A 72,089-nucleotide genomic window follows, 5' to 3' on the forward strand; every position below is an offset into this window, starting at 1 on the left:
CGAGATCATCGTTATAGTCAATGGAAAATTAACCGTTATGTCTCACCCTGTCAAATCTGTCTATAATACGTGTTGTCATTTCTGCATGATTGTTGCATAGGCTATTTTATACTGTAGGCTTGCCTATAGAAACCGTTCGCCCTTTTCGGTGCGAGATGAGCGCTCATTGGCGCGGTCACTAGCCTATAGGTTACGGTGTGGGCCACAATATTTAGTTCGATAATAGGCCTACAATGCGCGTCTTCGTATTTCATCCCAGGTATATAACGTATTGAGTGATCAGGTCACTTATTGAGGAAATATGCTACTTTCCTCCGTCTTTGGATGCACGGATGTGAATGTCCTATTCGGTTTTTCTTGATTTGACCTTGGCGACAATTCATGTCTCCTCCAGCTGTTTTGAACAGTTTGAAGCAATAATAGTAGGTTTTTTTTTTTCCCACATGGAGCCTCACAGTACACAGTGTGCCTGTGGTCACTAGGCCAATTGGCAGTGTTATGATGACGTCTCTCAGTTGGCCTGGAGGATGCAAACCTAACTTATCAAGATGCTAGAAGTCAAGATGCTATGGGATTTTTTACTCAGAACCACGTGGAATAGAATAGAATAGATTCTATAGAATATAATCATTTGTTGTCCTCAGAGAAGGCCATTCTTTCCCCCAGTAGTTTTGAGTTTGACATGGGATGATGTACTGAAACTGTCTAAGGGACTTGATCGAAATTTACTGGGGGGGAGGGGCTGGTCCAACTCAAGGTGTCATGAAAAAATATATTTTCACATGACCCTCCCTTTGTACTATAAAATAAAAAATAAATTGAACGCCCTCATAGAATTAACTAAAAATAATGTTTACGACCACAAATAACATTATCTGTTATTTCTAAATGTGGATATCAACTTCGCCACTTCAGCATGCTTTTGTGGCAGAGTCGATGCCACGCAGGGCTACGGACCAGAAGGTTGAGGGTTCACCGACCACCACAGACGATCTCACTCTCCCTGCCTGTTTCATTACTCTACGATTACAGCAAGCTGCAGACAATGATCAGCTAGCGGGGAGATCCGATTTTCAACATTTTGATGCCATATTTATAATTATATAAAATACATTTATATGCATCACATTTTCCACCAACAGGTTTCTGTGCCAATGCACCACACAACCAATAAACAAAGCACACCGACTTCGGGCACTTCGATATCATGCGTTGTCAACACCACAATAAATAGACTATGTCAATCTCGACAAACAGAAAATACACCCCTCCCTACCTTAAATGCATATATACACAAAGATGTTTTAAAGTGACCGGGATTACACAATAAAGTCAGGGACTTATTTCCATTGTGGTTCCTATTATTTTAAACATAAATACATAAAACAGTTACGTAGATACAGACACATTACAGAGATAGAGATTAAAACATGCTCGACCTCCAGATGACTATGAGGGGGGAGTTTAAATACAATTCTTGTTTGGCTGGTAGCTTATTCTTTAGCTGTTTGGGGCTGCTGGTGAACCATGATGTGCAGCCACTATCAAAGTGACACTGGACTAGCACACCTGCCATAGTCTTCAGGGTGTCTATAGCTAGGTTTCCATCCAATTGGCGATAGAATTTCATGTGAAAATTCTAAAATCCTCATAAAAACAATATGCAATTTCAGAGTTTCCTTTAGGAAAATTTGGCTCCGGACAACATGACAGGGAAGATTTTAATTTGCTGGAAATTTGTGAAATTTTATGGACATCCATATGCATTCAGATCCAACCTGGCGCAGCCATCTCCATCAATAAATGAGGGATGTTGACCAAATAAGCCACATTTGTCCTTAAAAACAGCCTCCCGAGTGGCCGGGGGGGGCTTCACTTGGCTCATTGCGCTCTAGCGACTCCTTGTGGCGGGCCGGGCACCTGCAAGCTGACTTCGGTCATCAGTTGAATGGTGTTTCCTCTGACACATTGGTATGGCTGGCTTCTGGGTTAAGCGAGAGGGTGTTAAGAAGCACGGCTTGGCGGGTCATGTTTCGGAGGACGCATGACTTGACCTTCGCCTCTCCCGAGCCCGTTGGGGAGTTGCAGCGATGAGACAAGATCGCAATTGGATGTCACAAAATTGGGGAGAAGAAGGGGGCAATATATATATATATATTACAAAAAAATGATTTGTTGTGTAGCATATGCAACACTTTTACAATAATTGTCCACCTCACGGTTCTGCATCTGCTATACAGATATAGACGTACAGAAGGAGGGTAATTTTTGTTAATTTACTATCAGAATATTTTCTATAAAGATAAGCGTTATATTGTTAGATTTATAGGAGTAACACTGGTAGGCCTAAAACATTCTTCCTCACCTCAAGTTGAACTGTGGGAGTCATTTGGAGTGCCGGGGCGTACTGCCTTCATATCATAGTCCTGCAGTATAATAGGGTAAACGTTGGAGTCAGTTGGAGTGCCGGGGCGTACGGCCTTCATATCATAGTCCTGCAGTATAATAGGGTAAACGTTGGAGTCAGTTGGAGCGCCGGGGCGTACGGCCTTCATATCATAGTCCTGCAGTATAATAGGGTAAACGTTGGAGTCAGTTGGAGTGCCGGGGCGTACGGCCTTCATATCATAGTCCTGCAGTATAATAGGGTAAACGTTGGAGTCAGTTGGAGTGCCGGGGCGTACGGCCTTCATATCATAGTCCTGCAGTATAATAGGGTAAACGTTGGAGTCAGTTGGAGTGCCGGGGCGTACGGCCTTCATATCATAGTCCTGCAGTATAATAGGGTAAACGTTGGAGTCAGTTGGAGTGCCGGGGCGTACGGCCTTCATATCCTAGTCCTGCAGTATAATAGGGTAAACGTTGGAGTCAGTTGGAGTGCCGGGGCGTACTGCCTTCATATCATAGTCCTGCAGTATAATAGGGTAAACGTTGGAGTCAGTTGGAGTGCCGGGGCGTACTGCCTTCATATCATAGTCCTGCAGTATAATAGGGTAAACGTTGGAGTCAGTTGGAGTGCCGGGGCGTACGGCCTTCATATCATAGTCCTGCAGTAGCTAAAGATTCATAATAGCCACACCAGACCAAACCGTCACAAACGTTTCTAAACTTTATTAGGGTAATATCAAAAGTAAGTCAAGCCATGTTTATCGGGAAAATACGAGCAGAGGAGCAAATGTAAACCAGGCAAAAAACATACTACCCTCCCCTGTGCCCCCCCCAAAAACACACTACCCTCCCCTGTGCCCCCCCCAAAAACACACTACCCTCCCCAAAGGAAAACAAAAAAGGTTTGACAACCCTCCCCTATTTTGGACCACCCCTCCCCCCTAGTAAAGTGATTAGTCTCAATATGGATGGACACTGCCCTGGATATCTGCCGAATGCTAAATGACTATTGCCCCATAATACTCACATCTAATGAAAATGAAATGCTTTGAAAGGCTGGTCATGGCACAGAGCACCATTATCCCAGACTCCCCCACTCCAATTCTCATATCGCCCCAACAGATCTACAGATGACACACTCTCTATTGCACTCCACACTGCCCTTTCCCACCTGGACAAAAGGAACACCTACAGTATGTAAGAATGCTGTTCATTGACTACAGCTCAGCGTTCAACACCATAGTGCCCTCCAAGCTTATCACTAAACGAAAGACCCTGGGATTAAATACCTCCCTTTGCAACTGTATCCTGGACTTCCTGACGGGCCGCCCCCCCAGGTGTTGAGGGTAGGCAACAACACAACCACCTAAGGCTGGGCGAAAGGGCCTAAAAATCATATATTGTTTTTTTCAAACACATGGGCGATTCATGATATACATGTGCATCTACATTTTTGCACATCCACTAACAATGACCCACATTCTGTACCGGGTATTATAGAAAATGAACACAGGTCTCATAAACAATCTCTCAAGCACAAGCCCACGTGCTAGTGAGTAGCCAGCTAACCTTTATATTTCAATTATAGCCAACTTGGATCTATTTGGTGGCTAACAAGGTAGAACAGTTGAACTGTTATGAACACACCCTCCTGTCCTTCTCCAACTGTTTGAACAACGTAGCCTATTCACTTTGTTTAGATATTGAAATCAAGTGGCCTACCTGGATAAGAAGATGCTTATTTCTCAGAATGAGAAACGAGTTGCCAATTCCTTATATAAATGCATATTTTTATGCTCATTGCACATTTGTAAAACACAGACTAGACAGTCTGTGGCTAAAATGCTGCTAGCGGTACGTGATACCGCAATGTCACGCGAAACAGAAACTGAGCATTAATTTTCCACAACATGTTCATTGATACACTGTTTTTAGTAGGGTCTGGTCTGTTCTACATTTTGGGAGTTGAGATATAAAAGGGGTATCTTTAGAAAGGTTAAGGTATTGTCTGTTACAGTAAAATAATGTCTCTAAGTGTTTGGGTGTCCATATGACCGATTCTGTTTGACCAAACCTCAAATGCAAATAGCGAGTTTAAACTGCATGTTGTCAGAGGAAGATGTTGTCTTTCGTCTTTGTTATGACTGGCAGGGGGAGAGGCGTGGTGTCTGGATGTGATATGTTCTGAGTTTAATTAATCCAAACCCAGAACTAGGCCTAAATCTTGCGCGCGCCGGTCAGTTTATGTTAATAGTCTGTCACGGTGTGTATCCCAAATATAACCCTATTCCCTTTAAAGTGCACTACTTTTGGCCATGGCTCATAGGGCTCTGATCAGAAGTAGTGCACTACTTTTAGCCATGGGAAGGTGCACAGTGCACACAGCACAGAAACGCTCCTAGAACATAGACATAGAACGCTCATAAAAAACAAACAAAAAATTAAAACCTTGATTCTTGCAATACATTGAATTAATTTGCAACACTGACCCTCAACACGGGGGCCCCTCAGGGGTGCGTGCTTAGTCACCTCCTGTACTCCCGGTTCACCCTCTACTGCGTGGCCACACACATGACTCCAACACCATCATTAAGTTTGCCGACGACACAACGACGGTAGGCCTGATCACCGACGACGATGAAACAGCCTACAGGGAGGAGGTCAGAGAACCTGGCAGTGTGGTGCCAGGACAACAACCTCTCCCTCAACGTCAGCAAGACAAAGGAGCTGATCGTGGACTACAGGAAACGGAGGGCCAAGCACGCCCCCATCCACATCGACGGAGCTGTAGTGGAGCAGGTCGGGAGCTTCAAGTTCCTCAGTGTCCACATCATGGTCCACACCAACACAGTTGTGAAGAGGGCACGACAATGCCTCTTCCCCCTCAGGAGGCTGAAAAGATTTACAGCTGCACCATTGAGAGCATCTTGACTGGCTGCATCACCACTTGGTATGGCAACTGCTTGGCATCCGACTGCAAGGTGCTACAGAAGGTAGTGAGTACGGCCCAGTACATCACTGGGGCCAAGCTTCCTGCCATCCAGGACCTCTATACCAGGCGGTGTCAGAGGAAGGCCCTAAAAATTGTCAAAGACTCCAGCCACCCAATTCATAGACTGTTCTCTCTGCTACCACATGGCAAGTGGTTTCGATGCACCAAGTCTGGAACCAACAGGACCCTGAACACTTTCTACCCCCAAGTCATAAGATTGCTAAATAGTTAGTTAAATAGTTAACCAATAGCTACCCGGACTAGCTGCATTTACCCTTTTTGCAGTAAATCTTTTGACTCATCACATTTGCTGATGTTACTGTTTATTATCTACCCTGTTGCCTAGTCACTTTATCCTACAGTGTATTCGGAAAGTATTCAGACCCCTTGACTTTTTCCACATTTTGTTACGTTACAGCCTTATTCTAAAATTGATTATTTATTTTTTAAATCCTCCTCAATCTACACACAATACCCCATAATGACAAAGTGAATAAAATGTTTTTAGACATTTTTGCAAATGTATTAAAAATAAAAACAGAAATACCTTCTTTAAATAAGTATTCAGACCCTTTGCTATGAGACTCGAAGTTGAGCTCAGGTGCATCCTGTTTCCATTGATCATCCTTGAGATGTTTCTACAACGTGATTGGAGTCCACCTGTGGTAAATTCAATTGATTGGACATGATTTGGAAAGGCACACACCTGTCTATATAAGGTCCCACAGTTGACAGTGCATGTCAGAGCAAATACCAAGCTATGAGGTTGAAGGAATTGTCCATAGAGCTCCGAGACAGGATTGTGTTGAGGCTCAGATCTGGGGAAGGGTACCAAAAAATGTCTGCAGCATTGAAGGTCCGCAAGAACACAGTGGCCTCCATCATTCTTAAATGGAAAAAGTTTGGAACCACCAAGACTCTTCCTAGAGCTGGCCGCCCGGCCAAACTGAGCAAACGGGCGAGAAGGGCCTTGATCAGGGAGGTGACCAAGAACCCGATGATCACTCTGACAGAGCTCTAGAGTTCCTCTGTGGAGATTGGAGAACCTTCCAGAAGGACAACCATCTCTGCAGCACTCCACCAATCAGGCCTTTAAGGTAGAGTGGCCAGACGGAAGCCACTTCTCAGTAAAAGGCACATGACAGCCCGCTTGGAGTTTGCCAAAAGGCACCTAAAGGACTCTCAGAACATGAGAAAAAAGATTCTCTGGTCTAATGAAACCAAGATTGAACTCTTTGGCCTGATTTCCAAGCGTCATGTCTGGAGGAAACCTGGCACCATCCCTACGGTGAAGCATGTTGGTGGCAGCCTCATGCTGTGGGGATGTTTTTCAGCGGCAGGGCCTGGGAGACTAGTCAGGATGGAGGGAAAGATGATTGGCACAAAGTACAGAGAGATCCTTGATGAAAACCTGCTCCAGAGCGCTCAGGACCTCAGACTGGGGCGAAGGTTTACCTTCCAACAGGACAATGACCCGAAGTACACAGCCAAGACAACGCAGGAGTGGCTTCGGCACAAGTCTCTGAATGTCTCTGAACGGACTTGAACCCAATAGGACATCTCTGGAGAGACCTGAAAATAGCTCTGCAGCGACGCTCCCCATCCAACCTGACAGAGCTTGAGAGGATCTGCAGAGAAGAATGGGAGAGACTCCCTAAATACTGGTGTGCCAAGCTTGTAGCGTCATACCCAAGAAGACTTGAGGCTGTAATTGCTGCCAAAGGTGTTTCAACAAAGTACTGAGTAAAGGATCTGAATACTTATGTAAATATGATATTTAAGTTTGTTTATTTTTATGCATGATTGTAGCGGGTTTACTAACGCGTTAGTTCAATTAGCTTTGCTTACTATGATGCTACTTTAGCAAATATGGTGACAACGATGTAGGCTGTGTGTAGCGGTTTGGCTTGGAAAGGTTGTTCCGCCTGGTCAAATACAGGTGATGTGTTGTGCATTGAAGTCCACAAGCGAAGGGAAGAGGTGAGAGGAGGAGAGTGCATACGAGAAGGAATACAACGTGGCTGCTATGAAAGTGAACTGTGTTTATGCTTGATCAAGGGTGTATTCATTCTGTTGATTCTGTTGAAAAACGTTTCTTAAACGGAAGCAAACGGAACAAAACGGGGATAAACGTACCTGAATTTGCCCAATAGAAACTCTCGTTTGCAACTGTTGGACTAATGATTACACCCTATATCAGCTAGATGCAGGCAACAGTGTGCAAGGTGGTATTGAATGTCACCATCAGTCCATGTGTCACTGTCTGTCACCTCAAATTTGTCTCTCGACCTGTGTGCACCTACGTTGTAAACTTTCATTCATAGGCTAGGTTGTAGCAACCTCATGATGGATATAGGGAAAATGTTAGTATCATGTAGTAGCCTAAACCTATCGCTGTTACATTGAACTGGGTGAATGGAATATGAATGACAGTCATGCAATATGCTGTAATAGAAATAAGGCCATGCTCATGAAAATAAATCGTCCTCCCTCATCTTAAACGGCGCTGACCGCCACTGTAATTGATACCAGTTGGAGCAGATACGACAAGAGGACAGTGACTGGTCTGCTGTAGCTAACCTCTCTCTCTCTCTGACTTCCTAGAAGACAGTTTTAAGTGAATCACTCAGTCCATTTCAATCTGATAAACTGCCATCATCTCCTCACTATAGCAACTTCACCATTATTTGCATACGTTCCATAAATGGGAGGCCACTAGGCCAGAAATGAAGTTACATCCCCAAGGCTCTGTCCCAAATAGCACCCTATTCCCTATGGACCCTGGTCAAAAGTAGTGGACTATATACACTGCACCAAATACCCTAGCTTCAGACTCCTAATTATCCTTATACCTCTGAAGACTCTAGCCACTCCCCCCCCCCTCCTTACACTAATGGGTGCTAATTCTGTCACCAAATCAAGGAAAGTCCAAGTTCATTCGGAAAGTATTCAGACCCCTTGACTTTTTCCACATACAATACCCCATAATGACAAAGCAAAAACATTTTGTGCAAAGGTTCTCCCATCTCCACAAAGGAACTCTGGAGCTCTGTCGGAGTGACCATCGGGTTCTTGGTCACCTCCCCGACAAAGGCCCTTCTGCCCCGATTGCTCAGTTAGGCCGGGTGGCCAGCTCTAGGAAGAGTCTTGGTGGTTCCAAACGTCTTACATTTAAGAATGATGGAGGCCACTGTGTTCTTGGGGACCTTCAGTGCTGCAGAAATGTTTTGGACAAATCATGTCCAATCAATTGAATTTACCACAGGTGGACTACAATCAAGTTGTAGAAACATCTCAAGGATGATCAATGGAAACAGGATGCACTTGAGCTCAGGGTCTGAATACTTATGTAAATAAGGTAATACTGTTTTTATTTTTAATACATTTATTTTATTTTATAAATTGGCAAAAATGTCTAAAAACCTGTTTTCGCTTTGTCATTATGTAGATTGATGAGGAAATTGTTTTATTTAATCAATTTTAGAATAAGGCTGTAACGTAACAAAATGTGGAAAAAGTCAAGGGGTCTGAATACTTTCTCTGAATGTACTGTATAAACATGCTTTTATTTGTCAAAAAAAGTGTACAAGATAAGCAAATACATACGTTTTAAAAATGTTTAAAGTATTATTACCCCCCCCAAAGAAAAGAACAAGTGTTCAAAAGTCGAACAAATTAGTAAATACAACATCTCTAATGAAATAAAATAAAATAAAAAAGTGTACAACATAAGACATAAGTAAAAAAAAAAAATCCTAACCAATTTATTAAATAAAACAAAACAAATATTGCAAGCTCTCCTCAACAGTGCAATTCACATTTATCCAAAAAAAAAACACAATACCAACACATTTATCAAAAAATACACAATATTAACACATTTATCAAGAAAACAAGAAGAAGAGGGTAATGTTCTGTGTGTGAATATGTAAGGGTTGGTGAGTGAGAGAGAGAGAGAGAGTAGGTTCAAACATTTTGTTGAGAAGCAGGTGTGAGGCGTCAGTGAAAATAGTCCCTAAGGTGCAGGCGATTGTCTGTGGTCTATTGCACAAATCAAATCAAATCAATCAGATGTTCTGGGTAGGCTTTTTCTCCCCATTGTCACGCCCTGACTCTGAGGACTTGTATTTGTTGAGTCAGGGTGTGTATTTTCTGTGTTGTGTTTGCTATGTCGATGTTCTATGTTTAAGATCTAGAATGTGTAGATCTATGTTGGCCTGTGTGGTTCCCAATCAGAGGCAGCTGTTGCTCGTTGTCTCTGATTGGGGACCATACTTAGGCAGCCTTTTGGCACCTGTTAGTTGTGGGATCTTGTTCCGTGTTAAGGTATGTTGTGTTGCGCTGCCTTGGACTTCACGTATCGTTTGTTTATTGTTTTGTCGTTGTGTTTATTCGTTAATAAACATGTATGCATATCACGCTGCGCCTTGGTCCGTCCCGTATATAAACGATCGTGACACCCATAAGCACGCTTGGCCCTTCTTCTCCTGCTGACGCGCTGACGCAATCAGATCCTCAAACTCAAGGAAGCGCCAGGGTGGGGAGTTTATAAAAAATGCATCCGTCTCCTCCGGGTCTGTCTCCACATCAGACATCATCAGTCTTCAGTTGCCTATCGCAAAACGCCACTTCTCTTCAGCAGAGAGTTATTTTTTACCGATTTTCCAGAGCCTGTGAAATTACAGGAGACAATAAGTTATTTTGCGATTAAACACTGGAATCTCAATAAGCAGTACTTGAATCTCAAAGCTGGAAAAGCATCACTAAAATCTGTGGAACAAGTCTCAACTTTTCCAAACTCAGTACTGTATTTAAAATGTATGGATTGGTTTACATTTATAAACTAACGTGTCTCTGGTGTCACTTCTTTATTTCCCTTTCCTTTGCTTTCTCTGGCTGGCGTATCCCACGACGACTTACAGTACGCCTCTCTCTTTCAGTCCAATTTGCCGATTTGCAATCTCAGTCAGTGTGGTGTGTTAGCAACGGTTATATGCATCAAAATCCTTGAGGAAATTGTAAGATGTAGAACTACGTTACGGTCGGTCCATGTCTTTATGGGACTAACTCTGCCCTGCTCCACTCTCCATCGGTGTACCTTCATCTCAGTTGACTGACCAGCAGCCAGTACATGAGTGGACTGTTCTTCCTGAGACGTGACAAAGAAAAAAAACATGATTTTTCTCACCACTATTTCATGTAACATATTTGGACCATCAGCAAATCAACAGGATTAAAATATTCAACATTAGCTAGCATACCAGCAATGTGCAAGTTGTAAAAGTAAACGTTGAACTGACGGTTAAGCTCATTCAGTCTTACTCGATGAACGCCAGTCGCTGTTCCGGTGTGTTCTGCTCTAGCTGCTGCTGCTGCTGTTGGAATAGTTCAGCTAACTTCTGTCATCGTTCACATCAGCCATATCAGTGTTGTAGTCCGGCATCTGATTCAGCCTGGCCATGACATGACTCATGGGTTGTTGGAAATCCATGCCCTCGTTTGGTGATGCGTCGTTCCCTCACACAAACTGTCAAAGAGACTCCTGGCGGGCCCCGCGGGTCCCACAAACTAATTGTATCAATGAAAAAAATAAAACAGTCAATAGTCCTCTTGTCTCCACTGCTGTATTTTAGTAGGCTTGGTTAGTTAAATAACGTTAGCTAGCTAGCTACTGTACCAAGCTATCCGTTCTTCCCTCAACGTTGGGAAGCTAACACGTTAGCCAACTATGCTTTGGTAGCTAGCTAACATTAGCTTGTTTCAGTAACTACATTTTAATTATACTAAATCAGCCTGCTTTTCTGTTTTAATCAGGTCCCTGCACAGGCTCAGAAGGATCCTGTGATGGCGGAACATTTCCTGGTGACAGTAGTCCTTGCAGTGCTTCTGCCGTTAAGTCTTGGAGGCCCAAAAACTTCTCGGCTGCAGATATAAGGATGTCCGGCTTCTTGGACTTCTTGGACACTTGTGCAGTACAATTCATAACTGTTGTTATAAATGCTACAAAATCCACCTTCTTCACAATAAGTGTATCCAGATCACTTGATTGACGTATAACATTGGCAACTGGTTGTGGTGCATCCACCGCCATATCTTCTTCAGCACTGTGGCCTCTTACCCCTTCAACTCTCTTCACCACCTCCACATAGATATGCTGTACCAATTTGATCCTTGACACCTCAACCTCTTTCACCCTAACAGGGCAATCAAGGAATTCGGAAATATGATCCCCACCACAGTTGCAACGTTTTCCATTCACAGACTCTTCAATAACATATTCCTGCAAACACTTGACACGTGGCCAAACTTTTTACACTTCTTGCATTGCATCGGGTTTTGCACAAAACGCTCTTAAGTCGTATCTTATATATCCCAACTCTACATAGGGTGGTAAATACTCAAACATCAATCATACAGATCAACTTTGTTCCTTTTTCCCATTCTCCATACTGGTCAAGCGACGTGCATTAACTACTCCTGGAATTTTTTGCCTAAGATATTGATTATCATTGTCCTACGGGACGCCAGAGATAACACCTTTTACCGGTGCCCTGCTCCGAAAAATCAAAGCTGTCCACTTCATGCGTCGATAATTCCGCGACCCACAATGCATCCTTTTGCTCTTTAGATACACACGATATCAACACCATACCACTCCTGGTTACTATGAGATCAACACCATACCACTTCTGGTTACTATGATATCAACACCATAACACTCCTGGTTACTATGATATCAACACCATAACACTCCTGGTTACTATGATATCAACACCATAACACTCGTGGTTACTATGATATCACCACCATACCACTCCTGGTTACTATGATATCAACACCATACCACTCCTGGTTACTATGATATCACCACCATACCACTCCTGGTTACTATGATATCACCACCATACCACTCCTGGTTACTATGATATCAACACCATAACAATCGTGGTTACTTTGACTGCATCCACTTTTCCCAGTGCCTTCTTCACCATCCTCGTGACTTCAAAAGGGTTTCCCAAATAAACATCCTTATCCAGAAAACGTACTCCAATAAGCAATGATTCATCAGACTCATTTTCCACAACCATTTTAGCTCTTTTCGTTCACTGTTGTCCACTCATCTTTCTCACTAACTGTACTCAACGTGCTTTCAGCTTCAAACGCCACTTCTGCTTCTGCCACCTCTCCAAGTTGTTCATTGTTAGCTACAGGAATATATATTTTAAAATGACCGCCAGTAGAAAACACCCTTGCAGAGTTTTCAAATTGCGTTAATTTGATTGGTCATTTTCAACCGTCACTCCCTCACTTCTGGTTTTGTTCATTTGATTGGATTATTTACCTTTCAATCACTACGCCCCTCCCTTCTATTCCCATGCGTATGATAGGCTGATGAGTTTGTGCCGGTGTTTCATGAAATTATACTTCCTGTCCCATCAAAACAAACTCAGTACAAGTGCGTCGCTCCCAATGACTGTATATGGTCGCTCCAGCAGAGACAGAAGAGGAAGTGAGACACCTCACTGGCTAATTTCTTCTGGTTAATATACAAGTAGACCAGACGCAGCTGCTATCGCATTGGTGTCTATGGGAGAGCCACCCCTTAAGTAAACCGGAACTGTTTTTTTAAATGGTAATATGCCTGATTAAAACATCTTCATTTATCCACCATCTTTGGCTAGGTTGCACAGATCCCCAAGAATTTTGCACAGATCCCCAAGACTTCGCTCAATGCGTGTATCGGTAATTCTATAGAAGAAGAATAATGTATTACATTTCTATAGTGCTTCTCATAGAATCTCAAAGCGCTTCAAGAACAAAAAAAAAAAAAAAAGCAATATATTAAGACAGGTCAACCAATAGAGGCCTTTGAAAGCTGCATCCTTCGAAGATGGAGAGGGTCAGTTCATGGCTTGAGCGAAGGGAGAAAGACAGAGGATGGTAGATGATGGTGATGGAGTCTGCTGATGATCTTGTAGCCACTGGACTTCTCCTCTTCCACTCCGTTTAGCACCCACTTGGGTGATGCCTCATCAGCTCTGGGCGCCATAATGCTCACCACACAAAATTCTGAGTAGTATCCTCAGCACTGCTGAATTCATCTATCTCCCGTTCCTCTCACGCTTCAGGTGACTCCTCAAATGATGTTCTCAAAATAATATCTCTGCCTCACATATTATCAATTTCATTCTATTAGAAATTTTTATTAGATACGGTTTTTTATTAGTGTAATTTGTTTTTACTTTCATGTAACCTACTTGGGATGTCACCACCATCTTTTTATCTGTTCGACAACACAGATCCAGGTCAAACTGCAACAAAATGGCTCCAGACATTTTTAATGGAAATGGGGTGAAAAAGCAGTGTGCAAAGCTGTCATCAAGGCAAAGGGTGGCTATTTGAAGAATCTCAAATATAAAATATATTTTTGATTTGTTTAACACTTTCTTTGGTTACTACATGATTCCGTATGTGTTATTTCGTAGTTTTGATGTCTTCGCTATTATTCTACAATGTAGAAAATAGTAAAAATAAAGAAAAAACCCTTGTATGAGAAGGTGTTCTAAAACTTTTGACCGGTAGTGTAGTTCCTGATGGTACCAAGTACTTACATGCCATTGATCAGTGACAATAAGGATCTGACCAGTGTTGAATTCTCAGTGAGCTCAGACATTATTTGCCTGCCCCCTAAACAGCTGTTGGTCATAGCAAGTGAAGATGGGAATGATCTGTATAGTGTCTTCACATTAATGAATCCCAACAAGGATCTCACCATTGTACAGCTGACAGAACAACATGAGGTAGACATCCTGGGAGAGGTTATAAGCACTGATCAAGGTAGAAGTTTTCGCTCTTCGCGACTGACAGACAGACGGGTCAACCAGATGCAGAGCTAACACCAGGCAGCATAGTAACAGTTGTTCTCTTGTGATGTGTTTGTTGGTCCGGAACATGAAAACACACACATTTCTCATGTCATGGCGCGTGTAAATTGTTTCCTGAAACATCCGAATCAAACACCCTGTTGAGGTCCCTCACTCAGACACAGAGACAACAACTGCAATTGGACAACAGAACAAATATGGCTGAGCTTGCTTTATGCAGGGTGCATCGTCAAGCATGCACCTGTAATTAAAAGGTTATTCACACTGTGTATGTCATCACTATGTTGACAGGTTCATTTCAGTCAATCATTTGGAATGACAAGGTGGCTGGCAGACGGCTGGCTTGGGTCTCTGAGCTTTTCCGTTGTCTGTTGCCAAGAGTGTGCAAAGCTGTCACCAAGGCAAAGGGTGGCTACTTTAGAACAGGATTCCATATGTGTTATTTCATAGTTTTGATGTCTTCACTATTATTCTACAATGTAGAAAATAGTACAAATAAAGAAGAAACCCTTGAATGAGTTGGTGTCCAAACTTTTGACTGGTAGTGTAATAATAATAATAATAATATACCATTTAGCAGACGCTTTTATCCAAAGCGACTTACAGTCATGCGTGCATACATTTTTGTGTATGGGTGGTCCCGGGGATCGAACCCACTACCTTGGCGTTACAAGCGCCGTGCTCTACCAGCTGAGCTACATGTCACTAGGTCATGCTGGCACTAAGAAGACGTCCTTTACCAACAATGTCATTTGTTGCCATTGGGAAATGACAAATATTAACACCTCATACGTTGTGTTTCACTTTGAAGACACTATCTATGAGTGGCGATGGCCCCTTTTGAACATCATGTGCTCACGTATAGTAATCTCATCTTCTTTCACAAAAGAACGCAGTTCTCCAAGTTTGCTGAAACTCTCCCGAAAGGCAGGTTTTCATTTTGAGCTCTGACCCTTACAGAAAGATACTGTTGTTAGACTGCTGACTGTGATAAAAAGTAGGCTATAGATTCTTCAATCCCATCCTCATTCAGAATACATGTATAATTGGTAACGACGTAAAGATATTGAAGCACGTTTGATTACTACGCTAGTAGTTCTTGCATAAGAAAATCTTATGTATGGGGTTGCCATAGTTTAATCCAGTAAAATTACTTTCTGTAATGCCTCTTTCAGCCCTTGTGCTGCCTGTCAACCAGTCATTTATGATGCAGTTCTACCACTTTATTTAGGCTACTCAATGGCTTATAGGGATATCATGCAAACATTTCATGCAAACAAACACTTCTTACACATTACATTTGTACAAATACAAAACTTTCAATCAATCATTCACTGGGCTGTCATCACTATAATGTCCATTCAGACATTAAATGTATGCCTCCCGAGTGGCGCAGCGGTCTAAGGCACTGCATCGCGGTCTAAGGCACTGTATCGCAGTGCTAGAGGCGTCACTACAGACCTGGGTTCGATCCCAGGCTGTGTCGCAGCCGGCCACGACCGGGAGACCCATGTTGCGGCGCCCAGCGTAGTCCGGTTAGGGAAAGGTTTGGCCGGCCGGGATGTCCTTTTCCCATCGCGCTCTAGCGACTCCTTGTTGCGGGCCGGGCGCATGCACGCTGACTCGTGTCGCCAGTTGTACGGTGTTTCCTCCAACACATTGGTGCGGCTGGCTTCCGGGTTATGCAAGCAATGCGGCTTGGCAGGGTCGTGTTTCGGAGGACGCATGGCTCTCGACCTTCGCCTCTCCCGAGTCCGTAAGGGAGTTGTAGCTATGAGAAATCAACTACAAATTGGGGAGAAATAGGGGTAAAAAGTAAATAAATGAAAACATTACATGTATCCATCGCAGTGCCATTCTATACCGTCGAAGTACAGTTCTAGGTCATTGTACATGCCAAATGGACTTAATCCTCAACGACTCTGACAATTTTAGAACTGTATAGGACTGAGGCCAACACATCTCTCCCGGTCTTCCCGAACCATCTCTCCGGACTTCCGAAGACAAGGTTGCATGCACCGTCCCAGATAGCATTCTTGGCTTCCTCCACAATCACCACTCTGAGACCTCGTGGATTTGGTCCTCTTTCCACCACAGCCTTTAGCGGGAACATGACTGTCAGAATTGGAGGTTGTTTTCCTAGCTTCTTGAAGACTAGAATTAGCTAGCTAGCTGGTAAATGAGGCTTTCCCCAAAGCCTGTTGACAAGACCGCCAATATAGCCTCCCCGCGCACAAAGGCTCTAAATGCTTCAAGTTGCTCCTATTTTAATTCAGTCCCTAAATTGGTGTTACTATGTGGCAGTGTCATCTCTCTATCTCCTTATCAGAAAGCTCCATCACTGAGTTTTTCTCCCCACAGTTTTAGTTAGCTAGGCTAACTTTAGCTTGGCTTGTTTACCTCTCTAGTGAGGGTATAGCAGATTGACAAGGAAGCATGGGGGGCGTTCCGCATGCAAATAGCAAGCATATGAGAACCAATCAAACAGTTGCTCAAAGTCGCTCAAATTTTAGCTAACTCACTGTGTAGTCACGTGGGTCGCTCGTCAGCCAGGCTAACTTGGGAGTTGAAACTATGAGAAATCAAGGGGCCTAGCATTGGGAATTTGAGAACAAAGCTACTGTTTATTTTTTAAATTGTAGCGGTAATAAACGTTTGATGATTAACATCATTGTTTGTGTTTATTTTATAAAGTATATAATACATTTTATATACGTTTTATTATACGTTTTTTTATATGGAACTTTGCATTGTGCTGTGAAACTGTATGAGGGGTTAAAATCTCATTTGTCAACCAGCCTTTTTAGCTTGGCCTTTAATCAATGACTCCTTTGGGTTTTATGTTCTTTGAGAACATTTGATTTATTTTATTGACATGCTTGTTTTTTTTTCATTTTATTGTTTTAGGTGTGTTGCTATTTTAAATGCACTTCAAATATTGGATCTTTAATTGATGATTGCATTAATATAAACTCCATTAACTTTATAGTCTATCATTCTTATTAAGACGTTTAAAAATGTGAGAACTAGGTTATAGGCCAACTAAATAAATGTTTTAAGTAAATTGCCTGCTGAGCTGAACGGGGGTGTGATATGAGTACAATACACAAGGTGTTAGATGGCTATTATATGAGGACAATAGACAAGGTGTTAGATGGCTATTACCATGTGTAAAGATCCATGACCTTCCAGAGCCGACCGATCAAGACCGGTCAAGCTCTGTTTTTATTCTGACTTCTCAATACTGAGCTTCTACTTCTTATCATTAAACACATTATGACTTTCATGTACACACTGGGAAACATACTATTTTTTTACGCAGTGATAGGGAATAGGGTGCCATTTGGGACGAAGCCCAAGTCTCCTGGAGACTTCGAACATTTTGTCTGGCGCATAGGGCTGTAGTTTGTTTACCAGTTATTTTTTCAAAACCAACTACAATGTACTGAATATAGGCTGCGCTGATGACTCATTGTTTTATGTGATGAAGTGCTGTGGACTTCAGAGATACATATTTTGTGTGAGTCCCAAACGGCACCCCTATTCAGTGCACTACTTTTGACCAGGTCCCATAAGACTACGGTCAAAAGTAGTACACTATATATGGATTAGGATGCCATTTGGGACAAAGCCTTGATTTATCTTTAATATCCATGTGCTGTGGAAGAGGTCAAGAGGTGTTGAGTACTGAGTATGTGAGAACCACGGGATGAGCCATTGTTATTCGAGTACTGACTGAGTCCACTGAGTAGTATGTGAAAGCTGCATGTCGTGACTGCAGGAGATTGTTCTATCTAAAGAATGTGATGTTGCGTGCAGACAGACTGCAGTTGGACTGGCCTCTGGGTGGCCACCTTCTTAAGAACTCCTTCCCTGCTGCACACGAGAGACCATGTTTAATAATGTCGTCTAGCTGGTCTCTTGACCCTCACAGCTTAGATCGAACAGACCTGCCTGCCGTCCGACAGGGGAGATCTTTAGAGCCAGTCACTGAAACAGCTCAGAAGGTCTGATAATATGATTTTCAAACTATATGCCCCATCTGAGGTCTTATCTCTAGGCAAAGTTGTTGCTTGGCATTTTAACCATTGACGTCCTTATCGCCCCATTATTTGCTGTTTCATGTAAATGTCAAGTATTTCATGTCAATTTAAAGTATTTAAGCCCATTCAAACAGTGTGTGCTACAGTGTGTGTTAGCCTGCTGAGTAAAGCCTAGGCATTAGCCCGAGGAGCTAACGCAAGTTTTCAGGTCTCAGACAAGCTTCACAGCTCCACCTCTGTTGCACTTGGGACTGCCTGTCTGCTTTCAGCTGTTGTGGTGCCAGAACTCAGTCTGCTGTCAGCTGTTGTGGTGCCAGAACTGTCTGCTGTGGGTCTAGAACTGTCTGCTGTGGGTCCAGAACTGTCTGCTGTGGGTCCAGAACTGTCTTCTGTGGTGCTAGAACTCAGGACCAAATCTTGTGTGCGCTGGTCCTCTACTCAGTCTACCTAGCACAGGCTTTCCCCGTCAGCTGTTGGGCTAAACCAACAGTCCTCTGAGAAAGGAAAGAGAAGGGGCTACTGACCAGCTCCTAGCCAGCCAGGCAGCCAGCCACCCACCCACCCACCCAGCCAGCCAGCCAGCCAGGCAGCCAGCCAGCAAGCCAGCCAGCCAGCCAGCCAGCCAGCCACCCACCCACCCAGCCAGGCAGCCAGCCAGGCACCCAGCCACCCAGTCAGCCACCCAGCCAGCCAGCCAGCCAGCCAGCCAGTCAGCCAGGCAGGGTTACAATCAATTACACACGGAGTTGAACTCAGGCGATTTCCGGTCAGGCTTTCTAGGCAAATAGCCTTATTATCATAGAGCCTGCACAATACAGCTGATTCATCCAGAAGTAGAACTATTCAGCTGTGTTTTCCTTTGGTCAACTGGGATTAAAAAAAAAATCTGGTACAGGAGAGGCACTGCAGGCACTGGGATGTCTGTTCTGGTCTAGTTGAATGGAATTTATAGACAGCTTGGTCACACAAGTTATTCAAACCTATACTATAGCAGTAGCTCCTGAAACAGATGGTGTGGGACATGGACTCATCTTTCAAAATAATATATGACATGGACAAATTTGGAGTTTACTTGTACACAATATTCTCAAGGCCAGTTATCACACAAACAGACCACCACATTGGCTGTAACTCATGTGATCAGCAAGGCCATCCACATGACTCAGCTTTAATGGGTTTCAGATTTTATTGTGGTTTGTAATACAATGTTCCACTCATGCACAGAAATAGTGCCCAACAGAAATAACATACTTTCACCTTGGTCTTTTTTTATTCAATATAGTAACCATCTCTAAACCTTTCTCTTCACAGATTCTGGACAAAGCAGCGCACCCCAACTGTCTCCTTCACATCTCTGTGGATTCTACCCTCTGAACATCTCTGACCCTAGCCGTCAGACTCCTACCACCCACCGCCACCATGCTTAAGAACAGCAAGGTGACCCTGGGTATCCCTTACAGTGAGCCCGTCACTGAGTCAGTGGCGGACCTCCTGACCCTGGCCGAGCCCCTCGACTATAAGAGCAGCCGGATGAGTATGGGCCTCAGCCCCGGGGCCCAGCCAGCCATGGGCAAGGGCCTGCTGCCTTCCCCAGGGGACGAGGAGGGGAGGCCGGCCTGGAACAGCAAGCTGCAGTACATCCTGGCCCAGGTTGGGTTCTCTGTAGGCCTGGGCAACGTCTGGAGGTTCCCTTACCTGTGTCAGAAGAACGGAGGAGGTGGGTACTGGAGATTCTGGGTATTGTAGTCTCTGATAGAGAATAATGGGGAGAACCCAGTGTATCTTTATTTGACCTAAGTGAACTGTGTTATAATGATGAGGATGGTGATGATGTTGATGACAGTAAGGATGACGTTCACAATCAGGGTTCAGACATTGACAACTATAACCCTCCAGCTCCTATGGGTGATATTGGGTGACAGGACCCAATTTAGCAGGTGGAAAATATGCTTCAATCATGACTTAACGTGCTGTGGATCAGCCTCCCAGGACATCTACACAATGGAGAGCAGGTGGCAACGACAGTGTAAGAGGTTCCTGTTTCTATCATGTTAAATATTAGCCACTATCAGTATCGACCATCAGTAGGCCTAATAACCAAACTGCCAATTTACTGTTAGTTCCGTTCGGTTGGTATAGCCTACATAATCATTCCATTTAATTGCATTGTTTCTTTTACATTAATTTGCTTCCTCTGTAAACGCAGTCATGGGCGTGAGGTTGTTGCTGAAGATCATTAGTAACAGTTCATAATATCAAACTAAATGTATGGATAATTAAATCATTGTGGAGTGGGGCGCAGACCATTCCGTAACAGTTTGAACCCGACTGAAGGCGCAATACTTGGCTGTGCCATCACACAGTTCCATGGTCAGTGCAGGCAACAGACGTGGGTACAGCCTACTATTGTACACTATTCTCCCTATTATAATTCTATGTACACAACCCAACATTACCATGGGTTGAAAAACTGAATGTGGCCATTTTATGAATGAATCAAACAATCGTTTTCTTTCTTTCATGCATAAAAGGCTCTCCAAACCAGTTTTTTATGATTCATAGCTACTTTCTTAAACCTAACTAGTCTACAAGATCAGAGTTTTTTATTTTTTATATTCCAATTGGTGCTGAAACGGAATACGAATATGCATATATTTAGGTTTCTTTTTAATCGATCCCTACCTAATATTCTGACCCCGTTCTCTCGATATATTCTAACGAGACTGTCGACAAAATTACAACTAAAACGTACACCGTATTTAAAGGGATGCCTTGAGATAAATGTATATCCTAATACTATGGTACCCTAGTATACCCTAGTACTATAGTACCCTAGTATACCCTAGTACTATAGTACCCTAGTATACCCTAGTACTATAGTACCCTAGTATACCCTAGTACTATAGTACCCTAGTATACCCTAGTACCATAGTACCCTAGTATACCCTAGTATTACCCTCCACTGGGATACTGTCCTACCCTAAACACTGCACTGTGTCAGCTCTGTGAACAGATACTGGGCTCCTGAGTGGCGCAGTGGTCTAAGGCACTGCATCGCAGTGCTAACTGTGCCACTAGAGATCCTGGTTCGAATCCAGGCTCTGTCGCAGCCGGCCGCGACCGGGAGACTCATGGGCGGCGCACAATTGGTCCAGGGTAGGGGAGGGAATGGCCGGCAGGGATGTAGCTCAGTTGATAGAGCATAGTGTTTCCAACGCCAGGGTTGTGGGTTCGATTCCCACGGGGGGCCAGTATAAAAAAATATGTATTCAGAGCGTCTGCTAAATGACGTAAATGTAATAGTCATAATTGAGTTTAGGCATTCTGCAATAAACTGCACTTGGCATTCAGGAAATGAGAGATACATTAGCTTAAATGCTGCAGATGTATTTTCTCTGTAATGTGACAGTAACACTATTTGCTTGGAGGACAATGAAGCAGTCATACTATGTTACCATGCATCACCAGCCATCAAATCAAATGTTATTGGTCGCATAAACGTGTTTAGCAGATGTTACTGCGGGTGTAGCTTCTAGCTCCGACAGTGCAGTAATATCCAACAATTTCACAACATATACCCAGTACACACAAATCTAAGTAAGGAATGAATTATGAATATATACATACATGGACGAGCGATGTCAGAGCGGCATGGACTAAGATACAGTAGAATAGTATAGAATACAGTATACACATATGAGATGAGTAATGCAAAATATGTAAACATTATTAAAGTGACTAGTGTTCCATTTCTTAAAGTGGCCAGTGATTTCTAGTCTATGTCTATAGGCAGCAGCCTCTAATATGCTAGTGATGGCTGTTTAACAGTCTGATGGCCTTGATGCACCTGTACTGACCTTGCCTTCTGGATGATAGCGGGGTGAACAGGCAGTGGCTCGGGTGGTTGATGTCCTTGATGATCATTTTGGCCTTCCTGTGATATCGGGTGCTGTAGGTGTCCTGGAGGGCGGGTAGTTTGCCCCCGGTAATGCGTTGAGCAGAACACACCACCCTTTGGAGAGCCTTGCGGTTGCGGGCGGTGCAGTTGCCGTATCAGGTGGTGATACAGCCCGACAGGATGCTCTCAACTGTGCATCTGTAAACGTTTGTGAGGGTTTTAGGTGCCAAGCCACATTTCTTTAGCCTCCTGAGGTTGAAGAGGCTCTGTTTCGCCTTCTTCACCACACTGTCTGTGTGAGTGGTCCATTTCAGTTTGTCAGTGATGTGTACGCCAAGGAACTTGAAGCTTTCCACCTTCTCCACTGTGGTCCCGTCGATGTGGATAGGGGGGTGCACCCTCCGCTGTTTCCTGAAGTCCACGATCATCTCCTTTGTTTTGTTGACATTGAGAGAGAGGTTATTTTCCTGGCACCACACTCCCAGAGCCCTCACCTCCTCCCTGTAGGCTGTCTCGTCATTGTTGGTAATCAAGCCTACTACTGTTGTGTCTACTGCAAACTTGATGATTTAGTTGTAGGCGTGCTTGGCCACGCAGTCATGCATGAACAGGGAGTACAGGAGTGGGCTGAGCACGCACCCTTGTGGGGCCCCAGTGTTGAGGATCAGCGAAGTGGAGGTGTTGTTTCCTACCTTCACCACCTGGGGGCGGCCCGTCAGGAAGTCCAGGACCCAGTTGCACAGGGCGGGGTTCAGACCCAGGGCCTCGAGCTTAATGATGAGCTTGGAGGGTACTATGGTGTTGAATGCTGAGCTATAGTCAATGAACAGCATTCTTACATAGGTATTTCTCTTGTCCAGATGGGATAGGGCAGTGTGCAGAGTGATGGAGATTGCATTGTTTGTGGATCTATTGGGGCGGTAAGCAAATTGAAGTGGGTCTAGGGTGGCAGGTAAAGTAGAGGTGATATGATCCTTGACTAGTCTCTCAAAGCACTTCATGATGACAGAGGTGAGTGCTACGGGGAGATAGTCGTTCAGTTCAATTGCTTTCTTGGGTACAGGAACAATGGTGGCCATCTTGAAGCATGTGGGGACAGCAGACTGGGATAGGGAGAGATTGAATATGCCCGTAAACACACCAGCCAGCTCAGGATAATGAAGTAGTCATGGAGGTCCCTCCAGTTCTCAACCATCCCTGAGGAAGTAGTCATGGAGGTCCCTCCAGTTCTCAACCATCCCTGAGGAAGTAGTCATGGAGGTCCCTCCAGTTCTCATCCATCCCTGAGGAAGTAGTCATGGAGGTCCCTCCAGTTCTCAACCATCCCTGAGGAAGTAGTCATGGAGGTCCCTCCAGTTCTCAACCATCCCTGAGGAAGTAGTCATGGAGGTCCCTCCAGTTCTCATCCATCCCTGAGGAAGTAGTCATGGAGGTCCCTCCAGTTCTCAACCATCCCTGAGGAAGTAGTCATGGAGGTCCCTCCAGTTCTCATCCATCCCTGAGGAAGTAGTCATGGAGGTCCCTCCAGTTCTCAACCATCCCTGAGGAAGTAGTCATGGAGGTCCCTCCAGTTCTCATCCATCCCTGAGGAAGTAGTCATGGAGGTCCCTCCAGTTCTCATCCATCCCTGAGGAAGTAGTCATGGAGGTCCCTCCAGTTCTCAACCATCCCTGAGGAAGTAGTCATGGAGGTCCCTCCAGTTCTCATCCATCCCTGAGGAAGTAGTCATGGAGGTCCCTCCAGTTCTCATCCATCCCTGAGGAAGTAGTCATGGAGGTCCCTCCAGTTCTCATCCATCCCTGAGGAAGTAGTCATGGAGGTCCCTCCAGTTCTCATCCATCCCTGATGAAGTAGTCATGGAGGTCCCTCCAGTTCTCAACCATCTCTGCTAAAAGTGAAGTGTGTGCACGCATGTACTGGATACACATCACAGAGTGAGAGCGACCATCTTAGGTTTCATATCTCACTGTCTCGTTCCTCTCTGATCTTTCTCTTTATATATATATATATATAATAAGCTAAATGGAACATGTATGTGTGTATCCCAGTGAAACCTGACACCATTGTAGCCTCAAGTCCAGGCTCTCTCTCTCTCTCTCTCTCTCTCTCTCTCTCTCTCTCTCTCTCTCTCTCTCTCTCTCTCTCTCTCTCTCCCCCTCTCCCTCCCTCTCTCTATCTCTCTCTCTCTCTCTCGCCCTCTCTCTCTCTCCCCCTCTCTCTCTCTCTCTCTCTCTCTCTCTCTCTCTCTCTCTCTCCCCTCTCTCTCTCTCCCTCTCTCCCCCTCTCTCTCTCTCCCCCTCACTCTCTCTCCCCCTCTCTCTCTCTCTCTCTCTCTCTCTCTCTCTCTCTCCCCATGGTGCCGCTACACTGTGTTGACGTCACGTTGTCTTCTCTCTCAACTGGACTTGTTGTTAGTGAGTGATGATGCTCTATGTGCACAGTGGAGCTAAAAGAGGGAGAGTAGAGAGGTACAGTTTAGTGGAAGACGAAGAGAGAGAGAGAGACAGGAGGTGGTTGACTGGCTAACTGACTGACTCACTGTGGCAGGCTAATAGAGGACATGACCATCACAAAGTAGTCTGGCTTTGTTTTGGTTGACATGAGCTTTTCCTTCCCTCCAGAAGGCTGTTTCAATATGACCTTTAATGATTGTAATTTACCCTCTCCCTCTCCTCCTTCTTTCCTCCACTTCTCCTTTCCCCCCCCCCCCCCCCTCCTCTCTCAGGTGCGTACCTGGTCCCCTACTTCATCCTCCTCATCCTCATCGGGATCCCTCTGTTCTTTCTGGAGCTGGCGGTGGGACAGAGGATCCGGCGTGGGAGCATTGGAGTGTGGAACTATGTTTACCCTCAGCTAGGAGGCATCGGGGTCTCCAGTCTAATGGTGAGATGCACACACACACACACACAAGTTCCTTGGTGTCCTTATCACTAAGGAATTAACATGGTCCACACACACCCACACAGTTGTGAAGAGGGCACGACAGTGCCTCTTCACCATTAGGAGGCTAAAAAGATTTGGCATGGGCCCTCAGATCCTCAAAACGTTTTACAGCTGCACCGTTGAGAGCATCACCGCTTGGTACGGCAACTACAAGGCACCCGACCGCAAGGCGCTACACTGTGGCCAAGCTCCCTGCCATCCAGGTCCTCTATACCAGGCGGTGTCAAAGGAATGCCCCAAAAAATTGTCTAAGACTCCAGCCACCCAAACCACAGACTGTTCTATCTGCTACCGCACGGCAAGGAGTACCAGTGCACCAAGTCTGGAACCAACAGGACCCTGAACAGCTTCTACCCCAAAGCCATGAGACTGCTAAACAAGACTGCTAAATAGCTAATCAAATGGCTACCAGCTGCTGCTACTGTTAATTATCTATCCTGTTTTCTAATCACTTTATATCTGCCTATATGTACTAGCTACGTCAGTTACCTCGTACCCCTGCACATGGACTCGGTACTGGTACTCCCTTTATATAGCCATGTTATTACCTCTTACCCCTGCGCATCGACTTGTTACTGGTACTCCCTGTATATAGCATGTTATTACCTGGTACTCCCTGTATATAGCCATGTTATTACCTGGTACGTCCTGTATATAGACATGCTATTACCTGGTATTCCCTGTATATAGACATGTTATTACCTGGTATTCCCTGTATATAGCCATGTTATTACCTGGTACTTCCTAAAATATAGCCATGTTATTACCTGGTACCCCCTGTATATAGCCATGTTATTACCTGGTACTTCCTAAAATATAGCCATGTTATTACCTGGTACTTCCTGTATATAGCCATGTTATTACCTGGTACTTCCTGTATATAGCCATGTTATTACCTGGTACTTCCTGTATATAGCCATGTTATTACCTGGTACTTCCTGTATATAGCCATGTTATTACCTGGTACTTCCTGTATATAACCATGTTATTACCTGGTACTTCCTAAAATATAATCATGTTATTACCTGGAACTCCCTGTATATAGCCATGTTATTACCTGGTACTTCCTGTATATAGCCATGTTATTACCTGGTACTTCCTGTATATAGCCATGTTATTACCTGGTACTTCCTGTATATAGCCATGTTATTACCTGGCACTTCCTGTATATAGCCATGTTATTACCTGGTACTTCCTGTATATAGCCATATTATTACCTGGTACTTCCTGTATATAGCCATGTTATTACCTGGTACTTCCTGTATATAACCATGTTATTACCTGGTACTTCCTAAAATATAATCATGTTATTACCTGGAACTCCCTGTATATAGCCATGTTATTACCTGGTACTTCCTGTATATAGCCATGTTATTACCTGGTACTTCCTGTATATAGCCATGTTATTACCTGGTACTTCCTGTATATAGCCATGTTATTACCTGGCACTTCCTGTATATAGCCATGTTATTACCTGGTACTTCCTGTATATAGCCATATTATTACCTGGTACTTCCTGTATATAGCCATGTTATTACCTGGTACTTCCTGTATATGTTATTTTTACTTGTCATTGTTATTCATTATTCACTCTATGTATTTCTTCCTTGTGTTACTATTTCTATTTCTTATGATTTTATTATCTTCAACTCTGTATTGTTGAAAAAAGGACCCGTAAGTAAGCGTTTCACTGTTATTCTACACCTATTGTTTACGAAGCATGTGACAAATAAATTTAGATTTGACTAGATTTTTATCGGGTTGTCCAGTCGTATGGTGAGACCTAATGTGCCTTGTCACATACATATAGCAGCTATCCTTGCTCTCAGAGTTCTAGGTTCCAGATTATGCTATCTGGCAATGCAAGAATAGAATAGTTTATTGTCCTCCGACAAGCAGCCAAGCACCCAAATATACACCATTCACCAGGAAATGAAAAAGCAGTTTTGATCTCATTGTCTCAGTATACCTGACAGACGTGGTCTGATGAGACATTTTGCTCATCTTCCCTCAGAAGACCTTCCCAAATTAGCAGCTTCCCTCAGAAGACCTTCCCACATTCGCAGCTTCCCTCAGAAGACCTTCCCACATTAGCAGCTTCCCTCAGAAGATCTTCCGACATTAGCGGCTTCCCTCAGAAGTGTCACGACTTCCGCCGAGGCTGCCTCCCCTCCTTGTTCGGGCAGGTTTCGGTGTTTGTTGTCACCGGCTCACTAGCTACTGCCGATCCCATTCTCATCACTCCACTTGTCATGTCTTGTCTTGTCAATCACACACACCTGGTGATCATTCCCCTAATTAGTAAGTGTTACCTCTGTTCCCCTTGTCTTTGTGAGTGATTGTTTCATTGTGAGAGCGAGGAGCTCGGTTGAGCTACTCTTCCATTTGTTATTGCCAAGGTGGAATATTTCCCTTGTGATAGTTTCGTATTGACGCTGCGTGCATTTTATTTATGTAAACGGAATAAACTCTGGACTTCGGTGTTTTACCTTATGCGCCTGACTCCTTCATTCACACCTCATCGCAGAATCACTCACCCGCTGAATGGAGTCAGCAGGAGAAGACCGCATGCCTGGAGTTGTGGCAAGGGTCCAGGAGCATTCCTCGATGTTGGCCAGCTTGGGGGAAGCGATGGATCGGGTTCTTCAGGTAGTACAACGCCTGGAGAGGAGAGGACCCGATCTATCGAGACCAGCTGGTTAACCGGATCCAGCCACCTACATCCCAGCCACTGGAGGGATCCAGATATCCCGGCCACCGGCGTTTGATGGGACGGCAGTGCGATGTAAGGGATTTCTGCTCCAACTAGAGTTGTATTTCTCCAGCATCAGGCCGGCGCCACTGGAGCGGGGAAGGTATCCGTCCTCGTTTCCTGCCTTTGTGGGAGAGCCCTGGAGTGGGCCAACGCGGTGTGAACGATGGAGGTGCCGCGTTGGAGGACTACGGGGAGTTTGCTCGCCTCTTTCGGGCCGTTTTCAATCACCCACCTGAGGGTCGAGAGGCGGGCGAACGACTGGTCCATCTGAGGCAGGGGACGAGGACCGCACAGGACTACGCGCTGGAGTTCCGGACGCTGGTAGCGGGGTCCGAGTGGAACGAGCGGGCCCTGATCGACCATTTCCATCACCTAAGGGAGGACGTCAGACGGGAGCTAGCCTGCCGTGATGCCATGCTATCGTTCTCCCAAGTGGTGGACATGGCCATCCGGCTGGACAATCTGCTAGCAGCCAGAGGACGTCCTGGTAGGGGTCTGCCCGTTCCCTCTCCGGACGACTCTGATCCCGAGCAGATGGAGCTGGGGGGAGCCGCCAGTCGAGAGAGGGCAGGAGGACAGCGACAGTGCCACTCTGGTGGCACGAAGGGACAATCCAGGTGTCTAGGTGTTTCTGTTGGTGCGACCACGGTGGAAAGTCCAGACGGTACCCCCACTTCACCTGCTTCCTCAAGTTTCTTCTTTGTGAAGAAGAAAGATGGCGGTTTACGCCCGTCCATTGATTATTGACCACTGAATAAGGTGACTGTACGATTTAGTTATCCTCTTCCCCTCATTTCTTCAGTGACTGAGTCAATGCATGGAGCCCGTTTTTTCGCCAAATTAGACCTCAGGAGTGCCTACAATCTGGTGCGTATTCGGGAAGGGGATGAGTGGAAAACCACATTCAGCACAACCTTGGGGCATTATGAATACCTGGCGATGCCCTACGGTTTGATGAATGCTCCATCCGTTTTCCAGTCCTTTGTGAATGAGGTGTTTCGGTACATGCTTGGTCGCGGTGTGGTGGTCTACATCGATGACATCCTGGTGTATTCCGCTACGCGCGCTGAGCATGTGTCCCTGGTTCGCAAGGTACTGGTCCGGCTGCTGGAGAATGATCTTTATGCCAAGGCAGAGAAGTGTGAATTTTTCCAGCAGTCAATCTCCTTCCTCGGATACCGCATTACTACCACAGGTGTGGAGATGGGGGGAGATCGCATTTCAGCCATGCGTAATTGGCCGACTCCAACCACGGTGAAGGAGGTGCAGCGCTTCCTTGGCTTTGCCAAGTACTATCTGAGGTTTATTCGGGTTTTTGGCAAGGTCGCAGCTCCCATTACCTCCTTGTTGAAGGGTGGGCTGTCCCAGCTCCGCTGGTCTGCTGAGGCCGATTTGGCCTTCAGTAGATTGCGGGGTCTGTTCACCTCAGCCCTGGTACTGGCTCACCCCGATTCATCACTACCGTTCGTAGTGGAGGTGGATGCGTCCGAGGTAGGGATAGGCACTGTCTTATCCCAACGCTCGGGCACGCCACCCAAGCTCCGCCCCTGTGCCTTCTTTTCGAAGAAGCTCAGCTCGGCGGAGCAGAACTACGGCGTTGGTGATCGGGAGCTGCTGGCTGTTGTCCGAGCTTTGACGGTGTGGAGGCATTGGCTCGAAGGGGCGAAACACCCTTTCCTCGTCTGGACAGACCACCGTAACATGGAGTACATTCGGGCAGCGAGGAGGCTGAATCCTCGCCAGGCCAGGTGGGCCCTCTTCTTCACCCGGTTTGATTTCACACTCTCATACATTCCGGGTACGAAGAACGTGAAGGCAGACGCACTGTCTCGGCTGTATGACACAGAGGAGAGGCCCAGTGACAACACCCCCATACTCCCGGCCTCATGCATTGTGGCGCCGGTAGTATGGGCGATGGACGCGGATATAACGCAGGCATTACGCACAGATCCATCTCCACCGCAGTGTCCATCTGGGCTGCAGTACGTGCCTGCGCTTATCCGTGATCGTCTGATCTACTGGGCACACACGACACCCTCCTCTGGTCATCCAGGTATCGGTCGTACAATGCGCTGCCTGACCGAGAAGTACTGGTGGCCTACCTTGGCTAAGGACGTGAGGGTGTATGTTTCCTCATGCTCAGTGTGCGCCCAGAGTAAGGCACCTAGGCACCTCCCAGCGGGTAAGCTACAACCTTTACCAGTTCCACAACGACCATGGTCTCACCTTAGTATTGATTTTCTTACTGATCTTCCCCTCTCCCGAGGTAACACCACTATCCTGGTCGTTGTGGATCGCTTTTCGAAGTCCTGCCGCCTCCTTCCTCTGCCCGGTCTCCCCACGGCCCTACAAACTGCGGAGGCTCTGTTTACTCACGTCTTCCGGCACTACGGGGTACCAGAGGATATAGTGTCCGACCGAGGTCCCCAGTTCACGTCTAGAGTCTGGAAGGCGTTCATGGAACGTCTGGGGTCTCGGTCAGCCTGACCTCTGGATTTCACCCCGAGAGTAATGGGCAGGTGGAAAGGGTGAATCAAGATGTGGGTAGGTTCCTGCGGACCTACTGTCAGGACCGGCCGGGGGAGTGGTCGGTGTTCCTGCCATGGGCAGAATACGCTCAGAACTCTCCCCGCCACTCCTCCACTAACCTAACACCCTTCCAATGTGTTTTGGGTTACCAACCGGTCCTGGCACCGTGGCACCGTGGCACCAGAGCCAGACCGAGGCTCCTGCGGTGGATGACTGGTTTCGGCGCGCGGAGGAGACTTGGGATGCTGCCCACGTTCGCCTCCAGTGCGCCGTGCATCGTCAGAAGGCAAACGCTGACCGCCACCACAGGGAGGCCCCGGTTTTCGTTCCGGGGGATTGGGTCTGGCTCTCGACCCGGAATCTGCCACTCCGCCTGCCCTGCCGGAAGCTGAGCCCGCGGTTTGTGGGACCGTTTAAAGTCCTGAGGAGGATAAACGAGGTTACATACAGGTTGTTACTCCCCTGATTACCTTATTAACCCCTCGTTTCATGTGTCTCTCCTCAGGCCAGTGGTAGCTGGTCCGCTCCAGGAGTCTGAGGTGCGGGAAGTTCCTCCACCTCCTCTGGACATCGAGGGGGCCCCGGCGTACTCGGTCTGTTCCATACTGGATTCGAGGCGTCGGGTGGGGGGCCTTCAGTATCTCGTGGAGTGGGAGGGGTATGGTGCTGGGTCCCAAGGAGGGACATCCTCGATCCCTCCCTGTTGAGGGATTTCCACCATCGCCATCCGACTCGCCCTGGGGGGGGGGACTGTCACGACTTCCGCCGAGGCTGCCTCCCCTCCTTGTTCGGGCAGGTTTCGGTGTTTGTCATCACCGGCTTACTAGCTACTGCCGATCCCATTCTCATCACTCCACTTGTCATGTCTTGTCTTGTCTATCACACACACCTGGTGCTCATTACACCAATTAGTATGTGTATAAGTGTTCCCTCTGTTCCCCTTGTCTTTGTGAGTGATTGTTTCATTGTGAGAGCGAGTAGCTCGGTTGAGCTGCTCTTCCATTTGTTATTGCCAAGGTGGAATATTTCCCTTGTGATAGTTTCGTATTGACGCTGGGTGCGTTTTATTTATGTAAACGGAATAAACTCTGGACTTCGGTGTTTTACCTTATGCGCCTGACTCCTTCATTCACACCTCATCACAAGAAGGCCTTCCCACATTAGCGGCTTCCCTCTGAAGGCCTTCCCACATTAGTGGCTTCCCTCAGAAGGCCTTCCAACATTAGCGGATTCCCTCTGAAGGTCTTCCCACATTAGCGGCTTCCCTCAGAAGGCCTTCCAACATTAGCGGATTCCCTCAGAAGGCCTTCCCACATTAGCAGCTTCCCTCAGAAGGCCTTCCGACATTAGTGTCTCTAGAAGGTTCAAATCAGACATGCAGACATCAGCACTACCAGTCCCTTTCATCTGTCAAATGTCACAACCCTCCATCCTCACTCCTCTCAGGCAGAACAGAGTCCCACTGCCTCCTGTCCAGGAGCAGTAGTGGAAAGGAGTAGTATGGATGTTGCTAACTGACGGACCAAAAGGCTAGCCTAGAGTGAGTGACAGTTGACTTTAGATCTCAGGGCTTGTGACATCACCAGGCTCATGTCTGCATTTGCTACATCTACAACCAGCCAGCCAGTCAGTCAGTCAGTCAGTGAGTCAGACAGACAGCCAGTCAGTCAGACAGTCAGACAACCAGTCAGCCAGTCTGTCAGAAAGACAGACAGACAGTCAGTCAGTCAGCCAGTCTGTCAGACAGTCAGCCAGACAGTCAGCCAGTGAGTCAGCCAATCAGTCCGTCAGCCAGTCAGTCAGTGTGTCAGTCAGTCAGCCAGTCAGTTATTCAGTCAACCAGTCAGCCAGTCAGTCAGCCAGTCAGCCAGTCAGCCAGTCAGCCAGTCAGCCATACAGTCAGCCAGTCAGTCAGAAAGTCAGACAGTCAGCCAGCCAGTCAGTCAGCCAGTCAGTGAGTCAGCCAGTCAGTCAGTCAGTCAGAAAGTCAGACAGTCAGTTAGTCAACCAGTCAGTCAGTCAGTCAGACAGCCAGTCAGTCAGTCAGTCAGTGAGTCAGCCAGTCAGTGAGTCAGCCAGTCAGCCAGTCAGTCAGTGAGTAGTCAGCCAGTCAGTCAGCCAGTCAGCCAGTCAGTCAGTTAGTCAGCCAGTCAGTCAGTAAATCAGCCAGTCAGCCAGTCAGTCAGTTAGTCAGCCAGTCAGCCAGCCGGTCAGTCAGTCAGTCAACCAGTCTGTCAGCCAGTCAGCCAGTCAGCCAGTCAGTCTATCAGACAGTCAGCCAGCCAGTCAGTCAGCCAGTCAGTGAGTCAGCCAGTCAGTGAGTCAGCCAGTCAGTCAGTCAGTCAGAAAGTCAGACAGTCAGTTAGTCAACCAGTCAGTCAGTCAGTCAGACAGCCAGTCAGTCAGTCAGTCAGTGAGTCAGCCAGTCAGTAAGTCAGCCAGTCAGCCAGCCAGTCAGTGAGTAGTCAGCCAGTCAGTCAGCCAGTCAGCCAGTCAGTCAGTGAGTAGTCAGCCAGTCAGTCAGCCAGTCAGCCAGTCAGTCAGTTAGTCAGCCAGTCAGTCAGTAAATCAGCCAGTCAGCCAGTCAGTCAGTTAGTCAGCCAGTCAGCCAGCCGGTCAGTCAGTCAGTCAACCAGTCTGTCAGCCAGTCAGCCAGTCAGCCAGTCAGCCAGTCAGTCTATCAGCCAGTCAGTCAGCCAGTCAGCCAGTCAGCCAGTCAGGTGTGGCAAGCTGGCTGGATGGCTCTGTATCAATAGCCACTACAGTAGCTACTAGCTAGCATAACAATTAAGCATTCTATTGGGAATACATCTTAGAATGAAGCATTCTATTGGGCATACATCTTAGAATGAAGCATCGTATTGGGCATACATCTTAGACAAGACCATGGTGCTTGCCTATGGAGCAGTGAGGGGAACGGCACCTCCGTACCTTCAGGCTCTGATCAGTCCCTACACCCAGGCGAGGGCATTGCGTTCATCCACCTCTGGCCTGCTGGCTCCCCTTCCTCTGCGGAAGCATAGTTCCCGCTCAGCCCAGTCAAAGCTGTTCGCTGCTCTGGCACCCCAATGGTGGAACAAGCTCCCTCACGACGCCAGGACAGCGGAGTCACTCACCACCTTCCGGAGACATTTGAAACCCCACCTCTTTAAGGAACACCTGGGATAGGATAAAGTAATCCTTCTACCCCCCCCCCCCCCCCCCCCAAAAAAAAGTATAATTGTAAAGTGGTTATCCCACTGGCTATAGGGTGAATGCACCAATTTGTAGTCGCTCTGGATAAGAGCGTCTGCTAAATTACGTAAATGTGCCCTTGAGCAAGGCACTTAACCCTAATTGCTCCTGTAAGTCGCTCTGGATAAGAGCGTCTGCTAAATGACTAAAATGTAAATGTAAATGTAAATGTAGAATGAAGCATCGTATTGGGCATACATCTTAGAATGAAGCATCGTATTGGGCATACATCTTAGAATGAAGCATTCTATTGGGCATACATCTTAGAATGAAGCATTCTATTGGGCATACATCTTAGAATGAAGCATTCTATTGAGCATACATCTTAGAATGAAGCATTCTATTGGGCATACATCTTAGAATGAAGCATTGTATTGGGCATACATCTTAGAATTAAGCATCGTATTGGGCATACATCTTAGAATGAAGCATCGTATTGGGCATACATCTTAGAATGAAGCATCGTATTGGGCATACATTGTAAGTAGTATGCTGTACTGTGGATATTGGATGTTGCAGTCAGTGCAGAAGGCCTTATAGCACTATGCAGCCCTGAGGGCTGAGGCAGGCTGGATGTGGCACCAGGAGCTCAGCTCTGCCCAGAAGCTATAAATACGACCACAGAGGACTAGCTAGAACACTTCTGGAAGAACGCACTTCAATTATTCATAGACACTTCAGCTGTGGGCTGCATTAGTGTCTGAGCAGAGAACACAGAGAAGTGGTCCTGTACATAAAGGCTACAGAATGTGAATTGAGTTGCCTGTTTAGCTTTGTGTGTTGTGTGTTGGCTAAGAAAGCCATATGTTTGTGTAACCAGCTAGACTACGCCACCCTTTGGTTGACGGAAGCTCTGAAATGCTATGGGTTTCCCAAACATAGACATATCAAATGAACAAAATAAATACACCAGAATACAAAAATAGATGTTTGTAGGTTGAGCAATGACAAAGGTTTCTGACAAAGACCTAAGGATTGTTCTACCTCTCTCTGTCTCCTCTCTGTCTCCTCTCTGTCTCCTCTCTGTCTCCCCTCTGTCTCCTCTCTGTCTCCTCTCCGTCTCCTCTCCGTCTCCTCTCCGTCTCCTCTCCGTCTCCTCTCCTCTCCGTCTCCTCTCCGTCTCCTCTCCGTCTCCTCTCCTCTCCGTCTCCTCTCCGTCTCCTCTCCGTCTCCTCTCCGTCTCTTCTCAGTCTCCTCTCCGTCTCCTCTCCCTGTCTCCTCTCTGTCTCCTCTCCGTCTCCTCTCTCTGTCTCCTCTCTGTCTCCTCTCTGTCTCCTCTCCGTCTCCTCTCCGTCTCCTCTCTGTCTCCTCTCTGTCTCCTCTCTGTCTCTCCTTTAGGTGTGTGGCTTCGTGGGCCTTTAGTACAAGCCAGTGACAGCTCTACCTCTCTCTGTCTCCTCTCTGTCTGTCTCACTAGGTGTGTGGTTTCGTGGGCCTGTACTACAACGTGATCATCGGCTGGAGTATCTTCTACTTCTTCCAGTCATTCCAGTACCCACTGCCCTGGGCAGAGTGCCCCATCAGGGTGGTCAACGGGAGCCAAGCCAGTGAGTACAAAACACAAATTCTCTCAGAACGTACAGACAGCTAATACTAACATGCTAACGTAATGCTAATGTGAGGTGAGTGGATGAGCAAAAGGCTAACATGAGGTTCCCTGCCTCCTGCCTCTTGACTGGCTGTGTGCTGCAGCTGCCTGCCGTCACTCTTTGACAGCTGCTGAATACTCACAGAGACTGGGCCATACGTTCTGACATGATGCTGCATCAGGGCTGCTCTCTCAGATCAGTTAAGGACTATCCCACACAGTTCAGCTCAGCTCAGCAGATATATGGCAGATAGACAGACAGATAGATAGACAGACAGATAGACAGCAAATAGACAGACAGACAGACAGATAGACAGCAATCTTAGACTTCACTCTATTTCACAGCTATTTCTATTTCTCACTTCACATTTCTCAAACCTTCTCCTCCCCCTCTCCCCTCCCCCTCTCTCCTCTCTCCTCCCCCTCCTCCCCCTCTCTCCCCCCCTCTCTCACCTCTCTCCTCCCCCTCTCTCACCTCTCTCCTCCCCCTCTCCCCTTCTCCTCCTCCTTTCCCCTCTCCTCCCCCTTTTCTCTCGCCTCCCCCTCTCGCCTCCCCCTCCCCTCTCCCCTCTCTCCTCCCCTCTCACCTCCCCCTCTCCCCTTCTCCTCCTCCCCCTCTCCCCTCTCTCCTCCCCTTCTCTCTCCTCCCCCTCTCCCCTCTCTCCTCCCCTTCTCTCTCCTCCCCCTCTCCTCCTCTCTCCTCCCCCTCTCCTCCTCTAGTAATCGAACCAGAGTGTGAAAAGTCTTCTGCCACTACCTACTTCTGGTACAGGCAGACCCTGAACATCACCAGCACCATCGAGGACAGCGGAGGCCTGAACTGGAGGATGACCCTGTCCCTGTTCGCCGCCTGGCTCATCGTCTGTCTGGCAGTGATCAAGGGCATCCAGTCATCTGGGAAGGTAACATGCAGGGACGTATATATACATACAGTACATATGGGCTCCCGAGTGGCGCAGCGGTCTAAGGCACTGCATCTCAGTGCTTGAGGCGTCATTACAGACCCCATGGTTCGATTCCAGGCTGTATCACAACCGGCCGTGATTGGGAGTCCCATAGGGCGGCGCACAATTGGTCCAGCGTAGTCCGGGTTTGGCCGTCATTGTAAATAAGAATTTGTTCTTAACTGACTTGCCTAGTTAAATAAAGGTTAAACAAATGTACAGTGCCTTCGGAAAGTATTCAGACCCCTTGACCTTTTCCACATTGTTACGTTACAGCGTTATTCTAAAATTGATTAAATAAATAAAAATCCTCAACAATCTACACACAATACCCCATAATGACAAAGAGAAAACATGTTTTTAGAAAAAATTGAAATACCTTATTTGCATAAGTATTCAGACCCTTTGCTATAAGACTCGAAATTGAGCTCAGGTGCATCCTGTTTCCATTGATCATACTTGAGATGTTTCTACAACTTGATTGGAGTCCACCTGTGGTAAATTCAGTTGATTGGACATTATTTGGAAAGGCACACACCTGTCTATGTAAGGTCCCACGGTTCAAAAGCCATGAGGTCGAAGGAATTGTCCTTAGAGCTCCGAGACAGGATTGTGTCGAGGCACAGATCTGGGGAAGGGTAACAAAACATTTTTGCAGCATTGAAGGTCCCCAGGAACACAATGGCCTCCATCAGTTTGGAACCACAAAGACTCTTCCTAGAGCTGGCCGCCTTCCTGAGAAATCTGGGGAGAAGGGCCTTGGTCAGGGAGGTGACCAAGAACTCAATGGTCACTCTGACAGAGCTCTAGAGTTCCTCTGTGGAGATGGGAGAACCTTCCAAAAGGACAACCATCTCTGCAGCACTCCACCAATCAGGCGTTTATGGTAGAGTGGCCAGATGGAAGCCACCCCTCAGTAAAAGGCACATGACAGCCACTTGGAGTTTGCCAAAAAAGCCACCTAAAAGCTCTCAGACAACTCTCCCGAGTGGCGCAGTGGCCTAAGGCACTGCATCGCAGTGCTAGCTGTGCCACTAGAGATCCTGGTTCGAATCCAGGCTCTGTCGTAGCCGGCCGCGACCGGGAGACCCATTGGGCGGCGCATAATTGGCCCTGCGTCATCCAGGGTAGGGGAGGGAATGGCCGGCAGGGATGTAGCTCAGTTGGTAGAGCATGGCGTTTGCAACGCCAGGGTTGTGGGTTCAATTCCCACGGGGGGCCAGTATGAAAAATAAAATAATGTATGCACTCACTAACTGTAAGTCGCTCTGGATAAGAGCGTCTGCTAAATGACTAAAATATAAATGTAAACAAGATTCTCTGGTCTGATGATTGAACTCTTTGGCCTGAATGCCAAGCGTCACATCTGAAGGAAACCTGGCACCATCCCTACGGTGTAGCATGGTGGTGGCAGCATCATGCTGTGGGGATGTTTTTCAGCGGCAGGGACTGGGAGACTAGTCAGGATTGAGGCAAAGATGAACGGAGGAAAGTACAGAGAGATCCTTGATGAAAACCTGCTCCAGAGCGCTTAGGACCTCAGACTGGGGCAAAGGTTCACCTTCCCACAGGACAACGACCCTAAGCACACAGCCAAGACAACGCAGCAGTGGCTTCGGGACAAGTCTCTGAATGTCCTTGAGTGGCCCATCCAGAGCCCGGACCTGAACCCGATCGAACATCTCTGGAGAGACCTGAAAATAGCTGTGCAGCAACACTCCCCATCCAACCTGACAGAGCTTGAGCGGATCTGCAGAGAAGAATGGGAGAAACTTCCCAAATACAGGTGTGCCAAGCTTGTAGCATCATACTCAAGGCTGTAATTGCTGCCAAAGGTGCTTCAACAAAGTACTGAGTAAAGGGTCTGAATACTTATGTAAATGTAATATTTCGGTTTGGATTTTTAATACATTTGCAAACATTTTTAAAAACCTGTTTTTGCTTTGTCATTATGGGGTATTGTGTGTAGATTGATGAGGTAACCTAACAAAATGTGGAAAAAGTCACGGGGTCTGAATACTTTCCGAAGGCACTGCATATATACACTATCTGAAGGTATATATGGCTCTGGAAAGGTGCAGGGGCATTGTCTTCCAACAGCTCCTGTATGTTGTTGTAACGTGATTATGTGGTAAGACAGTGGGGGAGGGGTTACTTGAGAAAGAAACACTGGTATTGTTGAAATTGTTCTTGAAGGCGGCTCAAGAGATCCATTCAGTTGTTTGTGGAGTGTTATAGAATACTTGTGTGCTGGAGTTTCTACTGTTTCAAATCCAGACATTTCCCTATAGACTTTCTATAACTACCACACTGTATGAATATATGTCCTCTCATCTGTGTACGTATATTGATTTTCATGAAGAGTTTTATACTGGCTGAATTGTGACATAACTTATGATGAGAAAGGCTAAAGTGCTAAAGCATATCACGATTCAATACTATTTTTGTATTTTCTTATGTTATGGGGAAAGAAGCATGCAAAATTGATGAGGTTAGTCTTAAGAGGCCACTAGGCTCAGTGTGGTTAGATAATACACTATATATACAAAAGTATGTGGACACCCCTTCAAATTAGTGGATTTGGCTATTTCATGCCAGACCCGTTGCTGACAGGTGTATAGAATCGAGCACACAGCCATGCAATCTCCATAGACAAACATTGGCAGTACAATGGCCTCACTGAGGAGCTCAGTGACTTTCAATGTGGCACCGTCATAGGATGCCGCCTTTCCAACAAGTCAGTTCGTCAAATTTCTGCCCTACTAGAGCTGCCCCGGTCAACTCTAAGTGCTGTTATTGTGAAGTGGAAACGTCTAGGAGCAACAACGGCTCAGCCGTGAAGTGGGAGGCCACACAAGCTCACAGAACGGGACCGCCGAGTGCTGTCCTCGGTTGCAACACACACTACAGAGTTCCAAACTACGTCTGGAAGCAACGTCAGCACAAGAACTGTTAGTCGGGAGCTTCATGAAATGGGTTTCCATGGCCGAGCAGCCGCACACAAGCCTAAGATCACCATGCGCAATGCCGCGTCGGCTGGAGTGGTGTAAAGCTCGCTGCCATTGGACTCTGGAGCAGTGGAAACGCGTTCTCTGGAGTGATGAATCACGCTTCACAATCTGGCAGTCCGACAGAGGAATCTGGGTTTAGCGGATGCCAGGAGAACGCTATCTGTCCCAATGCATAGTGCCAACTGTAAAGTTCGGTGGAGAAGGAATAATGGTCTGGGGCTGTTTTTCATGGTTCCGGCTAGGCCCCTTAGTTCCAGTGAAGGGAAATCTTAACGCTACAGCATACAATGACATTCTAAACTATTCTGTGCTTCCAACTTTGTGGAAACAGTTTGGGGAAGGCCTTTCCAGTTTCAGAATGTCAATGCCCCTGTGCACAAAGCGAGGTCCGTACAGAAATAGTTTGTTGAGATTGGTGTGGAAGAACTTTACTGGCCTGCACAGAGCCCTGACCTCAACCCCATCAAAACACCTTTGGGATGAATTGGAACGCAGACTGCGAGCCAGGCTTAATCGCCCAACATCAGTGCCCGACCTCACTAATACTCGTGGCTGAATGGAAGCAAGTCCCCGCAGCAATGTTCCAACATCTAGTGGAAAGCCTTCCCAGAAGAGTGGAGGCTGTTATAGCAGCAAAGGGGGGACCAACTCCATATTAATGCCCATGATTTTGGAATTAGATGTTCGACGAGCAGGTGTCCACATACTTTTGGTAATGTAGTGCATGTTGGCTGGCTCACAACTTTGCATCCCAAATGGCACCCTATTCCCTATATAGTGCACTATATTCAGAATAACAATGTGCTTTCATCTCAGTCCAAACAATGAGTCATGATCACAACACAACATCCAACCCACATTGTGGAATAGGGAAATTCATAAGAGACATTGCCAAGATCTGACACACTCTGACTACGTTCCAAATGGCACCCTATTCCCTACTTTTTTTTCCAGTTGCCCTGGTCAAACATGGGACTCTGTAATAATCCCATTATGGTAGCAAGGCCGAAGACATTCACAGAAATGCTTGAGGAAGAGAATCTCTCTCTCTCTCTCTCTCTCTCTCTCTCTCTCTCTCTCTCTCTCTCTCTCTCTCTCTCTCTCTCTCTCTCTCTCTCTCTCTCTCTCTCTCTCTCTCTCTCTCTCTCTCTCTCTCAAAACCTCAAGGATTCCTCTCTACATCAGGGAACACTACACAGATCTACACAACCACAACAAGTACATACTGTGGGCTCTGTGTGCGTGTATATACAGTGTGTGCGTGAATATACAGTGTGTGCATGTATGCCCATGTCTGTCTTAGCGTCTTCTACACTGTGAGACTACGGCAGTGTGGTAGTGTCCATGGTAACAGCTTGATGTGTGTGTCGTCCTCTGTCTGTCGCCCCCCCTCAGGTCATATTCTTCATGATAACAGTTTGTGTGTGTTTGTGTGTGTGTGTGCGCGCCTGCGTGCACGTGTGTGTGTGTGTGCATTTGTGCATGTGTGTCTGTGTGTGTGTGTGTTTTCTCTCCCCTCAGGTGATGTACTTCAGCTCTCTCTTCCCCTACGTGGTGTTGATCTGTTTCCTCGTCAGAGGCCTGATGCTCAAAGGATCTGTTGACGGCATCGCTCACATGTTCACCCCAAAGGTACACACACACACACACACACTCCAAACGGTACACACATACACACACACTCCAAAAGGTACGCACCACACCATCCTTCATCTGTGGTTCTGAGAATTACAGCCCCAAAGGTTCATATATTCATTATAAAAGATAACACACACGCTAACCTCAGTCTGACACGCTAACCTCAGTCTGGCACGCTAACCTCAGTCTGACTCGCTAACCTCAGTCTGACTCGCTAACCTCAGTCTACACGCTAACCTCAGTCTGACACGCTAACCTCAGTCTGACACGCTAACCTCAGTCTGACACGCTAACCTCAGTCTGACACGCTAACATCAGTCTGGCACGCTAACCTCAGTCTACACGCTAACCTCAGTCTATACGCTAACCTCAGTCTGACACGCTAACCTCAGTCTGCATGCTAAACACAGCCTGCATGCTAACCTCGGTCTGACACGCTAACCTCGGTCTGACACGTTAACCTCAGTCTGACACGCTAACCTCGGTCTGACACGCTAACCTCGGTCTGACACGTTAACCTCAGTCTGACACGTTAACCTCAGTCTGGCACGCTAACCTCAGTCTGACACGCTAACCTCAGTCTACACGCTAACCTCAGTCTGACACGCTAACCTCAGTCTGCACGCTAACCTCAGTCTGACACGCTAACCTCAGTCTGCATGCTAAACACAGCCTGCATGCTAACCTCGGTCTGACACGCTAACCTCGGTCTGACACGCTAACCTCAGTCTGACACGCTAACCTCAGTCTGACACGCTAACCTCAGTCTGACACGCTAACCTCAGTCTGCACGCTAACATCAGTGTGACACGCTAACCTCAGTCTGACACGCTAACCTCAGTCTGACACGCTAACCTCGGTCTGACACGCTAACCTCGGTCTGACACGTTAACCGCAGTCTGACACGCTAACCTCAGTCTGACACGCTAACCTCAGTCTGACACGCTAATCTCAGTCTGCACGCTAACATCAGTGTGACACGCTAACCTCAGTCTACACGCTAACCTCAGTCTGACACGCTAACCTCAGTCTGCACGCTAACCTCAGTCTGACACGCTAACCTCAGTCTGCATGCTAAACACAGCCTGCATGCTAACCTCGGTCTGACACGCTAACCTCGGTCTGACACGCTAACCTCAGTCTGACACGCTAACCTCAGTCTGACACGCTAACCTCAGTCTGACACGCTAACCTCAGTCTGCACGCTAACATCAGTGTGACACGCTAACCTCAGTCTGACACGCTAACCTCAGTCTGACACGCTAACCTCGGTCTGACACGCTAACCTCGGTCTGACACGTTAACCGCAGTCTGACACGCTAACCTCAGTCTGACACGCTAACCTCAGTCTGACACGCTAACCTCAGTCTGCACGCTAACATCAGTGTGACACGCTAACCTCAGTCTGACACGCTAACCTCAGTCTGCACGCTAACCTCAGTCTGACACGCTAACCTCAGTCTGCATGCTAAACACAGCCTGCATGCTAACCTCGGTCTGACACGCTAACCTCGGTCTGACACGCTAACCTCGGTCTGACACGTTAACCGCAGTCTGACACGCTAACCTCAGTCTGACACGCTAACCTCAGTCTGACACGCTAACCTCAGTCTGACACGCTAACCTCAGTCTGCACGCTAACATCAGTGTGACACGCTAACCTCAGTCTACACGCTAACCTCAGTCTGACACGCTAACCTCAGTCTGACACACTAACCTCAGTCTGACACGCTAACCTCAGTCTGACACACTAACCTCAGTCTGACACGCTAACCTCAGTCTGACACGCTAACCTCAGTCTGGCACGCTAACCTCAGTCTGACACGCTAACCTCAGTCTGACACACTAACCTCAGTCTGGCACGCTAACCTCAGTCTGACACGCTAACCTCAGTCTGGCACGCTAACCTCAGTCTGGCACGCTAACCTCAGTCTGACACGCTAACCTGTCTGCACGGAAACGTCAGTCTGCACGCTAACCTCAGTCTGCACGCTAACCTCAGTCTGCACGCTAACCTCAGTCTGCCACGCTAACCTCAGTCTGCACGCAAACATCAGTCTGACACGCTAACGTCAGTCTGACACGCTAACCTCAGTCTGGCACGCTAACCTCAGTCTGCACGCTAACCTCAGTCTGACACGCTAACCTCAGTCTGCACGCTAACATCAGTCTGACACGCAACCTCAGTCTGCACGCTAATCTCAGTCTGACACGCTAACCTCAGTCTGACACGCTAACCTCAGTCTGACACGCTAACCTCAGTCTGACATGCTAACCTCCTGAGTGGCGCAGTGGTCTAAGGCACTGCATCGCAGTGCTAGCTGTGCCACTAGAGTCGCAGCCGGCCGCGACCGGGAGACTCATGGGCGGCGCACAATTGGCCCAGCGTCGTCCAGGGTAGGGGAGGCAATGGCCGGCAGGGATGTAGCTCAGTTGATAGAGCATGGCATTTGCAACGCCAGGGTTGTGGGTTCGATTCCCACGGGGGGCCAGTATAAAAAAATAAATAAAATGTATTCACTAACTGTAAGTCGCTCTGGATATGAGCGTCTGCTAAATGACTAAAATGTAACGTCAGTCTGCACGTTGTGTACCCAAAGGTACGACACAGCCATCCAACGTCCAACACTATCTCTGACTCCATCTCAAACACAGGGCTTTGGCTCTCATCACACACTCAGACTAGAGAGCATTGTTACAGAGCTCACATCCTGAGAGGAGAGAAATGTTTCCTGATATGGCAGTGTCTGTTTGTCTGTCTGAACTGGATTCTATGTAGGGATAGGAAACTCTAGTCGCAGTGCCGTGTTTGTCCTGCAGTATTTTCTCCTCATCCTTGATTTATAATGTGGATTAGGGGATATGCTTTATATAAAGGACACTCAACCATCATTAATTAATGGATTCAGAGCCTCAGTACTGTACCAGATCCTTAATTTACTGTGAGTCGTTAGTATTCACTTTAAGAGACTGAAAATGTGAAAGTGTGGTTGTTGTCGCCCTCTAAAGGCTGACTGAGGTACTCACGCTTAGTCATGTATTTTTCCTCTGAAGGTATACATTTGACAGAAATGTCAAATTAGAGCGTGATTGTGTGTGGAGCATTAAGTTGTTGACCTTTGCCCCTGACCTCTAACCTCAAACAGGCGGCAGGTAGCCTAGTGGTTAGAGCGTTGGGCCAGTAACCGAAAGGTTGCTGGTTTGAATACATCTGTCGATGTGCCCTTGAGCAAGTCACTTAACCCTAATTTGCTCCAGGGGTGCTGTACTGCTATGGCTGACCCTGTAAAACAACACATTTCTGGTGTATGTGACAATAAAAAACCTATTTTATTTTTTACCTCTAACGCCAGTTGGAGAAGATGCTGGAGCCCCAGGTTTGGAGGGAGGCAGCCACCCAGGTGTTCTTCGCCCTGGGGTTAGGGTTCGGAGGGGTCATAGCCTTCTCCAGCTACAACAAGCGGGACAACAACTGCCACTTTGACGCAGCGCTGGTCTCTATCATCAACTTCATCACCTCCATCCTGGCTACGCTGGTGGTGTTCGCCGTGCTGGGGTTCAAGGCCAACATCATGAACGAGAAATGTGTTGTGGAGTGAGTATATTTAGCCTGGTCCCAGATCTGTTTGTGCTGTCTTCTGGAGTAAATCTGCTTTGTAATCCTGATTTAATATTATGTGTCGTTGGAGTAAATCTGCTGTCCACTCAGTCGTTCCTCTTGGCTTACGTTTGAATCATTATGGGACAGTTTACGTCTGTTTTGCAGTGCATACTAATTCAAAAAAGCTTAGGCCAGGATTCAATCCAACGCAGGACTAATGACCTGGGCACAGCAATACACTTTTAGACACAATCTACCAGACATTGGCTGAGATGGTGATCTCTGTAAACACTACAGTAAATGACAGTGCACAGGTCGTTAATCTGTTTTTGTTTGAATTCGGATCTCACTCTTGTCAACAGATAACTCAACCAAACTCAAATAGTTTAATCAAACTCAAATAGCTTAACCAATCGCATATTGTCATTGTAAAAAATAGATGAGCTCTTCTTCAGTACTAACCCTACCCTACCCTCCTCTCTTCTCTCCTCCTGTCTACAGGAGTGCAGAGAAGATCCTAGGTTACCTGAACTCAGGTGTGTTGAGTCCTGAGCTGATCCCTCCCCACATCAACTTCTCTCACCTGTCAGCTGTGGACTATCAGGAGATGTATGGAGTGATCAAGACTGTCAGGGAGGACAGCTTCGATCAGCTAGGACTGGACCCCTGTGTACTGGAGGACGAACTCAACAAGGTATGTTGGCCTGGACCCCTGTGTACTGGAGGACGAACTCAACAAGGTATGTTGGCCTGGACCCCTGTGTACTGGAGGACGAACTCAACAAGGTATGTTGGCCTGGACCCCTGTATCCTGGAGGACGAACTCAACAAGGTATGTTGGCCTGGACCCCTGTATCCTGGAGGACGAACTCAACAAGGTATGTTGGCCTGGACCCCTGTATCCTGGAGGACGAACTCAACAAGGTATGTTGGCCTGGACCCCTGTATCCTGGAGGACGAACTCAACAAGGTATGTTGGCCTGGACCCCTGTATCCTGGAGGACGAACTCAACAAGGTATGTTGGCCTGGACCCCTGTATCCTGAGCCGAGCATGAAAGTGCATCCTTGTCGCTGTGTGGACTAATATAGTCAAAATGTTTGCCTTGGGGTAAGTTGATCCAATAGCCTTGGGGTAAGTTGATCCAATAGCCTTGGGGTAAGTTGATCCAATAGCCATGGGGTAAGTTGATCCAATGGCCATGGGGTAAGTTGATCCAATAGCCTTGGGGTAAGTTGATCCAATAGCCATGGGGTAAGTTGATCCAATGGCCATGGGGTAAGTTGATCCAATAGCCTTGGGGTAAGTTGATCCAATAGCCATGGGGTAAGTTGATCCAATAGCCATGGGGTAAGTTGAGCCAATGGTTGAGCCAATGGCAAGTTGAGCAAATGGAAATGTTTTCTTCCTAGGCGTAATGCAAGGCATTATCTCTGGGATAATATGGTAACAACAGGGCCTGGCCGATGTTAAAAGTGTTTTAAAAAGTACACAGTGTTTGTTAGGTGTTAAGCCTGTGTAAAAAATGCTTTAAAAAAAAAAAAGTGATTGTGATTGTGTTGAATTGTGTTTGGTAAATTAAGATAGACGTGGTTTTAAAAAGGTAGTGGTAATATTTCAGGGCTTATCTTACCCCGTCCCGTGGCTCAACATACCCCATACCCGGGGTAAATTGTGACAAGAGACCACTTTTTTGGGGCAAGCTATGTTTTCAAAACTGTAATATTTACATGAATTCGGATTATTTCCAGGGATAAACAACATCCTGATATATATGTAGATATCTTTGTTAGAAAGAATACCCCTTGACGGAGTGATGCTGAATGTAAAAAAATGGCTCAACTTACCCCACTCTCCCCTACATAAAACATCTCTCTTGGTTTTTCTTTCTCTCTCTCTCTCTCTCTCCAGTCAGTACAGGGTACAGGCCTGGCCTTCATTGCCTTCACTGAGGCCATGACCCACTTCCCTGCCTCTCCGTTCTGGTCCGTCATGTTCTTCTTCATGCTGATTAACCTGGGGCTGGGGTCCATGATCGGCACCATGACAGGGATCACCACACCTGTACTGGACGCTTTCCCCAAGATACGCAAGGAATTCCTCTGTGGTGAGGCTTCTGTTGATTGGTTGGTTGTTTGATTGGTCGATAGATTGATTCTTCATCAGTCATTAGTCAAAGGTCTGTTGGCATCAGCCAATGGCTGTTGAAAGACACCAACTTGTTGAACGCCTTACTTTGCATTAGAGATGTAGTCACATGATCAGCCTGACATCTTTCCTCTCGACTCTTCAAGTTTCATTTGTTTTATTAGTCCTGTGTACAAGCTACGCATGGTATACACCGTCCAACCAAATGCTTCCTGGAAGGTTCCTTCTGGACAATGCAACAACAATAAGAAATAATGAAAGATAAGAATAGGAACATAAAGTAAATGTCTCAGTAGAACAGAATAAACATGTGTGATAAGATTCAGAGAGTCAGTGCAGGTGGTCAGTCCAGTTAAAGTGTTCAGCAGTCTGATGGCTTGTAGATAGAAACTGTCTCTGGCAGTGGAGGCTGCTGAGGGGAGGACGGCTCATAATAATGACTGGAATGGAGCGAATGGAATGGCATCGAACCATGTGTTTGATGTGTTTGATTCCATTCCACCTATTCAGTCGTTACCACGAGCCTGTCTCCCCCAACAACATCCTGTGGTCTCTGGATGGGTGGAAGCACGGTCCCAGTGATGGAGCGCCTTTCGGTCGTGGACGGAGCAATTCCCGTACCAGGCCGTGTTGCAACCGGTCAGGACGCTCTCGATGGTGCAGCGGTGGTATTGGGGAGGACCTGGGGCGGCAATGACGAATTTCTTCAGCCTCTTTAGGAAGTAGAGACGCTGTTGTGCCCTCTTGACAAGAGTGGTGGTGTTGGTCCATGTCAAGTCCTCGGTGATGTGGACGCCAAGGAACTTAAAACTGCTGACTCTCTCTACTGCAGTCCCATTGATGTGGATAGGGGCATGTTCCCTCTACTTCCTGAAGTCAACAATCAACTCCTTTGTTTTGATGACGTTGAGGGAGAGGTTGTTGTCATGACACCACAATGCCAGTTCACTTACCTCCTCCCTATTGGCTGACTCGTCATTGTTGGTTATCAGGCCTACAACCGTGGTGTCATCAGCAAACTTGATGATGCAGTTGGTGTCGTGCAAAGCAACACAGACGTGGGTGAACAGTGAGTACAGCAAAGGGCTGAGGACACACCCCTGGAGGGCCCCTGTTTTAAGAGCCAGTGTGGAGGAGGTTTTGTTGCCAATCCTCACAGCCTGTAGTCTGCCCGTCAGGAATTCCAGGATCCAGTTCCAGAGGGTGGTGTCCAGACCCAGGGGCTCTGAGCTTGGTGTCGAGCTTGGAGGGAACAATAGTGTTGAATGCTGAACTGTAGTCAAATGAACAGCATTCTCAAATAGGTGTTCCTCTTGTTTAAATGTGTTAGGGCTGTCTGAATAGCCATGATGGATCTGATGAAACGTGGATCTTCCTCTCTCAGTGGGCCTTCTTTTTGTGTTCTGTATGTATGATTATTAATGTTTCCTCATCCTCCTCCTCCTGTCCTCTTCTCAGTTGGTTGTTGCATTGTGGCGTTCTTCTGCGGCCTGCTGTTCGTCCAGCGCTCCGGGAACTACTTTGTGACCATGTTTGACGACTACTCCGCCGGCCTGCCTCTCACTGTGGTGGTCATACTGGAGAATATATCTGTGGCCTGGATCTACGGCACCAAGAGGTACTGGTTACATAACGTGACACGGGCCACTTAAATATTACTTTACAGCAGTGCCACAGAGAAATGGCTTTGTAGATTTGTATCATGGTGAATGTGCTCAGAACTCATGTGTAATCTCTCTCTCTCTCTCTCTCTCTCTCTCTCTCTCTCTCTCTCTCTCTCTCTCTCTCTCTCTCTCTCTCTCTCTCTCTCTCTCTCTCTCTCTCTCTCTCTCTCTCTCTCTCTCTCTCTCTCTCTCTCTCTCTCTCTCTCTCTCTCAGGTTCATGCAGGACCTAGAGGACATGTTGGGTTTCAGACCCTACTCTTTCTATTTCTATATGTGGAAGTACGTGTCTCCTGCCTGTCTCACCGTGCTCATCGTGGCCACTGTGATAGAGATGGCCGTCAGTCCAGCAGGGTACAACGCCTGGGTAGAGGAACTGGTCAGTGAATCATCTCTCTCATGGTAGCTTCTCTGTCTCGCTCTCTTTTTCTCTCTCTTTCTCACTCCTTCGATCTGCTTTGTATTCAGATGTGCATTTGCTTGCCCCATTTGCTTGCCCTCATGCTACCACTAGAGTGAAAGCACCGCCAGCATTCAAAAGTGACCAAAACATCAGCCAGGAAGCATAGGAACTGAGAAGTGGTCTGTGGTCACCACCTGCAAAACCAGTCCTTTATTGGGGGTGTCTTGCTAATTGCCTATAATTTCCACCTGTTGTCTATTCCATTTGCACAACAGCATGTGACATTTATTGTCAATCAGTGTTGCTTCCTAAGTGGACAGTTTGATTTCACAGAAGTGTGATTGACTTGGAGTTACATTGTGTTGTTTAAGTGTTCCCTTAATTTTTTTGAGCAGTGTATGTTTTAATTATTTAATAAATTCACTCACTCTCTCCTCTCTCCTCCCTCTTCTTCCTCCTCCCTCTCCTCTCTCCTTCCTCTCGTCTTCCCCCTCCGCTAGGCGTCGGAGAAGTTCCTCTCCTACCCTCCGTGGGCTCTGGGCGTGGCCTACTCCCTCATCATCGCCGCCATGCTTCCTCTCCCCTGTGTCTTCATCGCCCGCCACTTCAACCTGCTCTCTGACGGCTCCAACAAGCTGTCCGTCTCCTACCGTAAAGGCATGACCAAGGACCTCTCTGGCCTGGAGGAGGAGAACGAGTCCCGCTTCATCCTCAGTAAAGGCACCCCCAGCCCCAACCCTTCGCCCATGCCCTCTCACCGCCCCTACCTGGGGCCCGGCGGAGCCCAGGAGATGACCAACACGGCTGGATATGGTACCGGGACACCGACCAAGACGGGTTATCAGAATATTAATTCACCAGAGTCCGTACTATGATCGATCTGACTGATTGAAGCACAAGACACCCTATCTATCAAACACAACTCAGCACAACCCCTCCAGAGAGAGAGAAAGAGAGAAAGAGCACTGCCGGGGGATGTTTTAGCAAAACCTAACCCCTTCCACTCCATTCCTCCACTCCCCCCCTCTACTGTTCACCTAGCTGTAAAGCACAGCCCCCCCCCTCTACTGTTCACCTAGCTGTAAAGCACAGCCCCCCCCCTCTACTGTTCACCTAGATGTAAAGCACAGCCCCCCCCCTCTACTGTTCACCTAGCTGTAAAGCACAGCCCCCCCCCTCTACTGTTCACTTTGCTGTTTATTATTATTATTATTATTATTATATATTATTACTGTAAAGCACAGCCCCCTCTTCTCTACTGTTCACCTAGCTGTAAAGCACAGCCCCCCCCCTACTGTTCACCTAGCTGTAAAGCACAGCCCCCCCCCCTACTGTTCACCTAGATGTAAAGCACAGCCCCCCCCCCCCCCCTACTGTTCACCTAGCTGTAAAGCACAGCCCCCCCCTACTGTTCACCTAGATGTAAAGCACAGCCCCCCCCCTCTCTCTACTGTTCACCTAGCTGTAAAGCACAGCCCCCCCCCCCTACTGTTCACCTAGCTGTAAAGCACAGCCCCCCCCCCCACTGTTCACCTAGCTGTAAAGCACAGCCCCCCCCCTACTGTTCACCTAGCTGTAAAGCACAGCCCCCCCCCCCCCTACTGTTCACCTAGCTGTAAAGCACAGCCCCCCCCCCCCCCCCCCCACTGTTCACCTAGCTGTAAAGCACAGCCCCCCCCCCTACTGTTCACCTAGCTGTAAAGCACAGCCCCCCCCCCTCTACTGTTCACCTAGCTGTAAAGCACAGCCCCCCCCCCCCCCTACTGTTCACCTAGCTGTAAAGCACAGCCCCCCCCCCCCCCACTGTTCACCTAGCTGTAAAGCACAGCCCCCCCCCCCTACTGTTCACCTAGCTGTAAAGCACAGCCCCCCCCCTCTACTGTTCACTTTGCTGTTTATTATTATTATTATTATTATTATATATTATTACTGTAAAGCACAGCCCCCTCTTCTCTACTGTTCACCTAGCTGTAAAGCACAGCCCCCCCCCCCTACTGTTCACCTAGATGTAAAGCACAGCCCCCCCCCCCCCCCCTACTGTTCACCTAGCTGTAAAGCACAGCCCCCCCCTACTGTTCACCTAGATGTAAAGCACAGCCCCCCCCCTCTCTCTACTGTTCACCTAGCTGTAAAGCACAGCCCCCCCCCCTACTGTTCACCTAGCTGTAAAGCACAGCCCCCCCCCCCACTGTTCACCTAGCTGTAAAGCACAGCCCCCCCCCTACTGTTCACCTAGCTGTAAAGCACAGCCCCCCCCCCCCCCTACTGTTCACCTAGCTGTAAAGCACAGCCCCCCCCCCCCCCCCCCCACTGTTCACCTAGCTGTAAAGCACAGCCCCCCCCCCTACTGTTCACCTAGCTGTAAAGCACAGCCCCCCCCCTCTACTGTTCACCTAGCTGTAAAGCACAGCCCCCCCCCCCTACTGTTCACCTAGCTGTAAAGCACAGCCCCCCCCCCCTACTGTTCACCTAGCTGTAAAGCACAGCCCCCCCCCTCTACTGTTCACCTAGCTGTAAAGCACAGCCCCCCCCCCCTACTGTTCACCTAGATGTAAAGCACAGCCCCCCCTCTCTCTACTGTTCACCTAGCTGTAAAGCACAGCCCCCTCTTCTCTACTGTTCACCTAGCTGTAAAGCACAGCCCCCCCCCTACTGTTCACCTAGCTGTAAAGCACAGCCCCCCCCCTACTGTTCACCTAGCTGTAAAGCACAGCCCCCCCCCTACTGTTCACCTAGCTGTAAAGCACAGCCCCCCCCCCCTACTGTTCACCTAGCTGTAAAGCACAGCCCCCCCCCTACTGTTCACCTAGCTGTAAAGCACAGCCCCCCCCTACTGTTCACCTAGCTGTAAAGCACAGCCCCCCCCCTACTGTTCACCTAGCTGTAAAGCACAGCCCCCCCCCTACTGTTCACCTAGCTGTAAAGCACAGCCCCCCCCCCCTACTGTTCACCTAGCTGTAAAGCACAGCCCCCCCCCCCCCCCTACTGTTCACCTAGCTGTAAAGCACAGCCCCCTCTTCTCTACTGTTCACCTAGATGTAAAGCACAGCCCCCCCCCCTCTACTGTTCACCTAGCTGTAAAGCACAGCCCCCCCTCTCTCTACTGTTCACCTAGATGTAAAGCACAGCCCCCCCCCTCTACTGTTCACCTAGCTGTAAAGCACAGCCCCCCCCCCCTACTGTTCACCTAGCTGTAAAGCACAGATCCCCCCCATATCTAAGCCTTAACACAAAACAGTAGTTTCATTCTAATCTACAGTGACCTTCCCCACGTCGCCCCTAAACCCCACATCGCCCCTAAACCCCACGTCGCCCCTAAACCCCACGTCGCCCCTAAACCCCACGTCGCCCCTAAACCCCACGTCGCCCCTAAACACCACGTCACCCCTAAACCCCACGTCGCCCCTAAACCCCACGTCGCCCCTAAACCCCACGTCGCCCCTGAACCCCACGTCGCCCCTAAACCCCACATCGCCCCTAAACCCCACATCGCCCCTAAACCCCACATCGCCCCTGAACCCCACGTCGCCCCTAAACCCCACATCGCCCCTAAACCCCACATCGCCCCTAAACCCCACATCGCCCCTAAACCCCACGTCGCCCCTAAACCCCACGTCGCCCCTAAACCCCACGTCGCCCCTAAACCCCACGTCGCCCCTAAACCCCACATCGCCCCTGAACCCCACGTCGCCCCTGAACCCCACGTCGCCCCTAAACCCCACGTCGCCCCTAAACCCCACACGTCGCCCCTAAACCCCACGTCGCCCCTAAAACCCACGTCGCCCCTAAACCCCACGTCGCCCCTAAACCCCACGTCGCCCCTAAACCCCACGTCGCCCCTGAACCAAACAAAACATTTCCCCCTAAGAAACCAAGCAGAGCAGAGCCAGTACGGATGTTGATGGCAGTCTTCATTTATCATACATCAGATGAAGAATGAGGCCCCCATTTTTTATTTGGTCTTAGAAGGCAGTATGATTCATCTGAGCACAGATAAGCCAAGCAGCTAGCATTTGATCATCAGGCAGCGTGTGTGTCGTAGTGTGTGTGTACTCCCCAGCCAGCCCAGGTGACCCCAGTATTAGAAATAGAACTGTGTACCCAGGGGAAGCGTGTCCGAGACATTTGCAACCCGCCTTGGCAACGCACCGCCCTGGAGACGAATCCTCCTGTGAGGTCGTGGAGGAAGCCACACACAGGACAGCAGGTCGTTGCGCTTCGTCAACCAGCTGTTACCAAGCCGGGTTGTGTTCATTAGTGAGAAAACGTTTTGGAGCAGAGTGAAACCAGCTGTTACCAAGCCGGGTTGTGTTCATTAGTGAGAAAACGTTTTGGAGCAGAGTGAAACCAGCTGTTACCAAGCCGGGTTGTGTTCATTAGGGAGAAAATGTTTTGCGGCAGAGTAAAACAGGGAAGTGTTACCTAAAAATAAGAGCACAGATTGTCATTTTCCGTTGCAAAACGTTTTGCTATGGTATGCCCTACTGAACACTACCCAGGTGTACCGCCAAGCCATTATATGGGGATTGCTGTTGACCGTTGTTCCAAAATGGATCAATGGGAACTGTAGGGTTAATTAATATTGTACATTCCTCTAATCATCTTCTTCGATAAGCACTCTGATCAATTGATGGCACTAATAATACATTTATTTCTGTGAATTGTCAAGTTTGAAAAAATATATGTTTTATTTTCATGGCTGAAATATTTGTATGATAGTGTGTAATTTGTCTAAATAACTATTATGTGGATATAATGTAGTGTATATTGTAGTGTACAAAATGAAACTCGTTTTTTTGTTGTTGCAATAGCAGACTTGAACCACAGTGTGGCAGTGTTGGCCACCAGAGGAGTACCTGACAGTACCTTTGTGTCTCCTGCCCCTCCCCTGAAGACAGTGATGACACACACAGATCACACTGTGGCTCTTCTAAAAATCCATCCTCTCCTTGCCTACTCTCCTTACCACCACTACTTAATTGCTCTGATCTGAAAGAACTGACTAGGGGCTGGATTCAATCCATATCTCCAAAGTAGCCGGAAGATTCACTTTATAGCTTGATTGAAATTTAAAGGCAATGTTCCCGCATTCATGGAGACTGCATTCATGGTAAGCGCATGCATGTTGGTCAATTGGAAATTACCCTAAAATCTTAACGCAGATCTGCGGCGATACTTCCGCGATACAGATTGAATCCAGACCTCGGTGAAAGTACTTTCTAAACAGTGCAGATGAAGGGGAGAAAATCATGAGAGAACAGATTTGTAAGCGAATGAGATCGAGCAAACCTGTTGCTGGCAGCCAACCCAGACATGGTTTATAATGTTGAGACAGGCTTTGGCCAACCCAGACATGGTTTATAATGTTGAGACAGGCTTTGGCCAACCTGTTGCCGTTGCCTGAACAGCATCTCTGTGTCTGTCTGTTAGCCTTTTGTTAAAGTGGTCTTTGTGGAGACATTATGTAGAGTTGTTATGTAGTCTGTAGTTCCAGCCAAGTGAGCACTGTACAGCAGGCAGAGACCCTGGAGTTGAACATCAAGCACTGATCAAACAGAAAACCAGCAACAGAGCATGGCTTGTCTGTCTCTGAAGCAGTGGTCACAACAGGACTTTCACAAAATGCGTTTTCTATTTATTTTAATTTTATTAGATGTGAATTAGGGTTGCAAAAATTCTGGTAACTTTAACAAAGTTCCCATGTTTTCCAGAGGATTCCGGATTCCCTGGTTTTTCTCACTTCATTCCGGGAATCTTTCAACCAGTATTTCGGGAAAACCTGGGAATTTTGGGAAAGTTACCGAAAATGTTGCGACCCTAGAAGTGATAGATCTCTAATGGTGGCAGCCAATACACAATACACAGCACAGGATCTAAAGTGCACAAACACAGAAGGCCTCTAGATTTCAGCAGCGCAGCAGTAAAGCAAACATCTGAAGCACAAAGGACCTGAGAAAACAGAATAGATTATTGCATTGTTTTCCAGCAAATAGAGCACAGCACTTACTCATAGCATTGTATTGGCTTGTGGATCACAGCCAAAGGTTGCTAGGGACTAAATGGTAATGTTGGAAGACGAGCACGCACATCACTTAGCTACATTCCCATATTGGCTACAGTCCGTGTATTGGCCAATGTGTACGGCAGGAACTCACAGGCTGTATCACAAATGGAATCCTATTCCCTATACAGTGCATTTGGAATGCAAACACAGGAAACCTAACTCTTGCTCCCTTTTAAAAAGCCACGTTACGGATTGTATAGCACGTAAACAGACTAAAATGGTTAATGAATTAATCATGCTAAATGGTCATAGAGGAAATGATTACCAATTAGAGAGCTAGAATCACTTGAACTATTATTGATGGAGGGAGGCCAGGGGGGGAGGGAGGAGAGAGAGAGAGGGATAGAAAGAAGTAGAGAGAGAGAGAGAGCAAGAGAGATTGAGAGAGAGAGAGAGATGAGAGAGAATGACCCGGAGCAAAGGAGGTAGAGAGAGAGAGAGAGAGAGAGAGAGAGATGAGAGGAAGAGAGAGAGGAAGAGAGAGAGGAAGAGCGGAATAGTCTAAAAAGGATTCTAAAAACATGTAGACCTACAAACTGCACAAAAAGTGGAGAGACACAATAATGTGTATATTGCACATTGCCTTTAATAATTAATTTGCCAAAAAGGGTGTTAAATTCCCTAAATCCCTTATTGAGGTAATGCACTGTCAACTCCAGGGCCTGTATGTATTATCACTGTCTCGTTACTACATTAGTACAATAAATTAATCCTGTGTAGACTAACTCAATTTCTCTCAAATTACAGTGAGTGTATTTATCTAACAGTGATAACATGCTTTATTCTGTGAAAGATCAATATCTAAACTACAGTACTTTTAAAGGGAAAGTTTAGGATTCTACAACTTGATGTTAGATGGTTCCTCACCCTGAAAGTCGTCTATATGCCCCATTCACTTCCATTGATTGTTAGCTAGTGGTGGCTAAAGGTAGCTAAAGGTTGTAGTGGCTGTTTAACGAAAACCGACCCGTGGGTTACAGTTTCTCCTGGCCAGAGACTACTTTCAGGGTGAGGAACCATTTAATATCAAGTTGTAAAATCACAAACTTCCCATTTATTCTGTATACTTACTTCTGTATACCTCTGTAGATGTTGATGTACATTCTGTCAAATTCACAATGAATATATATATATATCTATCTATACAGTAGGAGTGACAGGGTGAATACTTGAGCTGTATATAATAATTGTATATTTTTAGATATTTTTGTACGTAATGTACCCTTATTGTGTCTGTAGATTTATGATGTAAAGATATTATTAGTGTGAGATTGTTGTTCTCCATCAAAATAACTGGAGAGACTGTACTTTGATGTGTGTGTCTGTGTGCTTGTGTGTGAGTATGCGGTGTGTGTGTGTGGTGTGAGTGTCTGTTTCTGTGTACATGTAGATGTCGTTGCTATAACTGGTTGTGTGTTTCTTGATTTCCACCTTCAGTGATTACAATCAAGTAGATATGACTCAGTTGTAATGACTTGAGACCACTGACTTCTTCAAGCAATCTATTAGTGTCCTGTGCGTCTTCAGCTGCTCTCTGACTCGACAGAAATGACAACTTGAACGTGGTCAAAAATAGTGTGTGGCAATTCATGAGCATTAGTACTGTAACAATCTATATTTTTGTCTTAGACAAAATGAAATAAAAGTTACCACTTTTGTGAACCACGTTATACAGTGTATTTTATTTTACAAATAGATATTTAATTTGAATGTGAGTCTTACCCTGTATGTTCAACGCTTCAGGAAAAGTGTTGTAGAAATCACATTTCTGTTTATCTTTTCAGCCGAGAGACTTGGAGTCTAACACTGTATCTGTCTGTCAACAAGCAGCTTGGAGTCTAACACTGGATCTGTCTGTCAACAAGCAGCTTGGAGTCTAACACTGGATCTGTCTGTCAACAACCAGCTTGGAGTCTAACACTGTATCTGTCTGTCAACAAGCAGCTTGGAGTCTAACACTGTATCTGTCTGTCAACAAGCAGCTTGGAGTCTAACACTGTATCTGTCTGTCAACAAGCAGCTTGGAGTCTAACACTGTATCTGTCTGTCAACAAGCAGCTTGGAGTCTAACACTGTATCTGTCTGTCAACAAGCAGCTTGGAGTCTAACACTGTATCTGTCTGTCAACAAGCAGCTTGGAGTCTAACACTGGATCTGTCTGTCAACAAGCAGCTTGGAGTCTAACACTGTATCTGTCTGTCAACAAGCAGCTTGGACTGTAACACTGTATCTGTCTGTCAACAAGCAGCTTGGAGTGTAACACTGTATCTGTCTGTCAACAAGCCGCTTGGAGTCTAACACTGTATCTGTCTGTCAACATGCAGCTTGGAGTGTAACACTGTATCTGTCTGTCAACAAGCAGCTTGGAGTCTAACACTGTATCAGTCTGTCAACAAGCAGCTTGGAGTCTAACACTGTATCTGTCTGACAACAAGCAGCTTGGAGTCTAACACTGTATCTGTCTGTCAACAAGCAGCTTGGAGTCTAACACTGTATCTGTCTGTCAACAAGCAGCTTGGAGTCTAACACTGTATCTGTCTGTCAACAAGCAGCTTGGAGTCTAACACTGTATCTGTCTGTCAACAAGCAGCTTGGAGTCTAACACTGTATCTGTCTGTCAACAAGCAGCTTGGAGTCTAACACTGTATCTGTCTGTCAACAAGCAGCTTGGAGTCTAACACTGTATCAGTCTGTCAACAAGCAGCTTGGAGTCTAACACTGTATCTGTCTGTCAACAAGCAATATTTAGCAGAAGCTGAATCCACAGTAGCTTGTTGGGGTCTTCTATTCCCTTGCCGAGGCTTCAGTAGGGAGAGATGTTCCCTTTGGATATTGACTGCTTGTCTCGTGATGTCAAAGATGCCTGGATTCCTGGAAGTGGGAACAACAGCCGCAGTGATGCTTGGATAAAAGAAAATATAGTCCTAAAAATCCTCCCACCGTCTGAAACAGAAGACAAAGGACAGTGAGACTCAGGTTTTATCTTGGACACATGAAACGTAGGATGGAGGGTGCGGGGCAACAGAAGATGAACAGCAGAGGGGCTAAGGACTTCAGAGATGGAGAAAGGGCAGATAAACCGGGGGGAAAGTTTACGGGACTCCACCCGGAGGGGCAGGTCCCGAGTGGAAAGCCATACCCTCTGCCCAAGCCGAAAGCGGGGAGCAGCGGTCCGGTGGCGATCCGCTTGTCGCCGATACCTGGATGTGGTCTTCAAAAGAGCGGCCCGGGCTCTCTTCCAGGTACGGCGACAGCGGCGGATGAACATCTGGGCAGAGGGTATGCTGACTTCTTCCTCTTGCTCAGGGAAGAGCGGGGGCTGATATCCCAAGGAACACTCGAAGGGCGAGAGGCCAGTGGCCGAGCAGGGAAGGGTGTTATGGGCGTATTCCACCCACACGAGTTGCTGGCTCCAGGTGGTGGGGTTGGCGGAGATGAGGCAACGTAGGGCCGTCTCCAGGTCCTGATTGGCTCGCTCCGACTGGCCGTTATATTGGGGGTGGAAACCAGAGGAAACCCAGAGGACAGGCTGGCCGACGACCCAATGAGGGTGCAGAACGCCTTCCAGAACCGGGACGATAACTGGGGACCACGATCGGAGACCATGTCGACCAGAAGACCATGAATCCGGAAGACGTGCTGCACCATGAGCTGAGCCGTCTCCTTGGCTGAGGGTAACTTGGAAAGGGGAATAAAATGGGCGGCTTTAGAAAACCTGTCCACCACCGTCAGGATAGTAGTGTTGCCGTCTGACGGGGGAATCCCAGTAACAAAGTCCAGGGATATATGGGACCAGGGGTGGTGAGGAACAAGGAGTGGTTGAAGAAGTCCAGTCGGAGCTTGCCGCAGAGTCTTATTTTGTGCACACACACCGTGCAGGCGGCGACGAATGCGGAGGCATCTGGCACCATGGAAAGGCCACCAAAGTGTAGTCGGACGAAAGCCAGGGTCCTACGGGAGCCTGGATCAAATCAAATCAAATTTTGTTGGCCACATGCGCCGAATACAACAGGTGCAGACATTACAGTGAAACGCTCACTTACAGCCCTTAACCAACAGTGCAACCAACAGTGCAGGGTACCGGTGCAGAGTCAATGTGCGGGGGCACCGGCTAGTTGAGGTAGTTTAAGTAATATGTACATGTGGGTAGAGAGGATGGCAGGTCAGTCTTGAGGAATGTGCCTATTCCAGGACCGGGGAACGGGCAGAGTCCAGGACAAACATCCGGTTAGCCGGACAGCTGCTAGAGACCACGTGAAGGGAACCTTGGGAGAGGTTAGTGCTGAGAGGGGGGAAGCCAGGATGCTGTAACCCCAGATGAAGCGGAGGTAGAAATTAACAAACCCCAGGAAACGTTGCAGCTGCACTCTGGATGTGGGTTGAGGCCAATCCACCACTGCTCTCACCTTTGTCTGGATCCATCTGTATATGTCCTTCAGCGATGACGTATCCTAGGAAGGAGATGGTGGAGCGATGGAATTCACACTTCTCCGCTTTAACGAAAAGCTGGTTATTCAGGAGATGCTGAAGGACTTGTCGGACGTGTTCTTGAGCTGAACGGGAAAACACAAGGATGTCGTCGAGGTAGACAAACACGAACCGGCTCAGCATGTGCCGGAGCACATCGTTGACCAGGGCCTGGAACACAGCGGGAGCGTTGGTTAGTCCGAATGGCATCACCAGGTACTCATAGTGCCCGCTAGCCGTGTTAAAGGCTGTCTTCCACTCATCTCCTTCCCGTATCAGAACCAGATGGTAGGCGTTCCGAAGGTCCAACTTAGATGGTTGCTCCCTGAAGAGGTTCTAAAGCGGAGGAGATGAGTGGTAGAGGGTAAAGTTTTTTAACCGTGATGTCATTAAGGCCCCTGTAGTCGATACACGGGCGCAGGGTTTTGTCCTTCTTCTCCACAAAGAAGAACCCTGCGCCGGCGGGAGAGGCCAATGGACCCTGCAGCGGGAGAGTTATCAATGTACTCCATAGCCTTGGTCTCCAGACCCGACAGGGAGTAAAGCCGCCTCCGGGGGGGTGTAGTTCCCGGGAGAAGGTCAATGGCGCAGTCGTAGGGTCGATGCGGAGGGAGAGACGTAGCGCGGGCCTTGTTGAAGACCTCCCGAAGGTCCAGGTACTCCGCGGGAATGGCGAAGAGATCCGAGGCTTCTCTTAAGCCTGCAGTAAGACGGCCCGGGGCAGGCTGGGCCGACTTAAGACAATGAGCATGGCAGAACAGGCTCCAACCCACGATTGAACCAGTAGCTCAGTGACTCTGCTAATAGAGCGCCCATCCAGCGTTCTGATGTCCAAGGTAGCATTGATAAAGCTCTCATCGGCCCCAGAGTCAATGAGCACCCAGAGTGATTTTGCCTGGTCACCCTACAACAGGGTGGCATGGAGAGGGGTGCAAGTAATGGGAGATTGGAAAATCACCGTACGGCTCACCAGACATCGGATTCTCTCGGAAATTACTTCGGGGGTTTCCGGGATTCCTTGGAGGCGAGGTGGGAATCGAGGACGAGCGAGGGCGACAGGGAACAGATTCCTTCTACCTCCCACATTCTCGTAGCCGCCCATCGATCCGGATGGTCAAGTCTATGAGGGAGTCGAGGTCCATGGGCAGCTCCCAGGCTGCGAGCTCATCCTTGATCACCTCAGATAATCCGTGAAGGAACATGTCGAACATTGCTTCCGAGTTCCAGGCACTCTCAGCCGCCAACGTGCGAAAATCCACCGCGTAGTCAGCCACACTACGGGAGTCTTGACGTAGCTGGAGCAGTTTACGAGCAGCCTCTCTCCTGGACAACGGAGAATCGAACACTTTCCGTGCCTTCCGCCACAAACTCCTCCAGACTGAGGCAGACGGCGGACTGTTGCTCCCACACCGCCGTAGTCCAGGCGAGTGCCCTCCCAGACATCAGCGTTATGAGGTACGCTATCCTCGAGCAGTCTGAGGGGAATGAAGAAGGCTGCAGCTCGAAGATGAGGGAGCACTGGGAGAGAATGGCCCGGCAGGTTCCAGAATCTCCAGCGTAGTGCTCCGAAGGAGGTAAGCGAGTGTTATTGGGACACTAGGGTAGGCTGGGAAGAAGCGCCCTAGTGGCGGGGTTGCTGAGAGTCTGGAGAATTACTATTGTGGCTTGCTGCCTTGTAGGGAATCCACGGAATTGCTCCAGCGATGTATCGAACGCATGGTCATGGCGTTCTGCCAGGGTATGGAGTCCCTCCATAAGGCATTGCAGTAACTCTTCTTGTCTTCCAATGGTGGCTCCTTGCTGCGAGACAGCGTTGTGGAGCTAGTCTGAGTCTGCTGGGTCAGTCATGGCCAGTTCATACTATCACGACTCAGGATATGACCCAGATGCAGACACAGGAGGAAGACTACAGTTCTCAATAATAATTCATTAGAACACGTGGCAGGCAAAGGGCAGGTCGAGGGCAGGCAGAGGTTCATAATCAGGTCAGAGTCAGGCAGGTACAGGACAACAGTCAGGCTCGGGGTCAGGGCAGGCAGAATGGTCAGAACCGGGAAAACTAGGAAATAAACACTTGAGAAAAGGAAAACGGGAAAGCACCCTGGTAAGACCTGACAAGACAAGACGAACTGGCAACAGACATACAGAGAACACAGGTATAAATGCAAAGAGGATAATGAGGAAGATGAGCAACACCTGGAGGGTGGTGGAGACAAGCACAAAGACAGGTGAATCCGATCAGGATGTGACACCTACAGCAACAGGGAAATGTGAATTATTATGTGGATTATAATTAATGGAGATTTTTTGTAGGGGTTGATACATTTTTCATTAGGGCAAATCAAGTCTGACATTCTAAAGCGGAAATTACAAACTTTAGAAGCCTTTCTGTACCTTGAATACACTACACGTTTGCATTTCCTGCTATGCATGAAGATTCTCAACAATGAAACAAAGCCTTATGTTTGGGGCAAATCCAACACAACACATCACTGAGTAACTGGCTCCATATTTTCAAGCATGGTGGTGGCTGCATTATGACACAGGTATGCTTGACATCGACAAAGACTGGAGAGTTTTTCAGGGTAAAAGGAAACGGAATGGAGCTAAGCACAGGCAAAATCCTAGAGGAAAACCTGCTTCAGTCTGCTTTACACCAGACACTGAGAGATTCATTGACCTTTCAGCAGGACAATAACCTAAAACACAAGGCCAAATCTACACTGGATTTGCTAACCAAGAAGACAGACCAAATACAATGCTATTTCTCTGTAAACAAATTAACAACAGACATTCAGCATGCTTATAGGGAAGGGCACTCAACATGTACTGCACTGACACAAATGACTGATTGGTTGAAAGAAATTGATAATAAGATGATTGTGGGACGATTGTGAGCTGTACTGTTAGATTTCAGTGCAGCCTTTGATCTTATTGACCATAACCTGTTGTTGAAAAAACGTATGTGTTATGGCTTTTCAACCTCTGCCATATCGTGGATTCAGAGGTATCTATCTAATAGAACTCAAAGGGTTTTCTTTAATGGAAGCTTCTCTAATGTAAAGTGTGGTGTACCACAGGGCAGCTCTCTAGGCCCTCTAATGTTTTCTATTTTTACCAATGACCTGCCACTGGCATTAAACAAAGCATATGTGTCCATGTATGCTGATGATTCAACCATATACTCATCAGCAACCACAGCTAATGAAGTCACTGAAACCCTTAACAAAGAGGTGCAGTCTGTTTTGGAATGGGTGGCCACTAATAAACTGGTCCTGAACATCTCTAAAACTAAGAGCATTGTATTTGGTTCAAATCATTCCCTATGTTCTAGACCTCAGCTGAGTCTGGTAATGAATGGTGTGGCTGTTGAACAAGTTGAGGAGACTAAATTACTTGGCGTTACCTTAGATTGCAAACTATCATGGTCAAAACATATAGATTCAATGTTTGTAAAGATGGGGAGAGGTCTGATTATCTGCTTTTTTGAAACCACACTCCAAAAAGCAAGTTCTGCAGGCTCTAGTTTTGTCTAATCTTGATTATTGTCCAGTCATGTGGTCCAGTGCTGCAAGGAAAGATTTAGTTAAGCTGCAGCTGGTCCAGAACAGAGCGGCACGTCTTGCTCTTCATTGTAATCAGAGGGCTGATATAAATACTATGCATGCCAGTCTCTCTTGACTAAGAGTTGAGGAGGGACTGACTGCATCACTTCTTCTTTTTATAAGAAACATGAATGTGTTGAAAATCCCAAATTGTTTGCATAGTCAACTTACACACAGCTCTGACACACACACTTACCCCACCAGACTTACAAATTTGTGCATTCAACTTATGATAGCCAGTGGGACAACCACTTTTTTTTGTGGGGCGGGGGGTAGAAGGATTACTTTTATACTATTCCAGGTATTCCTTAAAGAGGTAGGGTTTCAAGTGTCTCCAGAAGGTGGTCAGTGACTCCGCTGTCCTGGCGTTGTGAGGGAGCTTGTTCCACCATTGGGGTGCCAGAGCAGCGAATAGTTTTGATTGGGCTGAGCGGGAACTGTACTTCCGTAGAGGTAGGGGGGCTAGCAGGCCAGAGGTGGATGAACGTAGTGCCTTCGTTTGGGTGTAGGGTCTGATCAGAGCCTGAAGGTAAGGAGGTGCCATTCCCCTCACAGCTCCGTAGGCAAGCACCATGGTTTTGTAGCAGATGTGAGCTTCAACTGGAAGCCAGTGGAGTGTGCGGAGGAGCGGGGTGACATGAGAGAACTTGGGAAGGTTGAACACCAGACGGGCTGCAGCGTTCTGGATAAGTTGTAGGGGTTTAATGGCACAGGCAGGGAGCCCAGCCAACAGCGAGTTGCAGTAATCCAGACGGGAGATGACAAGTGCCTGGATTAGGACCTGTGCCGCTTTCTGTGTAAGGACATGCCACCAGGGGTCTTTTCACAGTCCCCAAATCCAGAACAAATTCAAGAAAGCGTAGCGTATTATATAGAGCCATTATTGCATGGAACTCCGTTCCATCTCATTTTGCTCAAATAAACAGCGAACCTGGTTTCAAAAAACAGATAAATCAACACCTCACTGCACAACGCCTCTCCCCTATTTGACCTAGTTAGTTTGTGTGTATGTATTGATATGTAGGCTAAGTGTGCCTTTAAAAAAAATTATGTAGTTCTGTCCTTGAGCTGTTCTTGTCTATTAACGTTCTGTATTATGTCATGTTTCATGTTTTGTGTTGACCCCAGGAAGAGTAGCTGCTGCTTTTGCAATGTATAAAATACTAAATACCAAATACCAAATACCAAACCCCATCATTACTCTGGTTATTACACCACAATGGTCTGTTCTGGTCTAGTCTGGTCTGCCATAAATGGACCCTCTCCTCTTGATCTTCTGGGGTATGGACCCATCCTCTCCTCTGGGGTACGGACCCATCCTCTCCTCTGGGGTACGGACCCATCCTCTCCTCTGGGGTAAAGACCCATCCTGTCCTCTGGGGTACGGACCCATCCTCTCCTCTGGGGTACGGACCCATCCTGTCCTCTGGGGTAAATACCCATCCTCTCCATCCTTTCAGCGGACTTAGCCCCACTGCCTCTGTCTCTAACTGCCCATGACTGACAAGCCATAGGATGAGATGGGATCCATTCACCAGGCACAGTCATATCCTGACCAGCACCACACAAACAGACACGCAGGCATTCAAACACACACACACTTACACACCTCCACCTCCACCAGTCACTACCAGTTGACTGGGAGCAATTAAGGCCTCCACATTGGCCAGTAAGACACAGTGATCTCTGGTGAAGTATTTAAGAGAATTGGGACAGGAGCGTGGGAGTTTGTGTGTGTGCTTGCGTGCATGCACGTGTGTGTGACTGTGATCGGTGTGATGTGTCCATGACATTAAATATTTACACCTTTTAAAGCAAATATTCTAGTAAGGAATCTAGCATACAAACAACACTGGAGTGGTATCTTGTCTGACTAGAGTTAACAACTGATGGTTTTAATCACCAAACCAAGTGCAGAGTAGAATGTATTTTATTTGACCGGAAGAGTTGCTGGATTGTTTGACCGACACATCACCGGACGATTGTTCCAGGTCCTAGAGGTTAAAGGTTCAATTCAGACATTTTTTAACTCAATATAAAATCATTTCTGGGAAACAATGAAGTACCTTAGTGTGATTGTTTTCAATAAAAATGGTAAAACATTTAAATAAATAGCTTCTTAGCAAAGAGCAATTTCTAAAACATAAATTTGGCTAGGACAGTCTGGGAGTGGTGTGAGTGGGGAGGGGAAAACTCTATCCGATCAAATCAGGCTGGAATTTCAGGCATTCGTTTCAAACTGCTCTTAAACGAAAAGGGCATTGTCATCATTTTCACAATTTCACACTATTATTCTAACCTCATAGTGTGGAAATATACAATCACCGGCCAGTTTATTAGGTACCCATCTAGTACCGGGTCGGATCCCCCTTTGCCTCCAGAACAGCCTGAATTCTTCGGGACATGGATTCTACAAGGTGTCGGAAACATTCCACAGGGATGTTGGTCCATGCTGACTCGATGGCATTCACGAAGTTTCTGCAGATTGGACGGCAGGTACATTCATGCTGCAAACAGCCCGTTCCATCTCATCCCAAAGATGCTCTATTGGGTTGAGGTCTGGGGACTGCGCAGGCCACTCAGGTAATCCAAACTCGCTGTAATGTTCCAGGCAATGTTTTTCCACTCCTCACTTGTCCAGTGTTGGTGATCGGGTGCCCACTGGAGACGCTTATTGTTTTTAGCTGATAGGAGTGGAACCTGGTGTGGTCGTCTGCTGCAATAGCCCATCCGTGACATGCCGTTCTGCACACCACTGTCGTACTACGCTGTTATTTGTCTGTTTGTGGCCCGCCTGTTAGCTTGCACGATTCTTGCCATTCTCCTTCGACCTTTCTCATCAACGAGCTGTTTTCATCCACAGGACTGCCACTGACTGGATGTTATTTGTTAGTCGCACCATTCTCGGTAAACCCTAGACACTGTCTTGTGTGAAAAGCCCAGGAGGGCGGCTGTTTCTGAGATACTGGGACTTGCACGCCTGGCACCGACGATCATACCACGCTCAAAGTTGCTTAGGTCACTCGTTTTGCCCATTCTAACGTTCAATCGAACAGTAACTGAATGCCTCGATGCCGGTCTGCCTGCTTTATATAAATTAGCAAGCCACGTGACTTACTGTCTGTAGGAGAAATCCATTTTTGTGAACGTGGTAGTGTACCTAATAAACTGTATTTAAAACACCAAAAAAAAAATCATGTTTTTGACTGCACTGGGCCTTTAAGCCACAATAATAACCTACTCCGTTCTCATTTTCTGACAACATTGTTCAGAGAAAAAATCACGTACATCTCTTCTCATCTCATCCATCAGGAAAAAAATGATTGAGGGATAGCAGCCATGGATATCCTTCCCTGTTCTACCTGTTTCTCAGCCTATGTCTATCAAGCTTCACGTCACTTCTCTGTAATGGAGGTTGTTTGGAGAACCACGATGAACTAATGAGTAACCTTTAGCCCGAGACCTGAAGACTTGCTTTAGTTCCCGGTGTTAATGCCTAAGCTTTAGCTCTGAGGATTTCCCCCAAAAATGAATGCATTAACTTATGAAATGTTATGGATAATAACCTCATCTAAAGTCCTACAGTGGGGTTTTTAATTCAAAGTGAGGTGTGTGAAGTGAGAGAAGGCCCATATAAAGTACTTCCCTGTATCGCTCTGCTGCCCACACCAGCGTCACTATGACTTGTATGGAGACCATGTCACGATTTAAACTGAATATGAACCCAAATGCAGACAACTACACCGAGCCAGAGAAGGTTTAACAGGTTTATTTCAAAGTTAAATTGTCCAGGTTTCCAAAAATAGGGGAAGAGCAAGTCCAGGTCTACAGGGAGGGTAACAGATCCAGGGTTCTGAGCAGGAGTGGTACCGTAACGTCCTAGTGTCCGTGGGGAGTCCAAATGTGAGGTCCAGTAGTGGAAAGCAGGATGGTGGTGGCAGGAGTGAAGCGGAGGCAGGAGTCAGGTTCCAATAATCTGTGGCACAGGAGAAATATAAATAGAACAGGCCAAAAACACAAAGAGCGAAAACAAACAGGTTGAGTCGGCAGCGAGACTAACATGGTCGTCTTGACTATGATCTGACGATGAGTGGTAAGTTTGACCGGGTCTTTAAGGCTGAGATGATTATGGTGAATGAGCTGCAGCTGGAACCCTGACTCCCGCACACCAGACTTCACTCCTGCAATTAAGAACAGACAGAGGGGAGGGGGAGAGCAGAGAGAGAGAGAGAGCTACCTAGCAGCAGTAGGCCTAACAGACCAACTGGGCCCTTGGTCTGGAAGATAGCTGACGTTGAAACAGCAGCAGATGTGAGAATATGATTGATAGCTTACCTCCTTGGCCTGGAAGCTAGCTGACGTTGAAACAGCAGCAGACGTGAGAATATGACTCATAGCTCTCCACCCCCACATCCCAATGTCTTCTAGTCCTTCCTAACAGGAAGCGGGACTTTAGAGTGTGAAATTATTTTGTTGCTGCCAAGAGCCTCTTCCTGGATTCTAGATCAGGTAGATGGACAGTGGGAAAATGGGAAGTGGCCTCTTGGCTTCGGATGCAGGACACATGCACACACACACACACACACACTAATTGTCTTGGCTTGGTGCTGTGACCAGGTAAACATCTGGAGGGGAACTTGGGAACCTGCAGAATGGCACATCGTCTTCCGTCATTAACTATGAAGATGGGAATCCCATTAGTGTGTGTGTGTGTGTGTGTGTGTGTGTGTGTGTGTGTGTGTGTGTGTGTGTGTGTGTGTGTGTGTGTGTGTGTGTGTTGTGTGTGTGTGTGTGTGTGTGTGTGTGTGTAGGTCACCCTGACTCTCCTCTCACTCTTACAGGGTCATGTCAGTTTCAGGGCTGAGATATCAGACTTTAGGAGTATGGTTTAAAAACCATGTGCCCTGAGAGCCAGAGAAGAAGGAAGAAGGCTGATGTTGGACGCTTTGTTTCTTTGGCTGCTCTGACACTGTCTGCACTCGGGCAAAACTGAATGAAGGGGGTAAGAGTGCACACATACACACACGCATGCACACACCCACAGACAAACACAGACAGACACACACACAGACAGACACACATACAGACACACACAGACAGACACACACAGACAGACACACACACAGACACACACAGACAGACACAGAGACATACACACAGACAGACACACAGACAGACACATACAGACACACAGACAGACACAGACAGACAGACACAGAGACATACACACAGACAGACACACAGACAGACACACACAGACAGACAGACACACACAGACAGACACACACAGACAGGCAGACAGACAGACAGACAGACAGACAGACAGACAGACAGACAGACAGACAGACAGACAGACAGACAGACAGACAGACAGACAGACAGACAGACAGACAGACAGACAGACAGACAGACAGACAGACAGACAGACACACACACACACACAGACAGACACACACAGACAGGCACACAGACAGACAGACACACACAGACAGACACAAAGACAGACACACACAGACAGACACACAGACAGACACACACAGACAGACACACATACAGACACACACAGACAGACACACAGACAGACACACACAGACAGACACACACGCCATAGATTAACAGATTAATGGCAATAAAACACACCTCTCTCTCTCTCTCTCTCTCTCTGTCTCAATTTCAATTTCAATTTCAATTGAAGGTGCTTTATTGGCATGGGAAACATATGTTTACATTGCCAAAGCAAGTGAAATAAATGATCAACAAAAGTGAATTAAACAATAAAAAAATGAACAGTAAACATTACACTCACAAAATACATTTCAAGTGTCATATTAAGTCTATTTACAGTGTTATAGTGATGTGCAAATAGTTAAAGTACAAATGGAAAATAAATAAACATAAATATGGGTTGTATTTACAATGGTGTTTGTTCTTCACTGGTTGCCCTTTTCTTGTGGCAACAGATCACAAATATTTCTGCTGTGATGGCACACTGTGGTATTTCACCCAATAGATATGGGAGTTTATCCAAATTGGATTTGTTTTCGAATTCTTTGTGGGTCTGTGTAATCTGAGGGAAGTATGTGTCTCTAATATGGTCATACATTTGGCAGGAAGTTAGGAAGTGCAGCTCAGTTTCCACCTCATTTTGTGGGCAGTGTGCACATAGCCTGTCTTCTCTTGAGAGCCAGATCTGCCTACGGTGGCCTTTCTCAATAGCAAGGCTATGCACACTGAGTCTGCACATAGTCAAAGATTTCCTTAATTTTGGGTCAGTCACGGTGGTCAGGTATTCTGCCACTTTGTACTCTCTGTTTAGGGCCAAATAGAATTCTAGTTCTGTTTTTTTTTTGTAAATTCTTTCCAATGTGTCAAGTAACTTTCTTTTTGTAATATCATGATTTGGTTGTGTTGCTGTCCTGGGGCTCTGTGGGGTCTGTTTGTGTTTGTGAACAGAGCCCCAGGACCAGCTTGCTTAGGGGACTCTTCTCCAGGTTAATCTCTCTGTAGGTGATGGCTTTGTTATGGAAGGTTTGGGAATCGCTTCCTTTTAGGTGGTTGTAGAATTTAACGACTCTTTTCTGGATTTGGATAATTAGCGGATATCGGCCTAATTCTGCTCTGCATGCATTATTTGGTGTTTTACGTTGTACACTGAGGATATCTTTGCAGAATTCTGCATGCAGAGTCTCAATTTGGTGTTTGTCCCATTTTGTGAATTCTTGGTAGGTGAGCGGACCCCAGACCTCACAACCATGAAGGGCAATGGGTTCTATAACTGATTCAAGTATTTTTAGCCAGATCCTAATTGGTATGTCGAATTTTATGTTCCTTTTGATGGCATAGAAGGCTCTTCTTGCCTTGTCTCTCAGATCGTTCACAGCTTTGTGGAAGTTACCTGTGGTGCTGATGTTTAGGCCAAGATATGTATAGTTTTTTGTGTGCTCTAGGGCAACGGTGTCTAGATGGAATTTGTATTGGTGGTCCTGGCAACTGGACCTTTTTTGGAACACCATTATTTTTGTCTTACTGAGATTTACTGTCAGGGCCCAGGTCTGACAGAATCTGTGCAGAAGATCTAGGTGCTGCTGTAGGCCCTCCTTGGTTGGTGACAGAAGCACCAGATCATCAGCAGACAGTAGACATTTGACTTCAGATTCTAGTAGGGTGAGGCCAGGTGCTGCAGACTGTTCTAGTGCCCTCGCCAATTCGTTGATATATATGTTGAAGAGGGTGGGGCTTAAGCTGCATCCCTGTCTCAACCCCCGGCCCTGTGGAAAGAAATGTGTGTGTTTTTTGCCAATTTTAACAGCACACTTGTTGTTTGTGTACATGGATTTTATAATGTCATATGTTTTTCCCCCAACCCCACTTTCCACCAATTTGTATAGCAGACCCTCATGCCAAATTGAGTCAAAAGCTTTTTTTGAAATCAACAAAGCATGAGAAGCAAGAGCATGACCTTTGTTTTGGTTTGTTTGTTTGTCAGTTAGGGTGTGCAGGGTGACTACGTGGTCTGTCATATGGTCATTTGGTAAAAAGCCAATTTGACACTTGCTCAGTACATTGTTTTCACTGAGGAAATGTACCAGTCTGCTGTTAATGATAATGCAGAGGATTTTCCCAAGGTTTGCTGTTGACCCACGGTAGTTATTGGGGTCAAATTTGTCTCCACTTTTGTGGATTGGGGTGATCAGTCCTTGGTTCCAAATATTGGGGAAGATGCCAGAGCTAAGGATGATGTTAAAGAGTTTAAGTATAGCCAATTGGAATTTGTGGTCTGTATATTTTATCATTTTATTGAGAATACCATCAACACCACAGGCCTTTTTGGGTTGGAGGATTTGTATTTTGTCCTGTAGTTCATTCAATGTAATTGGAGAATCCAATGGGTTCTGGTAGACTTTAATAGTTGATTCGAAGATTTGTATTTGATCAATAATATGTTTTTGCTGTTTGTTCTTTGTTATAGGGCCAAAAATATTGAAGGTGGTTTATCCATACATCTCCGTTTTGGATAGATAGCTCTTCGTGTTGTTGTTTGTTTAGTGTTTTCCAATTTTCCCAGAGGTTCTCTCTCTCTCTCTCTCTCTCTCTCTCTCTCTCTCTCTCTCTCTCTCTCTCTCTCTCTCTCTCTCTCTCTCTCTCTCTCTCTCTCTCTCTCTCTCTCTCTTTCTCTCTCTCTCTCTCTCTCTCTCAGTAAAGGGTGTTGGTCTCAGCCTGCTATAAGAGTCACAGATAAACAGGAAAGAGGTTGAAAGGCCTCAGGAAGACAGAGGGGAGAGTGCAGAGACCCACTGGATTCCCTCCGTTCTGAAGTAAACAAACCAGAAACAACCTGTGTCCTTTTCCCTTTATTCATCACTTCCTGGTATTTTAATCAGTGTCAACAGAATGGGGCAATGATGGTTGTCTTCCCACCACCTGGCAAGCAAGTCCCAAATGGCACCCTATTCCATGTCTAGTGCACTACACTTTTGACCGGAGCCCTATGGTTCATGCATATAGTTCAATTATATGGACCGTGGTCAAAAGTAGTGCACTATGTAGGGAACAGGGTGCTGTTTGGGATGCAAACTAGCTGTACAGAGGCAGCACTAGGCTACTGGCTTATCTGTTCTCTTGTTGTGTCCAAATGAGCTGGACTTATTATTAAAGCAATGAATCCTAGGGTCCTAGCCTGGGTGACAGGCATCAATGGATAGGAGAGGGGGCAACAGTGCATGTTAAAACCCTACCTATCGATAGCCAAATTCACAGTACAGTACTGAAATCACGCCTAAGGATCAACATTAACATATTGATCTGAGTCAATCGGACACCTTGATGGAAATACAATAGTTTATCAGATACCATGGTGGTGAATATGAACAAGACGAGACAGGATTTCAAAGGCAATATGCTGTGTAAAGCAGATAGTGTAGCTTCCCTGATGTACGCAGAAAGACCACTTCAATTAAATGAGGAATTTAGGGTCCAGGAAATGAGTTTCTAGACATATAGACGGGTTGGTTGTTTAGCAAAAAAAAACTATGGGGCAAAATAGACGGGGTTGGCTTAGATTTTTGACAACGTGTAAACTGTATTTTGTCTCCAATGTTTATTAAAAACATAAATAAATATATCTATATAAGCACAATGAGCACTTGTTGTCTCTCAAATACAGTTTAGATCGAGCCACCTACAGTGCCTTCAGAAAGTATTCATACCCCTTGACTTATTCCACATTTTGTTGTGTTATAGCCTGAATTCAAAATGGATTAAATTGATTCTTTTTCTCACCCATCTACACACA

At 46.9% G+C, this 72,089-nt stretch overlaps 1 protein-coding gene across 1 annotated transcript; it reads left to right on the top strand.

Moving 5' to 3' along the window:
• Positions 1-19,727: 19,727 nt before the first annotated feature.
• On the top strand, positions 19,728-49,536 carry LOC311148066 (sodium-dependent neutral amino acid transporter SLC6A17-like; the record flags this gene model as incomplete). Its single annotated transcript, XM_084184959.1, has 11 exons — positions 19,728-20,025; positions 24,932-25,089; positions 35,085-35,214; positions 35,976-36,157; positions 40,732-40,842; positions 44,202-44,443; positions 44,951-45,143; positions 46,360-46,555; positions 48,055-48,214; positions 48,475-48,637; positions 49,162-49,536. The coding sequence occupies 11 exons, from the start codon at positions 19,728-19,730 to the stop codon at positions 49,534-49,536; spliced, it is 2,208 nt and encodes a 735-aa protein (XP_084041085.1).
• Positions 49,537-72,089: the final 22,553 nt, after the last annotated feature.

This window comes from Coregonus lavaretus (assembly GCF_964263955.1).
Source record: "Coregonus lavaretus genome assembly, chromosome: 20".
Classification (NCBI taxonomy): Eukaryota; Metazoa; Chordata; class Actinopteri; order Salmoniformes; family Salmonidae; genus Coregonus; species Coregonus lavaretus.